The sequence below is a fragment of the Schistosoma mansoni genome, chromosome 3 (assembly GCF_000237925.1).
Source record: "Schistosoma mansoni strain Puerto Rico chromosome 3, complete genome".
Lineage (NCBI taxonomy): Eukaryota > Metazoa > Platyhelminthes > Trematoda > Strigeidida > Schistosomatidae > Schistosoma > Schistosoma mansoni.
This window is the reverse complement of record NC_031497.1, coordinates 21,675,771-21,747,859: the sequence shown is the minus strand read 5'-3', so window position 1 is coordinate 21,747,859 and position 72,089 is coordinate 21,675,771. Positions and strand designations below refer to the sequence as shown.

The following is a 72,089-nucleotide window of genomic DNA, read 5'->3' as shown; positions in this document are numbered from 1 at the left end:
TCAAGTACTTACATTTAGTCAATAAATAGTAAACAAATCATTCTTGTTTGTTTTTGTTTGACAATGTTTGTGACACAATGTCAGTCAAATAAAGTGATGATAACGTTAAAAATGCCTCGTACACACACACACATACAAAATTATTTCTGTTACATAGCTGGTATATTTGCTCAGCAGCCTTGATAAGGGTTGAATAAAAGAGGATTCATAAAATTTATCAGGTATGAAGAAGCTTTGAAGTAATGCTCCTATACTTGTGGAATCATATGTTATTTAAAAATTCCAAAACAAAGAACTGAGGATTTAATGAAAACAGCAAATTTCTGAGAGATCTACAATAATCCCATAAATGACCTCACTCCAGTTGCTAAAAATTGACAAACAAGGTAAGATGAGGATAGACTAGATAAAAAGCAAGATTTTCATAAGTAGAAATAGCTGTAACATTCTAAAAATAATTTAAAATATTCATGAATAATCATACATTGAAAATAGAATTGTATAGTCAATCTTTTAATTGCCTTGTTACCTCAAAGTTTTGTAGTGAACAAAACGCGAGTGGGGACAATTGAATGTATTTAAGCAAAAATTACAGACTATCTCACTAAATTCTGATAACCATACAATGAATAGTTAATTTGCAAATTAACAATCAATTGTTTCAATCTTCACTGTTCCTTCTGTAAATATCAGTTCATCTTCTCTAATTTCATTGTTCATGCATTTTCCCACCAACTGCGCTTCATTCCTGTTCGTTTCTTATCTATCTTTTGCCAAAATACATTCTATGTCTGACCATCGCCATATACTACTTATATGGATATATGTAGACCACACTACAGTCTAGTATTTGTAGGTTATAAATTGTGAAATTTAATTTGATTACCTCCTCATCATCTTTAAATTTTATAAATACCTTCCTGTTCACATGTGTGGCTGGTCATTTCATGTTATGTTATCTACTTCTATCTGAACATGCCTAACGAGTAAATATGTTATTTCTAATCACACCAAGTACTTTGTACTTATTCTCACATGAATAACTATTAATAATTATTTGCATTCTTTTAATAGTACTAACCCTATTTTATTGATGTTAATTCGAATAAGCACTGGACGGCCGTTTCGTCCTATTGTGGGACTCCTCAGCAGTGCACATCCACGATCCCACCTCGCGAGATTCGAACCCAGGGCCTATAAGTGCTTCCAGGTTTTTTATGGTGGTCTAGCTTCAATTGGTTCATGATCTCAACTATTAAAATTACTATAATATCCACAAAACCCCTTCTGATTTTAATTCATATTTTTTTGTATATCTGTATTTGCACGTATGCATGATTTAATCCTCATTTACTGTATTGAATGTAAATCTAAGTTAAACTGAGTCAAACGATATTGTATTGAGCCAATTTTCATGCCACACACATTGTTACTTCAACAATTTTCTGCATTGATACAAACCCATGAACCATGTCTATCCTAATACACTCAAATTTTGGCTTATAATATTAGATTGTACACGTGGTCATACATGATTCATAGAATGTACATACTGATTTCCTAATCGCTGTTCAACTTGGAAACCTCTGAAAAGGTATCGCATAACAAATGAATCCTGATTATTTTTTTATTTTTATTTTTGGATTAAACGAAGGTTCATTTACTATCAGAAAGGGAGTTTTGTGGAGATTAAGGTAATTTAATAGTTGAATTCATGAGTCGATTAAAGCTAGATCACTACTGAAAACCTGAAAGCACTGAACAGCCGTTCGCGTGTGAGACCGAAGGTCCTGGGTTCGGTTCTCACTAGCGAGTTTATTTACTGTTAAAGTCGTTCTAATAGAATTCTCTGTAATCACTCTAGTAATCAGATTTTCTATAAAAAAACGCATTGTACCTACTGTTGAAACATTCTTGAAACAAAACAATTATAATGTGTATTTTTATTCAATGCACATTCTTTCACCACTGAGAATGAATTAACCATGACCAGAAGACTGCGTGATTTCAATTTTTGCTAATCTCATGATTTACTTATAGTCAGTTCACCTTTTCACATAGGAACACCTAAACTACCACATGATAAATATGATACATGGAAAATTTTTTTATAAACTTTTTATGGTATTTCCTCTTTACAGAATAGACAGGTTATGGAGTTTTCTTCCTCTTGCCTTATGTCACTCTTATCCTATTTTGTTGTCGTTTATATGCGTGCGTTTACAAACAGGGACAAATATACAAAAGATTATGTAAACTTTATTGCATGTCTATTATCGTCATTATTTCTAAGGTGGGTTTCAATAAAACATTCAAACGGCTTTCAAAAAATTGTTATCTAATTAAAAATAATGAGAGTAAATTAAAGTTGACATCATAAAAGATTTAACAGGATCATTCTATTTGTAAATCACTTAATGGGATCTTAATTTGAAAGAAACTCAATTGAAGTGATGGATCATTTTGGTTTTCTAAGTTGACTTTCTTAAACGTGTAGTATTGTAGTGAGCGAGAACACAAATGGGGACAATTGAATGTATTCTAGCACACCATTACAGAATATCTCATTAAAATATGAGAACCATATAGTGAAAAGTTAATCTGCAAAATAACAATCAATTGTCTCAATTTGACTGTTTCTTCTGCAAATATCCGTCCATAGTCTTCGATTATAATTGTTCATGCATTTTCGTACCAATTGTGTGCCCTTCCCGTCCTCTCCTTATTGATCTCCTACTGAAATACATTGAATGCCCGACCATCACCATATACTACTTATGTGGATATCAGTAACCCACACCACAGTATATCAGTCATTTGCGGAATTTTATCAACTCCTTCAATCATTTTTGTCACTTTTTCAATCTTTATCTAGATAGATTGTTAATTTGATGGGATATGTTCATCACAAATCTGTTAAGATAACTGAAGTAGACGAGGAAGCAATCATATGGTGTTTTGTCTAAGCCTCCGATTACTCAGTGTTATATACTCTTGATCTACAAAGCGGTTGAACCTAAAACTTTGTGGTTTACTGGTAAATATACATCTAGACAAGTGAGTCGAAATCTAGACGTTGAAGCTCCTAAATTCAATTGATTTGCGATCTAAATATGATACTCACTTAGTATTATTGGTGACAAAGAGAAAAACCATATCGAGGTCAGTCATTCGTACATGTGCATGAAAGAATTGTGCTTTAATCCAACTGAATGCCATAAAATCTATTTTTAAAGCCAAATTAATTGAAATCGATACTGTAAGTTGGTTAGTTTGTCATTTACAATGAACTTGATCATTTTTATTTAACCTTTATTACCACAGCCATTAGTTCAAAATCAATATATTCATAAATGCATCCGGCCACTTACAAGTGGTCTAGTTTATCAGAATATACTTGGAAGAAAATTCTGAAGCATAGTATACACACATATACACATTTTTTTAATTTAACAGATGACATAGTCATTTTAATTTATGTTTTTGCTAGAAATAAACTTCATAACGTGAAATATACATAAAATCAACATTTTATCTTTAATCAAACCAAGTTTGAAAATAAGCATGGATGGATAGTGCTTAGCGGTGGAACTAAGGAAATGCGTTTCGTCCACTACCCATATTTTTTTATATTGCTTGTGAATTAAGGGCTATATCGATGTATTACGCACAGTATTCACATATGCCAATAAGAGACTGATTAATTGCAGTCCGAAACATCAATGGGAAGATTCAAACAACAAACAATACTGAATGAATTTAGGCTTCACTCCATTGCACAAGCAAGTGGCTATCACGACTCAGTAGTTGAGTGGATAACGCGATGGCGTTTGAAGCGAGTGGTAGTGGGTTCGAGTCTCACAGTGAACATCAACTCACAGATGCAGTTACATCCAGCTGAGTTATCCCAAATAGGACGAAACGCCAGTCAAACTGGATTCCACTGCTAGTCACTATCCATCTCTGCTTATAATGCTTGTGAATTAAAGGCAATATCGAGGAAATACGCACAGTATGCACATATGCCAATTAGAGACTGATCAATTGCAGTCTTAAACATCAATGGGAAGTTTCAAACAAACAATACTAAGTGAATTTAAGTTTGAAAATGCCTTTTTTGTTTTTTTAGAGAGAGAGATAAACATTTCAATTATAATATTTAATCATAATTGAAATAACAGTGAAAAACAATTTGTTTACGTCCCATAGATACTTATCAGCTGTATTAATATTTTATTGTTATTAACAAAATAGTAACTACGACATATATCTATATACAATTTCTTTATTTGAATTGAAATAATTCAATTCCTAAATATTTTTTTCAAAAAAAGAGAAAAAAATGGTATCAGCTGTACAGATGTCATTTAGTTTGTCAATATTTATTAAGATATTTTTATCAGAAGGGTTTTTGTGGAGATTTCAGTACTTTTTATAGTTGAAAGAATGAGTCCATTGAAGCTAGACCACCAAAGAAAACCTGGAAGCACTGCTTGATGGCCATTTCGTCCTATTGTGGGACTTCTGATAATAATAATCATATGTTCACTAGTGACTGACTTCAAGAGTTTCTTCCTGGAGTTCTAGTGAGAAGCCGTGACCAGTGGAGTTCAACCACGTCTGTTGTGAGATATCAACTCACTGAAGACAATTGGCGAACGGTTACTCAACTTCGTGGATCAATTGAAGTTAGGCAATAACACCTTTGGATGTCGGTCAGCTCAGTGGTCTATCGGTTAAGTGCTGTGGCGCGAGACTGGTAGGTCCTGGGTTCGAATCTCGTGAGGTGGGATCGTGGATGCGCACGGTTGAGGAGTCCCACAATAGTTTCATCAATTCCTTAGTGAATATAATACTTTAGTAAAAAAGAAAAATAAGAACTGAAAGGGTTCCCAAATGTTTTTACAAACGTCTCTATAAGAGTAAATATATATATATATATATATATCCCCCCTTTAAATAAAATGTTATAATAGGACATAACATTTTTTTCATATTTTTCAACTTATTCCTTTAGATAAAACAAAGTTATTGATATCATAAATAATCTAAAAAATTTACGTAATAAACATGAAAATTTTTTTGTTATTAATTGTTTTTGTTTTTTAGAATTTGATTATCAGTATAATTAATGAATGTTTTCATGGGATAAAATTGAAGTAACCTGGAGTCGAAAAATCGATTATGTATATATATATATATATTTATTAAAAATAAATGTTCCGCGTTACTATTGTAGCAGCATATTTACAACTGAAGAACATCTGGAACTGAAATCAATGGTTAACAAACACTAAGATCAGATTTGTCAATACAAATGTCAAGACAGTTCTACTGTATGGGGCGGAAACTTGGAGAACTACCAAAGCCATCATCAAGAAGATACAGGTGTTTATTAATAGTTGTCTACGCAAAATACTTTGGATCCGTTGGTCAGACACTATCAGCAACGACCTACCGTAGGAGAGAACAAACCAGATTACATTCAGCGAAGGAAGAAATTAGGAAGAAGCGCTGGAAGTGGATAGGACATACATTGAGGAAATCACCCAACTGCGCCACAAGACAAGCCCTCACAAATAATCCAGAAGGTCAAAGGAAACGAGAAAGACCAGAGAACACATTACACATAGAGACAGACATGAGAAGAATGAACAAAAACTGGATAGAACTAGAAGGGAAGGCAGGGGACAGAGTGGGTTGGAGAATGCTGGTCGACGGCCTATGTTCGATTGGGAGTAAGTAAATAAGTAAGTAAGTAATTACTATTGTAGTAAACAAGAACATGAACGGGGAGAATCGAATGTATTTTGGCACAAAATTACAGACTATGTTACTAAAATCTGATAACCATATAGTAAATGGTCAATTTGCAAACTATCAATCAATTATATGTGAAAATTATATTTGAAATAATCTCAACAATTGAAATTTAAATAATAATTCCAACGTTTCGTCCAGCTAACTTGTCTGCACTTCTTCAGGATAATAATCAAAATCAAAAACATCAAAGAAATATATAGTGTTTTTTTCTTTAACAATCATATCAAAATCTATACTACTTTAAACCAATCATATTTGGATGATAAATTTAGTCAATAGGATAATATAAGTCAGTTAAATGAGAATCAAGTGAAAAGTTCACCATGTGAAATAAAAGAAGACTAGATGAATTGTGTGTGTATGTATGTGTAAGAATGGGTTATTAATGAATGATATTCGGTGTTAAGATGTTTTTATATGAAGTAAAAATAAAAGTGCAAATCGAAAGTGGAAAAATTGTTTCGGAATCATTGAATTGCAAGTAAAAATGAGGATCATCAAGTGAACACGTTGAATAAAGAAAGAAAGGGTTCAATTACTTGTTAATGAATATTTACCAAGTAGTTGCCAGCTGAATACCATCCTTTCTGTTTAGACTGTTCTTATTCTCCCATATATACATCGCTTCTATTATCAATCTTTCTTTAAAACCTATATGAAGTATTTTGGCCCCTTCAAAATTAATCCTGCGTCCTGCTTCTAACGCAAACAATTGTTTCAATGTTGACTGTTCCTTCCGCAGATATCAATCCATCGTCTCTGATTTCATTGTTCATGCATCTTTGTACCATTTGTATTCCATCCCCGTTCTTTCGTTATCGATCTTCTACTGAAATACATTCAATGCCCAAACATCGTTATATACTACTTATGTGGATGTAAGTAGCCAACACCACACTATGAACTAAATTTGAAGTATTTTCATTCTGTTGTGCTTAGGAATTCATCTTGTTGAGTGAATATTGCATATTAATTTAACGTTTTTCACCTCATGCTCGTGTCAGCTGTATGACTACTGAAAATTAAAATCCTATCAAACAACTATTACTCAATTCAGAGAGTACAGCCATAGTTAGTTAGCCAATAATAATGCTGTGAAAAGTCATTCTTTTAGTCATTAGAACCGATTATATAAACTTGGGAATAAGCACTATCCTCAACGTTTGAAGATCTCGCGTTCTACCCCATAGTTGAAAAGGACAAATTTCTAGTACTTCCTCATTTCCAATAGTCATCTAATTGACATCAGTTCAGGTTGTTTAACTACAGATTTAACAGTATTCACAAATACCCATTAATAACATGATATAAAATTAAGATAATATCTGATTATTCAAATGACATACAAGTTAGATTTATGTATCCAATATTTTATGACCTTCAGTGTATGGTAACAAATAACATCTTAATGTATGTATTAGCTTGGTTGAATAATGTGACAGATTACTTTTCGTTGTTCAGTGTAAAGTAGAAATAAAACTTCTTATTCTATTTCGAATCTTTTATTCTCTATAGAATTATAATAATCAAAGTTTCAAGGAATACAATGAATAATCTAAATAGTCATATGCTCATTTGGCTTGTTTGTTTGTTTGTTGTTTTGTTTTTTTTGTATTTTTATTCTCGGAAAAAAAATTTAAAAAAAAACACTTAGATAATCAGTAGTTATTCAGTTAACCACTGAAATGTTGTTTGTTTGTTTATTTTTTTTTAAAGTAAGCGCCTGAAAAATATCTTCCCTTTTTTTCAATGAAAACCTTAAAAAGTTCAGCTTTCGATTTGTTTTAATTGTTCATCTATTTTTTTGATTAAAAAATTTTTTTTTCTGTAAACGGATCAATGAAGTTTTTGTTAACTATTTTCGTGGATTGGTTGAAGTTAGACATAAACACCATCGGATACCGGCTCAGTGGTCTAGTGGTTAAGTGCTCCGCGCGAGACTGGTAAGTCCAGGGTTCGAATCTCCCGAGGCGAGGTCGTGGATGCACAATGTTGAGGAGTCTCACAATAGGACGTAACGGCCGTCAAGCAGTGCTTCCAGGTTTCCCCTGGTGGTCTAGCTTCAATTGACTCACGCTTTCAACTATTTTCAAATTATCACTGACGTTTATTTTCACCACTTACACTGAAGCTTTTTTTCTATTTTTTTGTCGTGTGTGTGTGTTACACGAGTTATAATAAAAATCTCAGGGGACTCATATTTATTAGAATTTTTTTTTGATTTTTCTCTCCTTGATTCTTATTCTTTCGATTTTAGTGTTCATTTCATTTACAAAAAAAAACTAGAAAATATGAATATTAGTTGTCTACTTAAAAGCTGTAATTGTTTTAAAGCAATTAGTCCTGAGTGGATAACGCGATGGCGTTTGAAGCGAAAGGTATTGGGTTCGAGTCCCAGGGTGAACATCAACTCTGAGATGCAGGTACATCCAGATGACGAGTCCCAAATACGACGAAATGAGCGTCAAACTGGATTCCACTGCTAGCCACTATCCATCTCTGCTTACCATGCTTGTGAATTAAGGCAATAGCGAGGCAATACGCACAGTATGCATATATGCCAATTAGAGACTGACCAGTTGTAGTCCTAACACATCAATGGGAAGATTCAAACAAACAATACTAAATGCATTAGTCCCTTTGATAAATTTTGATAGTGTAATAAGAAGACGAAAATTATCTTGATGGAGTTTTGTTCTCTGAGCTGGATGGCTTAGTCGTGGAGCTTTCATCCTCCTTTTTAACGACATCATCACCACCACAAACTATGTAATATATTAGCGCAATACATTTCGAACAATCTGATCACACATAATGTACTTGTTAAGAACATTTATATATAAAAATAAAAGGTCAACTAGCCTGAAAATGGGGGAGGGTTAGAGTAGACAAGAATAATAATAATAAAAATAATTTTATATATAAGAGTTCTTAACAAGTATATATATATGTAATTGTTTTATCTGACAAGTAATTCATGTCTTAAAATTTCTAATCTGAATGCTTACGTAACTTGTTTTTCGAATATGGTAAACATCAGTAAATTTGTGTAATACACACTGAATAGGAATTCTATGAATGAACGGATAGACTACATCCAATACTAGTTCCTATTTAGCCTGATAAATTAATTGCTAAACTAAAGAGTATCACATTTTAACAACTGACTAAGATATTCATTTTTTTATAGTGAACATATAGCTGATACTTTTATTCTTTCTAAGAAAATACAATATATGAATAAGCCAAAGATAAATGATTTAATAAGATCCATCCAATCAGTACTTTTGCATCGAAACGGGGAAGTAGAAGTTAAAAATGGTTTTATTAAGTAGTTAGATTAAGCATCAGAAAAGGATTTTCAAACTTAAATTCGATTATCACATCCTAGAAAATCAGTCTACATGAAAATAATCATGTGATGTAATGAATAGTTACGTATAATCACTATATATATAACCCAATTGTCGAAATTCTATTTAAAAACTGTAATAACTAACTTTGCCTAATAAGTCCTGTAGAATCCAAACTAAGGTTTGGCTGAAGAATAACTGTCTGGGTAAGGTGAGACGTGTGGACCCCATTTGAAAATAGAACAAGGTGATTGGGGTAACAACGGTTCTAAATTTTATCATAAATACAAATGTACAATTTTACCTAAACAAATATTACCACTCCGTTATTGAACCAATAATTGTTCCCACAATAATCGATCTAAATTACAGTAAATAAACAAACTGATATGTAGTATAAGAAAATTACCGAACGCACCAAAAAATAAGTGTTATTCGATCCTTTCTGGGATAGATCAAGCAAAAATCCGTTCAAAAGATAATAGTTTTGTTATATCGATTGCTTGAGTTCCCTCTTTAATATATGAACGTACAGATTTCCCCCAATCAGAGAGTAGCGAATTTATTGATCGCCCAATGATACACAAAATCGTATGAGCAGTTTTGAGTACTTATCAGTCCTGCTATCTGCCTAGCCCAGCCAGTTAAGTCCAGAACACCAATAACAGCCTCTGCAATATGAATCATTATTCTCAAATATACTGGGTTTATATACCAAACAAACTGACCACATCCTACCATAAAATAGAAAATAACATTTGTACAAGATTTGGCCAAATGTGGCTGTGAATAGGGGGAACAGTAATCAATAGACTGAGGATAACACAAGAATGGTAAATCGTATAGTAACAGTTCATAGGTCAAAATAAAGCATATGATAAGAGGAACACGAATACAAATAGTTTATTTACTTAACAATTATACAATAGGAAATATACATATCATATTGATCCGTAAATAGTTCTCAGAGTTACCATTCATAATTCTCCACGGGATATAACAAGTTTATTGCTTTATAACACAAAGTGTTTCCAATTCTGGGAAAGTGCTTCAATTCACAACCAAAATGCATGATCCCAGTCAACTCAAGCGACACAATGAAAGAGGGGACAATCAATATGGTTGCCTACTTACTTACGCCTGTTACCTCTCGCGGAGGAGCATAAGCCGCTCATCAACATTCCCCATCCAACCCTGTCCTGGGCAATCCTTTCCAGTTCTTTCCAGTTGTTATTCATCCTTTTCATATCTCCTTCTATTTCCAGGTGTAATGTGTTCTTTGGCCTTCCTCTTTTCTGCTTCCCTTCACCATTCCAAGTTAGGGATCGCCTTGTAATGCACATTGGTGATTTCCTCAATGTATGTCCGATCCACTTTCAACGTCTCTTCCTAATTTCCTCTTCAGCTCAAAGTTGGTTTGTCCTCTCCCGTAAAACGCTGTTGCTGATGGTATCCGGCCAATGGATGTTGAGTATTTTTCGTAGACAACTGTTTATAAATACTTGTACGTTTCTGATGATGGTCGTAGTAGTTCTCCGCGTTTCAGCTCCGTACAGTAGAACAGACTGTCTTGAAATTCGTATTGAAGATTCTCACTTTGCAATTAGTTGAGAGTTGTTTTGAGTTCCGTATGTTCTTCAAAATATGGATGCCGCCAAGTTTAAATATCAACTCAAAGAACATAGATACAGTTCAGGTAGAAACATAGAAACTCAGTGAAAGCGAAAACGCTAAACCTGTTATGAAACGAAACATTACAATCTCAAATGGCATCAAAAAGACTAACAATGATGTACAACTATAGGAACCAATGAGAAAAAGCTGCAATTGTATGAATGGAGGGGTTTCGACACACAAAACCTTCGAAATGGATCTTACAAGTACTAAAATTTTAGATCTTGTACCTACTTATTTAGGTTTATCGTACATTATTACAACCAGTATTAAAATGAACTAGATGATTCTAAGATAAACACCATTGATAATAATCTACCATCTAATTCAATAACTACACATATTCTATAAACAAAATAATTTTATGCACTTTACGTCATTAAAAGATTGGGAAAAATTTTTTTTCCTTTTATTTACAAATGATTAAATTACACCGAGATATTCCATTACATTTAAATGGTGAAAATATAAAAAATGGGAAAATAAATCATGACTAAGAAACATCGTACCCCTATTCACAAGGTATATTAAGTTTTCTTCACCCCTGTAAAACTAGTTTTTCTTTTTTGCCTTACGAATCGATAACAGTTAAATGAAATATTAGTAATCAGAAGGGGTTTTGTGGAGATTTTGGTATTTTCATAGTTGAAATCATGAGTCAATTGAAGCTAGACAACCATGGAAAACCTGGAAGCACTGGACAGTCATTTCGTCCTATTGTGGGGCTCCTCAGCAGTGCGCATCCACGATCCCGCCTCGCGAGATTCGAACCCAGGACATAATAGTTTCACGCGCGAGCGCTTAACCACTAGATCACTGAGCCGGCATCCAACGGTATATATATATATATGTGTGAACGTTTTGCCATATTTCTATAACTACATTTCCTGATAAACGCTCGTTTCACTTTCCTTCCAAATTCCATTGAATAAATATCGTATATTTCTTTACGACATTTGTTAGAGTCCTTTTTTCATTAATTTACAATGTAATTATTTGAAGCATGTGTTATTTAATCAAACAACATCTTCAACGTTAATTAATTAACTTACAAATCCACTGAGAATAATCACTTCTTTTTACCTAAGACTAATTATTAAACAGGATTTAATATTGTCTAGAATGATAATGAAATCTTTAGAATTATATCATTAAACTAAGTGAAATACTACCATAACATTAATCTGAATAGCAAAATGAATAAACATTCTTTTTATATATACAGGGATAGTTCTACTGTGTGGGGCGGAAACGTGGAGAACTACCAAAGCCATCATCAAGAAGATACAGGTGTTTATTAACAGTTGTCTACGCATGGTACTTCGGATCCATTGGCCAGATATTATTAACAACATTCTACTGTTGGAGAGAACAAACCAGATTCCACCCAGTCGAGGAAAAAATCAGGAAGAAGCTTTGGAAGTGGATAGGACACACATTGAGGAAATCACCTTACTGCGTCACAAGACAAGCCCTCATATGGAATCCTGAAGGCCGAAGGAGAAAAAGAAGACCATAGAACACATTACGCCGAGAAATGGAGACAGACATCAGAAAAATGAACAAAAACTGGATAGAACTAGAAAGGAAGGTGGGGGACAGAGTGAGTTGGAGAATTCTGGTCGGCGGCCTAAGCTACATTGGGAGTAACAGGCGTAAGTAAGTAAGTAAGTACATAATACCAGAAAGTTTAATTTGTACCATTTCATCAAATGTCTAATTTTTTCCGTTATTAAATGTCTTACTATATAATCAATAAAGTGTCCTTAATGTTCTTAAAAATGAATACAATAAAATGCTTCATGAAAAATATATTCCAAATATAAACCAGCATTATAATCAGAGTAATGAATGATTTATAAGTGAACTTAATTTCTTATTAGAAAGACCTATTTCTATAAAGGTGAAATGAAGTCACATTTGAAATTCGTTGAAGTAAAGAACATGAAGTATTGGATTTCAATTTGGTAGTCTAAAAGTGAAATGGTAGCCTTGAATACTTACTTTTGGATAGTTCAATTTACGATAAAACATTTATTCAATATCCCTTAGTTAAGTAATGTCTGTCTTATAATATAATATGACTCTTTGTAGCATTTGTAATCGTTTTTGGGTACAGGTAGAGTGGTTGATCAGGCCGATCTCCACCACCTACATTACCGCTCACATTAGTACATGGAATGGTTGCCATGATTCAGGAGGCACGACGAGGACGTGTGAGTCTGATTTTGCCTACCGTTTTAAAATAATATAAATTTCATCAAATCAGTTAAATCATTTAAGGATGAAATATATTGCTACAATAGTAAATAAATCATCTACAAGTAAATGAAATAAAGGGAATTAACAGACAGGTTTCAATTTGCAGTCAAGTAAACATTTTTATAAAAAAATATATAATTACTTTGAATTTAAACTTCACCCCATCGTATAAGCAAGTGGCTATCAGGACTCAGTAGCTAAGTGAATAACGCGATGGCGTTTGGAGCGAAAGGTACTGAGTTCGAGTCTCAGAGTGAGCATCAACTCCGGGATGCAGGCACATCCAGCTGACGAGTCCCAAATAGGACGAAACGCGCGTCAAACTGGATTCCACTTCTAGCCACTATCCATATTTGCTTAAGACTCTGAAATAATGTCTACAGAACCAAAAGTTGATCATTTCCATTCATTACCAGTGAGATATCAACATTTTGTGACGTAACCTACCTTTTCTATAGATTCAATTCAGTATATGTTCAATCCATTAAATAATGGTAATTATTCGAATAAGATAAAAATAAAAGAGTTTACACGATTTGATGAAGCTATAGTATTTCATAACTTTTCATTCAGCGACATACAAGTTAATTTGTTGTTGTAGTTTCATTGTAGTATCATTGTTTGTGGAGATAATTCTAGAATATTTAAGATTATAATTAAATGAAGTAGAGAAATGATAAAATATTTCAACCACTTGTGTAAATTACTGACACTTTTTGAACACAGGTTAATTCTGAACCTTTTAATTGACATTCTTTTTGAGGATCTTAATGCAGTATAGTTAGATTATTTACTGAAAACCTCGAATCCATTCCTTACACTCCTTTAGATTTACACTAAGTGTTTTTTTGATAGAAAGTATTGTGCTATTGTTTAGGTCTACTTAAAAAAGCATGTACAATTATCGGCGTGGGTTTTGATGATTTCGTTTTTGATAATCAGGACTATATTTTGGTCAACCTTTGTTTGACATGTACATCATGTGTGGATTTGTTACGAGTTTTACATGATAAATGAAATTAGGCTAACACTGGAATCTAGAGCGCTCGCTTCGTCATGTTTTAAACTCATCACCTAGACAAAAATGATTATATCTAAGCAATCTGCAAAGGATGCCCATATTATGATTAAAACTCAATCAAGAGTATTGGAAACGATATAATGGAAACCTATACTAATTATGATTTAGGCATCATACCCGTAGCATAATTGAGTGGCTGTCTGGACTTAGTAGAGCTGTTGGATAATGCATTGAGAATTTGAAACGAACAGCACTATGTTTGAATCCTCATGTAAACATCAACATTGGGATGCAACTAAATCCAACTGATGAGTCTAAACTACGACAAAACTCCCGTTCTTTTACTCCATCCCTGAACAATTTATTATATAAAAATATACAACTATATTTGCTTACAATAGTTCTTACAATGAGTTAGTAAAAGCATGAATAACTAGGGATTATTGTGAAAGCATATAGAATGTTCAATATTTTTTTATTCTTTAACCCATCAACGTTACGATTTCCTTCTCATTTTTCACCTTTAAAATAAAAATATTTACTTTTGAAAACCAGAAAAGAATGAACAGCCGCTTTGTTTTAGTATGAAACTCCTCCAAAGTACTCATCCACAACCCTGCTACCAAGAATCATACCAAAAGTCTTAAAACTCTAACTGCATTTAATCTATTGGGCCATCATCTAACGGTCTTCATTCCTAACTTTAATCAGTTCGTGATATTGCATAATCACCTTTCACTGTCTTCAATGAGTGACTACGCTACATACGACACGGTTGAACTCCACCGATAACGGCTTATCACTAGAATTCCAGGAATTTCCATTGAATATTACCCACCAGTGAACACATGACAATTATCAGGATAGAGATAGTTAAATGTCATTCAGATTATTAACTAGTGAGCTTACTAACGATTGATTTCAAGAAGTAATTCCAGGAGTTTTAACGAGAATTTATGACCAGTATAGTTCAACTTATGCACATAAGCAAATGATGTAATTGTACTGGGTGAGCCTATCAAATACTCGGTCACATTCATAACTTTTCTGATTAATTTCTAATAAACATCCACTAACTAATGAATTGATACTACAATTCGATTAGATTTTTACTACGATCTCTAAATAAGTAATCTTTTAGCTTGCAAATAGATTTCAGTAATATCGTATATATATATATATATATATTTGTATAAAACCAATAGGTAATCTATTCAATGATCAGTCAACAATTTTCCAGACATTTCTACTATATCTTCCATTAGTTGTTTTTCGTAATATAGATTAACTTTTATTAATTAACTGATCATTACATAGATAACATAAAACGTGGATACTCATTCCTACAGAATAATAACAGATTCTACAGTGATCAGACTAAGTTAATATCAAATGAGACAATCATTTCATTGAATCGAAAAATTTGTTTGGTTAATAATTATACTATCATTAGGATATCTCACACTGTATTTCTAATGTGGAGAAGATTTGTAGCTCAGGTAGATGATTTTGATAGAGTTTTGTTCTCTGAACTGGATGGTTTGATCGTGGAGCTTACATCGTTCTCCTGAAGTCAACAAGACAAGCTGTGAGTCATATATGGAGAAATTCCAACGCTTCACATCTATCTAAAGTTTGTGCTGATGATGTCGTTCAAAAGGATGGTGAAAGCTCCACGACTAAACCATTCAGCTCAGAAAAAACAAACCTCCACTAGAAACGTTTCTAATGTATTTACACCAATTATAAATCATACAATTTTTACAAGCATGGTAAGCAAAGATGGATAGTAGCTAGTAGTGGAATCCAGGACGCGCGTTTCGTCAGGACTCAGTGGCCAAGTGGATAACGCGATGGCGTTTGAAGCGAAAGGTAATGGGTTCGAGTTCCAGGGTGAACATCAACTCTGAGATGCAGGTACATCCAGATGACGAGTCCCAAATAGGGCGAAGCGCGAGTCAAACTGGATTCCACTGCTAGCCACTATCCATCTTTGCTTATAATGCTTGTGAATTAAGGCTATATCGAGGCAATACGCACAGTATGCACATATGCCAATTAGAGACTGACCAGTTGCAGTCCTAACACATCAATGGGAAGATCCAAACAAACAATACTAAGTAAATTTCATTTTATTTAACTTGCTTTGAATACATATATTAGATTAACAATTTGAATATTTACGAAAATATGACCTATTAAATCTTAAATTCGTTTCCTGTTCTAGGTTATTAATAAACGTTTTCCACTGAAATGAAATAAATTACTGTTGCTTTGAATCTTATATAGAATAAGTTTTCCTGATTTCCTTAGTATATATAGTGAAATCATATTTCAAGGCTGATCATATGAATACAGCTTATCTATTATTGAGATAATAAAATCGGTCAAGGTTATGGTACATTCATCAAGTTTCAGACAGACAGTATATGATCAACAGATGTAATCTTTATTTTGAGCTTAACATCAATTTTTGATCACAAATCTCAGAGGTAACCGTTTATTCTCATTTTATTTATTGTAACCAGTGGGTTTCAACCAGGTCTGTTGGGAGATATCAATACACTGAAGACACTGGTGAATGGTTGCTCAATTTCGTGGATTGGTTGAATTTAGACATTAACACCGTCGGATGTCGGCTCAGTGGTCTAGTGGCTAAGCACTCGCGCGTGGGACTGATAGGTCCTGGGTTCGAATCTCGTGAGGCGGGATCGTGGTTGCGCACAGCTGAGAAGTCCCACAATGGGACGGAACGGCCGTCCAGTGTTTCCAGATTTTCCATTGTGCTCTAGCTTCAATTTACTCATGATTTCAACTATGAAATTGCTGTGGAGATTGTTGAGTTTCATTGGAATTATAAACCGAATAATGTTACTCTACTATTTAAAACCTGAAAGCATTGGACATCCGTTTTGTTCTAGTGTGGGACTCCTCGGCAGTGCTCATCCACGACCCCACACTTAGAAATAGGATCCAGATAATACGAACCCATGCGCAAACGCTTAGCCTATAGACCCTTAAGTCGGCATCAAACGGTATTAAAGTCTAACTTCAATCAATTCATGATATTGCAATTCCGTCTTTGATTGAATTGATATCAGTCAATGATGAATGTTAAGATCATTATGAATTATCTTGATACGAACTTCATAAACCATTTCATGTTTAATTAGAAATTTAAATGGAACAACAAGAATATCACGTAATTTGAATTTATATAACTTAGATATTTTTCAGCCATCAATAGTCTTTGTTCAAACTCTGGTAAATGGCATATGTACTATCTTTTGCAACCCTAAAGATTCAAACTCATATCATCGAGTGCTTCTTGGTGCTAGAGTACGTCATTGTGTTAGATTAATTAGGTTAGTAGTTATATTTCAAACTTTATGTGACACGTTCCATAACACTATATATATACATATATATATTCAGTATTAGTACGATTAGTATTAGTATCAGGATGATACTTCTATACTTTTATGAAGCCGACTTAATGGCGATGCTGCTATAATTATCAAAAATACTCAACTCAAATGTCATCACTTCCAGCCCAACTTATTTTCTATGAAAATATAATCGTTATCCAGTGTTAAGCATTACTAAAATGATAATACAAAAAGTAGATTATTCTCCAAACTTTTGCACTTCACGTTCTCTAAAACACTAATCTTGGTACCAATGGAAAATTAGTTAGTCTAAGAGAAGTTCAACTTTTTCTATTCTATCCTGTGAAGCATATTTCTTAATGCAAAAGTCAATGATTCTTCGAGGAAGATGAGCTTTATGTTCCAGTCAATAAATATTAGTAAGTATTATTTATTGTCAGTCCTCTTGTGGAAAACTTATTTCTTTTACAACATCATTGTAGATTTGTCATATTTTCTTGATGTAGGTTATAACGAACTGCTTCTTTCTATCAATTTAAATACAAATGTAGAAGCCTAAAATCTTTTTGTTTTACATCAGCTTCCTATAAATACATTTAGATAAAGTTCTATCAGGTTTCCGTGTTAACTCACTGTCAGGAAGTTAAATGTCTATCCCATTTTCTATCTATATAGTAAATTTTACTGCTGGATGACAATTGATGGATAGCATATTTCAACCAATTGTAAATATGCTTGAATCAACCGACAGTTTTATCTTCAATGTTTATTACGCTTATCGGAAAATGCTGAGATAGTCAGTTAACTTAAACTGGTGAACGAAGAATTTCGTGAATGATTAATTTTTAAAAAGTATCGGTCAAATAAAGAAAAAAACTAATTTGACTAGTGTTATTTCTCCAACTTGGATTCTTAGTCTGTCGCGTAATACTTGAGCTCTCGAACGCTAGAAACCTCTCAAGTCGCAAATCAGAAGACAGAAGACAAGTAGAAGGACTGTTATTCCAAACAGTATCAATTATGGTACAAACCTGTCAGGTATTTATAGTTTTTAGTAGAAACGAAATCATCATTATAGTTATCCAATCCGCACATAGGGAAATATCAGCATTGTCCAATAGGGAAGCTACACGTAGTGATTCTATAATATTCTTCCAAAAGCTGATTGGATGGAATATGTTCGGCTCCTTCTGGGCTTTTTAGAGCTTACTCAACTTCACCTGTGGACCGTCCTCACAACTAGTTCATACAAATAAACTCAAGCATGTTGAATAAAACCTGAATAGTTACATGAGTGCCGGAGTTTGACTTGATAGTTTCAAATAAATTGAACATTGGATAAAAAGTTAATGAAAAATATATTTTTGTGATATCTCAATGAGTAGAAAGTTGTATTTCTGACGTTTCGTAACCAAGGTTAGTCACTTGTTGAAAATTATTTATTTACTCTAAAGAAGTGACTAACACCAGGTCACGAAACGTCAGAAATATAATTCTCTATTGATTGGGATATAACAAAAATATATTTGTTACTAAATAATTACAAGTAGTCCTCCAGCTATCAACTGACTAAGCGACCATATCTAACGACTTAATAGATCTCCACATGATATCAATCAGTAAACTTTGATTTCCTCCTGTCAATTAGATGTAAGTTAAATGATCAAACTAATTTCTACCCTTAATACAAACTTTACTAACGAATTACTTTGTTTAGGCTAATTTATTCATCACCCAGCAAAGAAAATTTAATCTATCAACCAAGGCCATTTTAGATAGTCCAGTAAGGAATCAAGAACTTCCTTAACGTAATGGATAAAGCATTTCAACTTATTTTCTTTTTCAGATGTTGCTTAGTGGAAAACAAGACTTATCGACTGTTTTACCTTGATAAAAATAAATTAAAAATAAAGTATCCAAACTACAATTGACGAACTTCAGAACTGAATTATTTACACAAACTGGTTCTGATTTATGATCATTGTTATATTATAACCCTCAACTGTTAACACACAAATTAGCTGAAATTTCTATGAATACCGCGATTATTCACATTAATTTGAAAACTTAAATTAGAGCAACGTTATTTTCAAGGTTAAAAAATGATACATTATTCGGTGTCATCTCAAATGCTTAAAAACATATAATGATGATCCTACAGAAAATTAAATTTTACTATATAAGTTAGTAAAAATAAACATTAGTAAATGTCAAATATCTAGCTAGTTTTGTTGAACCTTTAGAGAGTTGTTTACCAACCTATAAAGAAAAGGTTAACCCATCATGTAACCAGAGACCAGAAGAAAAATATAGTAACTAATTATTTATTTATTTATATGAACACATAGATATTGGTACAACGAGGCACCAGATACATATGCGCCACACAAATCTCATTTGATTTGTATGAGGGCTGTAATACGGCCAAGGTGCCCAAACTGAAGCAGGTGGTCTCCTTAGGGGACCACACACCGAGCCTTTGACCTAAAAGTCTAATCCACAAGGCAGTGAAGCAACATCAAGAGATGCAGTCCCATGGTAGCCGGTGACCAATAGTTGGTTCATACGCCATTTGTTCCTTCAGGATGTTGGATCCCATGTGCACCATTGGTTTGGAATCAGGGTTTTCCGACTCCTCTAGGTGGACTTTCCGTGTCCACCAACCGCATGAAATAGCCGGACATTCACCTTTCGCCCTCTCAATTTCGTAAGCAACAGTAATGCCACGAGAAGGCAGTGAGTAAGACTTCCTTGACAGAGACTATATACACGTGGCCATGTGAGAGCATTTTGTAAAGGAGAGCGTACTCTCCCCACTCTCATCCGTACCAGGGCATTCGGGGTCATATATAGTAACTAATAGTACTGGTAAATTCTCTGAAAACAACCATTCTCACACAAGATTATCAGCAGAGGTTTAATTCATACTTCTGAATTAATTAAACAACTCCTCCTGATGATGTTCAGGACAACAATGGAAGCTTCACAATTAAACTATTCAGCCTGAGGAGGATAACACTTCTGAAAGCATCTACAACATCTATAAATCTTGATCATTTAGAAGAGTTATGTTTAAAAAAAAACAATACACACTTTTTACACAATCAACGTTACTTTAGTGATTAAGTTGTTTCTTTTTTCATACGACAAATGACGATAGATACGTTTACTTCTTCATAAATAAATTAACCATCTGTCATCCTCAACAACAAAAAAAACAAACAAAAATAATAATCACTAGACAAAAATAAAAATCTCTTCTCATTATCATTAACAAATTAAGTATGCAAATAGAAGAAACAACAAAAAATAAAAAAATAATTTTAACTGATTAACAGGCAGACATGTTCATTAATTAATTAAAAATATAAAAAAAAGAAGTTGCATTCCAAATATGAAACATGTAAACATGTTTCCCCTTCTTTTTTTATTTTTCTTTTTTTTCTTTGTTTCTACTATAACTGATCTGTTTCTACGGTTTTTTTTCATTACTTACCCTCTTTTCTTAGATATGAAATTTTTGATTCGATTATTAGTCAATGTTAAATCAATATTTTGCTGTAATATGATTCAATATATAGATTGTAATAATAAATTGATGAAAATGTGCCCTAATTCCCAAGTTCCAGAGTGAACATAAACTCTGAGATGCAGGTACATCCAACTAACGAGTCCCAATTAGGACGAAACGCGCGTCAAACTGGATTCCACTGCTAGCCACTTTCCATTTTTGCTTATAATATACTGGGACCTTCTGTATCAAGAGAGATTAGAAGTTGAATATACTTTTTCAATACTTTGCTATAGTGTGTCATACTCTTTAAAAGCGGAAAGTATTTATGAAAAAGTTGAAATTGATTAAAAGCCCTTTAATAATAATAATAATAATAATAGTGGTATCCTGAGGTTCAGACCACCATAACCATCATCAAACAATATACAAGTATTTATAAGGAACTTTCTACACAAGTTTCTTAACGCCCGTTGATCGGATACCATCAGCAACATCCTACTGTGGGAGAGAACTGATCAGCTTATAACTGAAGAGGAAATTAGGAAAAGACTCTGGTAATGGATAGGGGATATATTACTGAAATCAGACATGTTCATTAATTAATTCAAAATAAAAAAAGAATTCTAAATATCACATGTAAAAATGTTTCTTCTTTTTTTATTTTTTTGTTTCTTCGATAACTGATCTGTTTATTTCTACTACTTTTTTTCTTTTACTTACCCTCTTTTCTTGGATATAAAGTTCTTACTTCTATTATCAGTCAATGTTACATCAATATTTTACTGTAATATGATCCAATGTATAGACTGTAATAATTAATTGATGAAGATATGAAAATTGACTATCATTTCAAAACAAATATTTTTTTTTCAGTTTAAATTCATACTTTAATTTTAACAATACACTGGAACTCAGTATTGTTTATTTGAATCTTTCCATTGATGCTTAGGACTACAACTGGTCAGTCTCTTATTGGTATATATGCATACTGTGTGTATTGCCTCGATATAAGCCTTAACTCACAAGTTCTAGAGTGAACATTAACTCTGAGATGCAGGTACATCCAACTAACGAGTCCCAATTAGGACGAAACGCGCGTCAAACTGGATTCCACTGCTAGCCACTCTCCATTTTTCCATATAATATATTGGAACCTTCTGTATCAAGAAAGATTAGAAGTTGAACTTACTGTTTCAGTACTTTGCTGTAGTCTGCCATAGTCTTAAAAAAGCGGAAAGTATTTATGAAAACATTTAAGTCGATTTAAAGCTCTTTGATAATAATAATGATGGAATCCTGAAGTTTAGTCTAGAAATGTTTCTGACAATATTTATCACTTCAATAAACAAATTGTTTAAAATGTTACATACCTTGAAATTAATGATTATAAACTTTCTATATTATCTATATAAGAACTCTCGTCTAAATTAGAACGAATAGTTTCACAGTATTTGAGCACCGAGTTGATGTAAGACATTAAATAGGAATAATATATATTTGTAAAATCTCAGCGAATGAATTTGTAGTAAATCCAACGTTTCGCCTGGCAATCTGGTCCAAGCTATTTCAAGGAATTATAATCAAACATCAAAATTATCGAATATAAATAGGTACATGGTTCTCCGATTTCATTATACACTGATTAGGTCATCCAATCAACGTTAAAAATAAGTCTAAACTAGGTATGTTTAAGAGATATGTGATGTGAAATGATGAGTGTTCATTAAACATAATTGTATAGAAAAAACGTAAGAGGTGAGAGAAAATTACATTCACATTATATATTGTCTCTTATCAGTGAATTTATAAGGAAACATACAATTTGTAATATATGTGATATGAACCATATCTGTCACAGTATGTATAACATAAAGATAATTAAACAAAATAAAATAAAAATATAAAAGGTGTAATTTGAAGAGCGTAATTTTGACTGTATGTATGTGTCATTTTTAATGTTCCTGTGAATTCTTTAACAAATTCCGATAAGACAACTGATTAGAATCATTGAGTGTAATTGTAGTCATTTTAGATAATACGAATTAGATAAAAAAACATTAAGGAGTTCAGGTTGTTACTTATTAATGATTAGCTGCCATGGCACAGCTAATTGTATTCCATCCCTCCTATTAATATTGTTTGGATTAGCCCATATGTATAAGGCTTCAGCTGTTTGTCTCTCCTTGTAAGAATTAAAAGCTTTTTGAAGGATTCTTGTGCCATCGAAATCAATTGTATGACCTGATTCTATCGAATGTAATGCTATCGCTGATTTGTTCTATATTATCAATAAACAACTTTTCGAAATGACATTATCTTAGTGTTAAACACACATATATCTTATTTTTTTGTTTACAAACTCTTTAAATGTTAACGAGCCTAGTCTTATTGATGTATGTTTTAAAGTTATACTTTGATTTTTAGTGTTCACTATTTCTGAAAAGTAATCATTAGTAGTAGTAGTAGTAATAGTAGTAGTAGTAGTAGCAGTAGTAGTTGTTGTTGTTGTTGTAATAGTAGTAGTAGTAGTAGCAGTAGTAGTAGTAACAGTAGTAGTAGTAATAGTAATAGTAGTAGTAGTAGTAGTAGTAGTAGTAGTAGCAGTAGTAGTAGTAGGAGGAGGAGGAGGAGTAAGTCAAAAATAATTGTTTCACTTCCCTATGGTTTCATAAAAACTGATTACGATTCATTAGTTTCAAGCTACATTAATACTTTGTGTAAATGTACCTGCGTTAATGGTCTATACCATGTTGATTAACTTGATTTTAAACAGAGGATTTGTATTCTCATTCACATATTCATATAGTTAGTTCCTTTTCAAAGACAGAGTTCGAATTTAATTGTTCCCTTCAATATTATACGATTTCAACTTTATTCTGATTCTCATAAAATAATTTCATCAAACGAAAATATTATTTATTCAGCTATTAGATTATAAATATAAAATCTTAGGGAAAGATAATCTACATTGTAAGATGAAATTAACTAGAGAATTGTCTAAAAGAACGGAACACTCAAGAGTTGTTTAATTTTGTACTGGAAATCATGAGTCAGTTGAAGCTAGACCACCATGGAAAATCTGGATGCACTGTTTGACGGCCGTTTTGCCCTATTATGCGACTTCTCAGCAGTGCGCATCCACGATCCCGCCTCACGAGATTCGAACCCAGGACCTATCAGTCTTGCGCGCGAGCAGTTAACCGATAGACTACTGACCCGGAATCCGACGGTGTTAATTTCTAACTTCAACCAATCCACAAAATTATTTAATTATCAGTTGATAATCCTTCAATAGCAGCAATCCTACGTGTTAATAAACACAAATTTCTCCGATAGAAGGGTTATTGCAACTCCAAGTTGGATGAACCAGTGCTTTACATTTCCGACTTTAATGAATTTTCACAAACAGCGCAACTGTTACTTAATATCATTTGGTAAATGATTAAGGCACTCTTTACATGTAAATTTATGAGCAACACTTGTATACGTATATGTGCATACATACATATCGGTATTTTTGAATACAAAGAAACAGTTAAGATACAAGGAAAGTACACATAAGTTTTATCAAACTAATTGTCGGGTGATAGTAAAACGAATGTTAAAAATATGGAATTACATACTTACACCTGTTACCTTTGCTAAAGAAGTATAAGCCACACACCAGTATTCTTCATCCAACCCTATCATCGAAAATCCTTTCCAGTTGTTATTCATCCTTTTCATGTCTGCTTCCAGTTCCGGACGCAGTGTGTTCTTCGCCCCCCCCCTTTCCGCTTCCCTTCACGATTTCAGGTAACCGTCTCCCTAATGATGTAGTTTGGTGATTTCAGTAATGTATCTCTTATCCACTTCCAGAGTCTTTTCCTAATTTCCTCTTCAGTTGGAAGCTGGTTAGTTCTCTCCCACAGTAGGCTGTTAAGAATCTTGTGTAGGAAATTCCTTACAAATACTTGTACATTTGTTTGGTGATGGTTGTGGTAGTTATCGAAGTTTCAGCTCTTTACAGTAGAACTTTCTTGACATTCGTATAGAGGATTGTGACTTTGATATTGATTGACAGTTATTTCAAGTTCCATATTTTCTTCAATTGTAGAAATAGGAAGCCTAAATTTACAGAACTATAATAAAATACTTACAAACCAATAAATTATATTCTTCCACCGTCACCACGTAATCAATTCATTCAATATTGTATCAATTGGCTATAACTGATACAATAATCACTGAAGTATGATAAAAAGCCATTTAATATGAATATTTTGCTAGGAGCATGTATAAATAATGATAAATATTTTATCAGAGTCATAATTAATTGAAATCATTAAAAAATAACTTTTCAAAGTTACCTAAAACCAACTAATAAAGTCCCAGAGTGAACATCAACTCTGAAATACAAGTACATCCAGCTGACGAGTCCCAAATAGGACGAAATGCGCGTCTTGGATTCCACTGGTAGCCACTATCCATCTTTGCTTACAATGCTTGTGAATTAAGGCTATATCAATGCAATACGCACAATATGCATATATATAAATAAGAGACTGACCAGTTGTAGTCCTAACACATCAATGGGAAGATTCAGACAAACAATAATAAATGAAATAAAGTAGTTGATTTTAAGTCGATCACTTTGAATATATTGTGGTGTGTGCTACTGATGTCGAACGATATAAGTACCATGTATCATCAATCAAGAGTGAAATACCTGACGGAAGAAGGTTAAAAAGATCCAAGAGAAGAGGACGAGAACGGAGAATGATTGGTGTGAAAACGATGGAATAATGAAGTCTGAAACGATTGATTGACATTTTACAAATGTAGTATTTACTGTATGGATCTCAGATTTTACTAAGTGATTCTGTAATTTTGTATTCGAATACATTCGGTTACCTCTACTTGTGTTCTCGTTCACTACACTATAACCATTTACTTTTTCAACAGGATTTATATTATTCAAATGATAATCGATAGTAGTTTAATTGAAAAAAAGAAGAAAAAATAGAAATAAATTAATAATACAGTTACCATATTTAATTAATTTGTTGTTCTATTATAGTGCCGTGCTTCGTTAATCGTTCACCTTGATAACCGTTATAATTCCAATCTTAACGGTGCATAAAATCAGAAGGCAAATAGAAGCGACAACTACAGTTTATTGTCAAATAACTCAGGCCAGAAAGCTAACAGCGAATATCGGCGAGCAAGCAAGCGAGTGTGTAGCAAGCAATTACGTAGTCATTTTATAGTCAAATTTAATAAGGGCACAGCAAAACAAAACAAAAGCTGATATATGGGGAGGAGTATGAGTCATCGAATAATACTTAAACAATCAACATTTTGGCTAGAGTGTCATGTGCTCTTGTGGTCATGACAGTACAAAGAAATATGCAAATTGTTGTTATCCAAATGACGATATCTGTTAAGTAAGTTAATAAAAAGGTTTAACCAAAATTTACCATAATCGAAATTGATTGTAGGCTGGTTGCTATACTATTTTTCTTTTTTGTCTTACTAACCAGTATTCATAAAAACTTCACTAATAAAGTACCATTATTTATTATTTAATGGTGAATGGTAGCTCAACTCCATGGATTAGTTGAAGTTAGACATTAACACCGTTGGATGTCGGCTCAGTGGTCTAGTGGTTAAGCGCTCGCGCGTGAGACTGAGAGGTCCTGGGTTTGAATCTCGCGAGTCGGGATCGTGGATGCGCACTGCTGAGGAGTCCCACAATAGAACGAAACGTCCGTCAAGCAGTTATTCCAGGTTTTCCATGGTTGTCTAGCTTCAATTGATTCATGATTTCAACTATATAAAATTATTTACTATAGTTGATAATGAAATTCTGTTCTATCATTATAAAATTCATAATATTTTTGAATGAATAATATTTAACAGCAGAAAGAGGTTTTGTCGAGATTACAGTAATTTCAATAGTTGAGATCATGAATCAATTAAAGCTAGATCACCATGAAAAACCTGGAAGAACTTGACGGTCGTTTCATCCTATTGTGGAACTCCTCAACAGTGAATAATATTTACCTGATTTCAATATAAAACAAATAAAAATAAAACTAACAATAATTAATCATAATCTATTTTCCTAATATTAAATGATTAAAATTTAAACATTGTGAATAGGAACTAGAAAATTACAGAGTCATTCTGTTGTAGAAATCTTGATGATGCTATAAATTATTACTCATATACTATATATATAGGTCGTAATTCAAAGGCATAATGCCCATGTACTTCACTACTTTCAAAAACTTGTAAGTATAATGTACTATTACTCTGAAAGTTTTAACAATTATACGCATTTTTATCGCCTTTATAAAAAAAAAAACATTATAAAGAACAATTATACAATGACATTATATCTTAATGAAGAATCTTCGATCTAGGCACCCGGGCAGTATCATAAGCCCTCACACAATTAAATGAAATGACAATTTTTTTGTGTGGTGCATATATATCTGGTGCCCCCCTTGTACTAGTATCTACGTATTCAAATAAATAAATAATGATGAATTATGCCAAATATTTAAAAAAAATAACCAATAGTATAATCTATATTTAATTTATTAAACAAAAAGAGAACAAAAATGGTAATTAAAAAATAATATCATTAAATGGTGTATTAATATTGACAATTAAATGGTTACTTATACAATCATAATGATGATGATGATGGTGGTGGTAGAAAATCTCGGAAACAATTAAAAACACATAAATCATATTGTTAAATATTAAAATATAAAAAAAAAACAGGTAATAGTAGGGACAAAAAATTGATGGTGGAGAACAATTTGTACCTCAGGTGGGTGATTTTTGATAGAGTTTTATTCTCTGAGTTAGATGGTTTAGTCATGGAGCTTTCATTCTTTTCAAATATAACATGAAACCATAAATTGAAATTTTAGCATACTCACACTCTATTATCGATGATCAATGATTTCAAAGAATAAAAGATAATTACATCACAGGTAAGTAGAGAAAAAAAAGGATAACATTGAAACCTAATCTAAACGTGAGTTTTTTATTATGAATAAATAGATGAGAAAAGAAAAATATAACTTAATACTGACTATTCTTATAATCTATTTTAAATAATGTACAATGAGGTAATCACAGTTGTTATACTATGTACGATGATAAGATTTGATTTGATTTTATCCATTAAACGAAAAGAAGAAAAAAAATGAAACCTGTTTTATTCATTGAATCAATTCACCGTATTATGTATAGGCAGTATAGAGTTAATTGTTACGTAATACCTTCATAGTCAAATTTATGATGAGGAAAGAAAATTTGTGTAGTGAATAAAAAAATGAGGGGGATATATGTGCATTTATGTATCTATATCTGTTCATTGTCACCAGAAAAATAATAATAATAATAAGATTATCTAGAAACTATCATCTAATTATTGTTGTTCATTTTGTAAATGTTTATCATGAATTTCTTTCATACAATAAAAACTTAATTGTTTACTATATTCCAATGGATTAAATTTTCGTTGACATTGTTGATAGGGTTGATGATATTGATAATAATGACGATGATGTTGATGATGGTGTTGACGATGACGATGACGATAATGTTGATAATAATAAAGACTATGAGGTGAACAACGACCTCGACCTCGACGATGTGTAAAATCAATATATCCTAAAGGAAAGTTCATATATGAATAACAAGATAAATCAGATATATCATAATTATAATGATGATGATCATTATTGTTCATCGGATTATCGATTAGTCTATGATTACTATTATTATTATTAGGGAGTACCATATTACCATTATTGTTTGTATTCATATTCATACTATTACTATTATTATTATTATGATTACTATGATTACTCCTTCTCTTTTTATTACACTTATTACATAATAATTTTGTAATGAATTTATATAATGTTTGTCTAAATATTGGTAAAAATGCCCAATATAAAAAAAAATCAAATGTATGATTAAATGAATCAATTGAACTAAATAATTTTGATAATTGTATAATTTTATATGAATAAATTGGATATAATAATTCATAATTATTAAAATGTACTTTTTGTCTTAATATCATTATAACAACTAATGGTAATGATAAACAAGTAAACATAATACTTATAGCTAAATGTGTTATAACTTTACTTAATTCATTATATGATTGTTTATCATAATAACCATTTAATTTTGAATGTTTTATTGTTGTTTTTAATTTAAATGATATTAATATATTCATTATAAATATTAATATAGATGGTAATATAGTAACACCAATTATATATAAATAAAGAACATATTTAACACCCCCAGCAACTGGATTAATATATTGACAATTTGTTGTTTCTTTGGTATCATTTTTTAAATCAGCATAAATTAAATGAGGGATATTTAATAATAAACATATACAATATATTAAAAATATAAATAATTTAGCTATACGTAAATGTAATATTTGTTCAATTTGTTTAGTACAGTAAATGGAACATACACGATCTATACTAAATAACATTAGAATAAATGCAGCAATTAATGCGGATACATCAGATAAATAAGTTAATAATTTACATGTTAATGATGAATATGAATCAACTTGATACCATATTAAACAATTTGTTGCCCATTTTAAACCACGACCTAAAAAATCATCAATAAATGTATTTACTATTAATTGAATTAAATGTGCTATTGCCATCCATATTGCATATAAATTAAAACGACATGATTGTTGTTTTTCTAATAGATTAAATATAATAATAATAAATATATTTGCTGGTATACCAATTAATGATAATAATGGTGAGATATATGCACGAAAATTATATACCATAATTTCTTCATTAGTTAATGAATTTAAACAATTAGATAATTGATTAGTTATTGATTTCATTAGAATTAATTAAAAATAATAAAAAATTTAATGAATAATTAATGAATAATTAAATGATCAATAATATAATTGTATATTAACATTTTAAAATGAATATTAAGAAATTTTCTAGATTTTTATAGTAAATTTTATTTTCTTTTTTTTTGATTGGTTAGAAAAAAAAAATAATGAAAGAGATTAGAATTGTGATTGGTTAATTTTAATAATTCAAAGAAATATAATTAATATGAATGAAGAATATTCTTTTTAATCATTTCTCATTAAGTTCTATAATTATATATATATCCAAATTAATAATCTACAAAAGAAGATTGGCCAAGTTTAAGACAGAGTACATCATTTAACAAACTGTAATATGTGAATCGAGGAGTGTTGTTTGTCATATAAAATTAAATCGAATCGTTAATGTTGGAGCTGACTAATATGAAGTGCTAACTTGAATCAGTTTATAAGTGAAATCAAATCATAAGATAAATGGTCAGAATAAATATAAATTCACTTATTATTATTTGTTCGAATCTTCCCATTGATGTGTTAGGACTGCAACTGGTCAGTCTCTAATTGGCATATATGCATACTGTGCGTATTGCCTCGACATAGCCTTAATTCACAAGCATTGTAAGCAAAGATGGAAGATTCAAACAAACTATACTAAGTGAATTTAAACTTCAACTCATTGCACAAGCAGCTGGCTATCAGGACTCAGTAGCTCAGTGGATAACGCGATGGCGTTTGAAGCGAAAGATACTGGGTTCGTGTCCCAGAGTGATCATCAACTCTGAGATGCAGGTGCATCCAGCTGACGAGTCCCAAATAGGACGAAACACGCGTCAAACTGGATTCCACTGCTAGCCGCTATCCATCTTTGCTTAGAATAAATATAGTTGACATGGGATGAGAGAGAATAATGGGAATACAAATCAGAAATTACGTAATATCTAGAATAATATGAATTAGGTCAGATATAGTAGATAGGGATGGATGCTGAATAAATTTCTCTAAAAGGTTAGCAAGTGTGATAATAATAATGACTGGTAAGATGTGTAGATAAAATAAGCTTAGGATATAAAAAAGAACATTAATCAAATTAATGTCACCTCATTATAAAGTTGATTATTAACAAGTTGACCCTGAAGTTGTCCAGGGTAAAAGGAGCGGCTGGACATATTTCTTTTGGATGCAATGCTCTGACTTTTTGATCCAAATAGCAATTGACTCAGCCGTCTGTAAGATTCTCAGTCTGAAGGAATTAGGTAAACTGCTGTTAACACGATATATTATTGTGAAAGATTGGTCGATGTTGGCTCTATGTCCCGTCTAAACTAAATGGGCTAAAATAGAGCTGTTAACCATTTTGACTACACCTTTGCTTAACCACACTGGGAGGTGCTCACGAGCCCGAGTATACAAATTCCTAGAACATCTGCCTATATAACTTGCTCCACAGGAGCAGTTGAATTGATAGATATAGAAAGAAGTGGCTAGTCTAGGCAATTTATCTTTCAACATCGGCGTGATCATTGGACGTGTGGAAAATATTAGTTGTAGTTTACCTGCATTAAAAGTCCTTTGGATTGATCTTCGTAGCTTCAGTCTTAACATTTCATTTAATTTTATATTATAAACACTCCTTGATTCACATGTTACAGTTTTGTTAAATGATGTACTCTGCCTTAAACTTGGCCAATTTTTTATGGATTATTAATTTGGATGTGATAATTGTAGAACCTGATGAGAAATGATTGAAAAGAATATCCTTCGTTCATATAATTGTGTTTTACATATGATGGGAATTTTTTCAGCAAGAAATACAATTATTTGTATGTCTTATAAAGAAAATTTCTATTGTATATTATTGAAGATTATGGTTTTTTAATAAATGAAATAAAGAGATTAATTAGAACAATACATGTAAGCGAACAGTATTGTTTTCCAGTTAGGTCGTCATCAGGCTTTACTCTAATATACATGAATATTTATAAGAAAATGTTAGACCAATCAAGGCAAGCAAGGTACACCTTGCTGACGAGTGCCGAATAGCACGAAACCCGGGTCCAGGGTTTCCAGTTGACCACCTCCAACCACCATCTAATCTCAACATAGTGCACGCAGTGTCGAGCCACCTAGACTAGTGGCCACATTGCAACTTGATCGATAGCATTCGATCAGCACTAAGAAGGACTTGACACGCATGGCATTGATCACCACCCAGTGATCAATCAATTGTGAGTCAATAATCATAATGAAATAGAATACGTCACCCAGCATAATAGGTAAAAGTACAAGTTGATAGTGGGAAGATAGGTGTACTGATAGTAGTAAGAATATTAAAATTACGATAACAAAATAGACTTAGGGTAGTAATCAAAAAACATTAGAATCATTACGTAATAAGAAGTATGTAAATAATTAGATGGTGAAGAATACAAACGGAAAGAGGTAGAAAATTACAAACAAATGACAAAATTAAAAATAAAATAATAATAATAACAATAATAATAATGTCATTTGTTATGTCCGGCCATGGAAGGGATAGAAGGGTTACAAATTCCTTCTGTACACATAAATTGGGGTGAAATGCACGAATTCCTATGGCTTCTGCTATATGAAGGAGATGGGAGCGAACTCCGTTGGGAAATGATGGAGGTAAACGATAGATTACTTGAGATGATTTCAATTTATCTACATTATGACCACTATCAACTAGATGTGCCAAGATAGAACTGCGTATTATTTTTATCTGACCCTTCCTAAACCATGCTGGTAGATGTTCACTCACTCATTGGTTAAGTTGCCTAGTAGTACGCTCAATATAGCTATCTCCACAGGAGCAGCTGAACTTATAAATACACATAGGGGAGGCCAACTCAGGTAACTTTTCCTTCGTTTGAGTAGACATCGCTGGTCGACTAGAGAAAGTCAATGCAAGATTGGCTGCGTAGAATGTCCTACTAATTACTTTCGTAAATCTATATTTCAGAGTATCACTAACCACATCCCCGTTGAAATGTAGTTTCATGTATAAAGGTTTCTTTCGAACAGTTGAAATCTCAGACTTCTTTCATATATCACAGATGTACTTCTTAATGAACGCACTAGGGTAACCGATCTCTGTCAGTAAATTATTGATAAATTCCAGCTCCTGACTTAAAGTATCTACTGTACAGATCTTTTTCGCTCTACTAGTCAGGCATATTCATGTATATTAGAATAAAGCGTGATGACGATCTAATTGAAAACAATTGTTCGCTTACATATGTTGTTCTAATTTTCACAATGGGAATCTTTAATATTCTAAAAAGATTAATCTCTTAATTATGATTGTAACTTGAATAGTGATTATTGAGAAATAAAACTGAAGATATGTGATATCAAAAGAAGTTTTTATGTTTTTAAAATGAATCTCTTTAATGACGCTAGTTGAATTTGTTTAACATATTAAAAAAAACAATATAGTATGGTTATATGGATTGATGAAGAACTTTACTTTACATTAGAACCTAATGTCAATATTACAGTTTTACATCAAGCTACTGATTCATTACCTTTGGAAAGAATTACTGAAGGTTTTTCTCTATTTATGTGTTATTTGCTTGAAATTTAATCTGATACTGTCATTAAGTTGTAATTTGTTTGATTGAACGACTCAAATCACAATCAGAAGATTTTGATGTGGGTTTTTTCTTTGAGCTGGATGGTTTGGTCGTGGAGCTTTCATCGTCCTTCTGAACGGCATCATCAGCACAAACTTCCATTATCTCAAAATCAGATTTACTTTGAAGAGATCTACATTTATTTAACAGAGCATAAAAATAACTGCCATATTAATTAGACTAAGAAGTGTTTTATTCGTTTCTCAAATAGTGATGTTAACGTATAAAAATCTGCAAACAAATGTGATAATAAGCCACAGAATCTTTACAACATTAAAAGAAATAAATTATACGTGGAAATACGTTTCGAATTGCCCCAAACATGGTGAAGAGCTAAGGTAATGTAATTATAAACTAAATATGAGACTTCTCAGTGATAGCAAGTAATGGTTGATGGGATGAGAAAACAGATGGAAAAAAATCATGAGTAATAGTTTATTAAAGAAAATGAGCCTGATAAGACTGGATAGAATATACCCTTAGTAAATTCTCAAACCAAGCGACTGAAACTGTTAGAGGAGCCGTCAACTTTTGAAAAGGCTCCACAGGCGTCCAACTGTGCAGGGTGACTATATTTTGATAGGTGGATGGATGCAATTTGCTGAAAACCTTGAACATTAGTTTCCTGATGATGGGTATTCATCAAAAAGATGTATCAGCAACCCTCATTACTAATATATGATCGTTCAATGTAAGCTTGTACTCATTCCGTCACTCTCTTAGACTTATTTCAGATTTTTAATCCAGGACACACTGTAATGACACTGAATTAGATGCCATATTTATTTAGTGAAGAACGTCATCGTGAACGATAACAAAAGTAAACTGAAATGGTGGTGAATTTTATTTGAACGAAATATACACAACAAAAACCACACATTAAAATACCACATTAATAATAAAGGTCATTTCAGTCCAACATTTATTTTAAAAATTTTATCAACTTTGAATTGTGCATCATACTGTAGTGAACAAGAACACAAGTAGAGATAACCAAATGTATTCGAATACAAAATTACAGAATCACTTAGTAAAATCTGAGATCCATACAGTAAATAATTCATTTGCAAAATGTCAATTAATCGTCACGGACTTCATTATTCCTTCGTTTTGAAACCAATCATTCTCCATTCTCGTCTTCTTCTCTTGGATCTTCTTAACCTTCTGCCGTCAGGTATTTCACTCTTGATTAATGATACATGGTAATTATATCGTTCGACATCAGTAGCACACACCACAATGCTAGTAAATTTTTAATTTCGTTAATTACACTTTTCCGCAGTTGATACTACTAATTGGAATGAGAAAAAAAAAATGTTTTTACGACTAATTTATCACCGATTATCTTCAAAGTAGTATATTCAGTTGGCTATTGGCGGGGTGACCAAAACAAGCTTGATTTATCAGAAGGCGTTTTGTGGAGATTTCGGTACTTGTATAGTTGAAATCACGAGTCAATTGAAGCTAGACCACCATAAAAAACCTGTTGTGAGATATCAACTCACTGAAGACAATTGGTGAATGGTTGCTGAATTTTGTGGATTGGTTGACGTTAGACATTAACACCGTTGGATGACGGCCGGCTCAGTGGTCTATCGGTTGAGTGCCCGCGCGCGAGACTGATAGGTCCTGGGTTGGAATCTCGTGAGGCGGGATCGTGGATGCGCGCTGCTGAGGGGTCTCACAATAGGACGAAACGGCCGTCAAGCAGTGCTTTCAGGTTTTCCATGGTGGTCTAGCTTCAATTGACTCATGATTTCAACTATGCAAGTTCGATTTAATTGAAAGATTGTAATCAAGGTGTAGAATACAAAATCAAACAAAAAATGCTAACCGCTTGAAATTTATATGGGACAAAAGATTGACTAAATAGTAAACGGCAGATAAATAAAGTTGAATAAACGTTTTTATAAGTTTTATTAAAGTATCCCAAACAACGTCCAAATATACGTTAGCATATTGGTGTAGATTTTGCGATACTCGAATGATCTAAATTTAAATTAGTTAAAAAATTTCGTTACGTTGGTTAGATTAGATTTGGTGGCCAAAACTACCGAAGAAATAAGTGTTCTGGAACTATTATCAGGTTAGTAGTCAATATCATTGTACAATGATATAGCGATCCAAAAGTTCCCTTCATTGTCGTGGTGTGGTGAACGAAAAACGGGTGGGATGATCGAATGTACTTTAGCACATCATTACAAAATATCTCATTAAAATATGAGAACCATTCAGTGAACAGTTTATTTGCAAAATAACAATCATTTGTCTCAATTTGACTGTTTCGTCTACAAATATCCATCCATAGTTTCCGATTATACTTGTTCATGCATTTTCGTACCAATTGCGTACCTTTCCCGTCCTCCCCTTATCGATCTTCTACTGAAATACATTCAATGCCCGAGCATCACCATATACTACTTAATTGGATATCAGTAACCCACACCACAGTGGTACGAAATCTAACGTTAAACAGTATTATTATTGGATAATTTTCTAGCACTTAGTGTTAAGTTTAAGCTTATATACATACATAAATTTGGGTTGCTTCTTCAATCAAATGATTCTAAAATGTGTTGATAACTCCAAAAAAATCGGTTACAAGACTTTGAAAATATATATCTGCTGGAAATAATGCAAAATCATTTATTAGTACTGTACTTTCATCTATGTAGTATACACGACAGCTGCAGAACGTAGTCAAAGTAATTGATTCCTACACTTAACCGGACATTTAGAAGTTAAACTAGAATGAACCATAATTTGTAATCATATTTAATATTCTATAAAGGAAGGACATTCACCCGATAGTACAGTGTGAAGTTATGCGTGACAAACTTATTTTGTAAATAGTTTTTGATGTTATTTGTATTTATTCAGTCAATTTTTCACTGCACGCACATTTATCATTCAATGATTATACGTGTTGTTTAAGTCTATGATCTTGAACACGGACTTCCTTCCGTTTTTGAATCCCACATAGCACGACATTGTTAACTGCTCATGAATAAATACACTCTTATACACATGCCTCTCGTTCTATCATGCTTGTGGATATGATAACACAACTATTAATTAACTATCATCTATATTTATAGACTGTTGTAACATTCCCATTGTATTCTACGTTTGGTTAACTTACTGGAGCCATATCAACCTCATTGGGTTTATTAATTATCTAAAATTGTGGATTCTGGTACCAAACTTAACAGAACACACACTAGCCAGCTGATTTAAGCAACGTCCCTTAACTTATAAGTTGTTTATTATTACATTAACTTTTGGACGTAATAACTTTATTGCTATTCTTGGGATAATATACTTTATTGTCCACCACAACAGTAAACAGGAAAACAAACTGTCATTAGTTTTCCTTGGAGTCCAAAAGTCTATTAAACAGAACATACATTCATGTACAGAAAAGATAGTTTATGAAACCTGTTGTGACTTTAATAAAAGGCCGTCGCCAATGTGTTATGATTTTATGTCCGGCTGCTGGTGCTGTAATATTAACTGCAACTGTTCTAAAAAAAATCACCATTTTTTTACTGCTAATAATAATAATATTAACTCCCAAAAAAAATCACCGGTAATTATTACAGCTTATTGATTTCCAAAATCACGTCACCAATTGTTGTATTTTTTTGCCCAAATCCCCGACGCCAATTGTCGTGGTCTTATGTCCGGCTTTTTATCACGTGATTTATCCACCAATCGAAATACGACTTGTCTAATCTTAACACTGTGTCAAATCAATGACGTTCAACTGGTATTAGTAGTCTAGCGTCCTTATTGGTCCCTTGTCCCCCTAGCCCTTCCAATTGAGTCCAAAACACCAATTACAGCTTCTGTTACGCGAATCATTTATTTCAAGCATACTCGGTTTATATACCAGACAGACAGACCGCATCACACCATAAAACAGAAAATAATATTTGTACATTATCAAGCCAAATGTGGCTGTGAACGTGGGATAAAATAATCAATAAACTGAATATAATTTAGGGACAGTAATTCGTATAATAATAGTTCATAGGTCAAAATGAAGTTTATAATAAGATGAATATATGTAGATTAAATCTAATCACTGACTAGTTATGCAACAATATATATAGAGTAGTAGTCTATTCATAGATCCCGGAAGTTACCTGTACTTGTCTTTACTAGGATATGACACTGAAATGAAGGGAAACTCATCAGATTTAAGACATAAAACACCACTTAGTGCTTGTATATACCTACTTCTTTCCTATGGCACTCCATATCTGAGGGATATTTTTAGGAAACCAAAACCACTTGCCTATGTTAGTGGGAAATAAACCGGATTAAGGCATGTTATGTGCATGGTCGTTTCCTTAGGGGGCCACACCCGGAGCCTTTAACCTAGTCTGATCCACAAGGCAGTAGAGCATCGTGAGAGGCAGTCCCATGGTAGCCGATGACCAACGATTGATTCATACACCTAACTACTTTGTTCTCACTAACTTTAGTCTCAATACAAACACCGTGTTCTAAGCTTAACTCTACACTTCCCAATCTTTTAATGTAACTTTAGTGCATATTAAGGCAGTTTCTGAGGTTACTTATTGAATCTAGTGGTTTTACAGATACTTATTTACTTTGCCGAGAATAAAGGAAAATGCTCCTTATGATTTACAGTTCACGCTAACGCTTCCGATTCAACTAGTACAAGCCATCCATATTTCCGGAAAATTGTTAGATACATGGTTGATAGGTCCCAACGTACTTCCCGCAAGATGAATTTTACTTTGGATACTAGTTATTTGCGCTGCTGCATCTTATACCATTACATAAGTGATCATAGAACTTTCAATTACCTGAAATTAGAAAACTATATTTTATTCTGATACGGCTGCACCACCCAATATATCCATTACATTTACTAGCATCCGTACTCGACAAGATGTCCACTCTATAGTCCTGTGTAGCTTGAAAACGTAGTGTCACCTAAAAAATTGCAGTATGGTTCACTTTTGGAAAAAATTAGTACGCTTCAAGTACCAAAAAGAAAAAGATTCTTGTTGTAAGATTTTCTTACAGAAATCAAGAACGAATTAGTCCCCTTGATAAGGAATATATTTAGAGAGCAGCAACGAGAAATAATTGGTTAGCAAGGTCGAGAGAATACTCCAAGTTAACTAATTACTTTCTCAGATAAGCGATACACAGAATCCAATTGGTTCCTAACAGCTGCCGTATCGATTTTGGATGAAAATGATTATCTTAATTCTGAAAGTTTAAGCAATGCAAAGCACCCTAACCTCATTGGTTTGTAGTAAATAAACCAAATATTTTGGTCATCGCACTCGTTGAACGAACCTGCAGCGAGTACCAACTCCTACGATTCATGATGGACCATAGGAGTTATGTTGAAAATTGAATTCTGATGCCAAACATGGGACAAAATGCCTCCAATTTATCTCATGAAATAAAAATTCAGTTCCCTTATCCATAATGTGCATCCTGGCAACACTACAGTATATAACCAACTATCCCAGGTTTTCTTAAACTCATATTTCAAGCATCCAAAGTCTATTACATATTACTTCGGAATCTCAGAAGTGCGGAAGTACCGTCCGTTTCGTCAAGTCCTCAAGTAACAAAACAAGTCTCGGACAGAAGTGATATCCTGCAGGACGAAAACCAAATAAATAAATTCCACTGACATCCCAATAATGAGTTTGGGGGCGTGAAAAAGTACTTTTAGACATATAATGCACGTGGTGGATACTTGAAGAAAATCCAACCGTTTCAAATACACTAGGCATCAACTACTAGTAAATACTACAAAAACAGTACTTAACGCTATTCGAGGTGTGTAACTCTATATTTTCACAGTTGATAACTTAAGTTCTAATTTTACTATGTGACTGTAAAGTATACGACTGAATGTTGTTACTAGATAAACGGTTCATTAGAAAAGACAACTGAATAGAAGATATTGTATATTTTCTGAAAGGGGAGTTAGGTCAATTTCCACTCCTATTATCCGTGACACGTTCTTGATAAAACCGACTAACCTATAACGCGGTGACGTGAGAAATGACAAACGTACCACTCTCTGTACATAATCTGTTTGTGATTTGGCCTGTTGTGCGTCTGAATTACAAGACACATTGTTTTCCTTATAGGGAGGGCTGATGATTGTATGATCCATTACAACAACATGTGGCTTATCCCAAACTACAGTGAAAAAACTAATTAATCATATCTAGGAAGTCGACTGATAATGTACGTTTCCAGGTATTCGGCAAGTTTACGAGCATCCACGGGGACATCGTGGCCATAAAACTTCAGCTTTTCCTTTTGAATACGTTCGTTAACTCGAATACGCTCAATTATCTGAATAGCACAACATAAGTAATCCTAAAACATACCAACCTTTTCAATATTTAGTTCAGGACAGGCTGGTGGAGACCCTTCTTTGGTGCTCTTTAGATCTCTAAGGTAATCAGCGCGTAGAATAAGTATGTCACACTCGTCAGGCCTGCCGATACTTGAGGGCTTCTCTAAAAGTTCAATAACATCCATTACATCTTCATATTATCAAGCAACGTACGCAGAACGATCAGCTTTTTAGATGCATCTACACATAGAACATCTCCTCGTATTAGGGTGTCAGAACAATAAGCCGTTATACTTGATCCAGGTTCGGGAAGATTATCGACTGTCATCATGTTCACAAACCGCGCTGTTACCCTTCAAAACCCAATTTGGTCTGACTGGATTAACGAACTGTATTTCTTAAAATCTGCATTTGCGTTGTACGAGAACATTTCAGAAAATAAAAAATTACGGCTTTTTTATTGTCATTTCTGATTATCAAGTCAGTTATTAAAAGTGGAAGTGGAAATTGAGTAACACCTACAGTTATCACCCTCATTACCAACAGAGCTTTGTGAAGACAACTAGCATAGATGTCTGTTGGTTTGGAAAAGTATCCTATCTACGTCTTGTTGGGATGTCAAGATGTCACTGGGTCAAGTATTTCCTTTCAGACCTTAAAATCATCTGAGTACTGCAGAACACGCCAGTCTAAAGAACTAGGTAAATTGTTAATAGAAAGTAAGAAGATGAGTGGTTGAAAGATAGGGCTATTGTTGAACTCTCCATGTCATTAAGAACTAAACACATTAAGTAGACCGGATTCTCCGATCTTTCGGTTTACCTTGTAAGTAATATACAGGCCATTTTGTTTAATACTAGTTCATATAATTTACCACATAGGTTTGGAACTCCAAGTTTAACACTAGCGAATGTCTCGGAGACGTCTCAAAGACCTGCATGAACATGATGGTTGTTCTTCGGTGAGAGAGTCTAGCAACTCCGATCGGTTAACAGGCTGCTGCTACGTAGTTTTTTCAGTCGAGAAGATTTGTTGAATAAATGTTTTCCGAGAGCTTCTGTAAGGACTTTCCACGACTTTTGCAACTGAGGAGAACAAAAAAGCCAGACTGTAGCTAGGGGGTCCTAACTTGTCACTTTCATTTTTATCTGCAAGGAGGTGGTTTGGTCTTGAAGGTAAACGATTAGGGAGAGCAGCAAAACGAAATAATTGCTGATCTCCATATTCTCTTAGGACTTCAGTTTGAATTACATATAATTCTTCTGATTTATATGGGTTTTAGCTACTTGTTCATTTTGATTTTGAAGGGCTCAACCCCACAGTTCTTAGGTCACAGAGGTATAACGGACTGACAGTAATAGGATTAGAATCCAGCAGAGTGAAGAAAAATACTTCGAATATTGTATCTTTAAGCATAAAACAATTCAATTAATCAGGTTTTATCACGTTATGCAAAAGTACGCTATTCTGTATAGTGTACCAAGCTTCATTGGGTTTGTTATATTTAGAATTTAGATTCTTCCTATACCTAGTAAAAGTTGTAAGCCTTCTGTATATGCTCCGGAATAAGCTGTGTAATTATTAAGACGTGATTAGTGTGTTACAACAAAAAACGGGAAGACATGTTGAAATACCTAGATTGTAGGAACAGCCAGTCGTATAGGTTTGATGAAAAATAGAGAAGATCGATAAAAATCAACTGGTGAACACTTGATTGAATCTGCGTTGCTCGACCACGTACAAGTGATTGATCCATATACCTCCTTAGTCTTTATGCTAAATGTGCGACCACATCCACATAAACACAATCTCACTAGAGAACTGCATGGCATATTAATAGCCGTTATGAAGTAACTAGAATAAGGCGTCTGGAACAGACTACGAACATGATTGACGCACATGATCAGTAAACATTCTAACTATAGCTGAGGAATCCATATCATCAAAATAGTTATAGGTGGCACAAAATTCCTATGAAAACGAATACATAAAGCTACATGGGTCGCACCAAATCACACCACGCAGAACCAGATAGATCGTATTTGTATCAACAAAAAATTCAGAAGGACAACGGAAGATGGGAGAACCAGGAGAGGAGGTGACATAGATTCAGATCACCATCTGGTTGTGACCAAAATGAAACTGAAGCTGAAGAAACAATGGACAACTGGGGAAACCTTATTACAAAGGTTCACTACAGCCTTTTTTCGAGATACTAACAAACTCAATTAATTCAGATTAACTCTCAACAACAGGTTCTAAGCCTTACAAGATCCAACGAAAGAATAAGAAACTACTATGAAGGACAACTGGAAACGGATCAAAGAAGCATTAACTTCAACATTTCAGGTGGTTCTGGACCGCAAGAAGCATCATCATCTCTTTGGAAACCTTGGACAAGTTTGGAGAAGGGAAGCACAAGAAGACAGAAATTAACAACATTCGAACAAGAACAGAGTATTTCAAGGCACATACTGAATATGCAGAAGCAAACAAACAAGTGAGGAAGACTATTAAAGCCAACAAGCAGAAATACGTGGAAGAGCTAGCAACGACGGCGGAAAAAGCCGCAAGAGAAGGGGATATGAAACAACGACGAAGAAACTATCAGGAAAATATCGTAAACCAGAGAGACCGGACAAGAACAAAGAAGGCGAGACAATCACTGAAGTTCAAGAATAGAGGAACAGATGGGTAGAATACTTCGAGGAAGTATTGAACAGGCTAGCTCCACTGAATCCACCGGATATTGAGACAGCTCACACAAACCTTACTATAGATGTCACTCCACCAACGGTCGAAGAAATCAGGATGGCCGTCAGACAAATCAGGAGCTAGAAAGCACCAGGACCAGACAAGTTACTAGCTGAAGCATTGAAACCTCAAAGATGTTACACATTCTACTCAGGAAAATTTAGGAGGAAGGACAAGTGTCACTAACAAACTGGAAAGTATAATACCTCATCACGTTTCCAAAAATAGGAGATCTGAGAAATTATGAGAACTTCAGAGGAATCAGACTACTGTCGGTACCAGAAAAAGTTTTCAACAGAGTGTTGTTGAACCGGATGGAAGAGTCAGTAGACACTCGTCTTTGAGATCAACAGGCTGGATTCCGTAAGGATCGCTCGTACACAGGTATTTTGTCTTTCTGTTGGCAAGTGCGCAGGATAGATTTCAGGAGAACAGAGTTCTTTCTTCGTACATGGACTTTATGAGCACATGTTGTCTTCAGTTATCAGAATTATGCTTTTCTTACATGCTGGAAAACTTTGAAGGAATTTTTGAATTTATCTCTTTTCAAGAACTTTTAAGATAGGGTTATCTGCCGAGGAGTGTCGTCTAGCTTAATAAGTAACGAATAAGTAAGGAGAAAATTATGGGTCACGAAACGATTATGTTTACAAACTCAACTACTGATAAAAATAGATTGACAATTAAAAGGATCAACAACTTCATTGACTGTTTAACCTTAGAATGGCTTGATCAAATACAGTTATCTTTACGTTACCAACATTTACGTGACTTTTGGCTGCACCTTAACTGGACTGTGTATTTGTTGATGAATGCACTTAATGCTCTGTAATAACTATCAATGGCCTGATTTCAGTATCACGAACCTATTTTAATTCTTGTGATTGCAGCTTTCTTTCATCACTAAGTCATCAAATCGTATTACATTCCTCCACTTCTTTAGATGCCCACTTAGACTTGGTTATCATTAATGATTTGAGAATATATGTGACTCACACACTGTATTGTTAGTCTTCCAACTAAGATATATGGCAAGCTTGGAAAGAGTATGCTCTTAAATCAGATAAAGAAGGTAAGATATAGGAATTACGTAAAAGGAAGCACCCAAAATCTGGAAAAGATGTTACACACAACGTACTGGGATTTGTTTGCGGGTGAATCCTTAAAAGTCATCGTTGTTGTTGTCACTTGTTACTTTAAACTATGCTTTAGTAATTGATGTCCCATTAAAATCATTTCCAGAAGTTTTGGTTCACTTATAGTCTCACAGCCAAAAAGATTGAGCCAAGTAAAAAAGCGAACTTGCGGGATAAAGAAATCCACTGAATTTCGAGAGCTATTTGTCCTAATGAACCAAGAAATTAAGTATATGAATTCGGTGTTTACTCATAAACTCCACTCTTCAAAGATGTGGAAACTGTTCAAAAGCTTACAGGTCGGGGATGCTCTGATAACGATACTCATCCGAATGCCTGTAACTTAAAAAAGTCTTTTGATTGTTAGTCATCTGATGTCGTTCTTTCTACGTGCAAGAGTCCGAAGAGAAGTTGTGTCCTAATTCTCTTTGCGACCGATGACCGAAAATATCTTCGGCCACTCTACTCGTCCCAACGTTTAGAAACTACCAACATTCCGAACCTATTTATGGAGTGTGCCGACATTTTATGTCATCTATTCACCAGCACATTTAACTAAGCATTCTGAAATGGTTTTATGCCAAAGATGCTGAGAATATAAAGATAATTTTAGTATCGAAGAACGTATCTGGCAATAAGGATGCAAAATTTAGACCGATGACAATGTTATTGTCTTTACTCAAAAAGACGGAAAAACCACTGCTTTTCCTACTCCAGCACGCAATAAAAAGATCATATAGATCTTTACGAGTTTAGTTACAAATGAAAAAGAAGTATCTTAGATGCTGCTGTTGTTCGGCATCATAATATAGTGTTCAGCTTTGGAAAGGACGGAAAGCATGTTCGGCGCGTATTTTTGGAAGATTTATCCCAAGAACACCACGACTAAGCAAGTTTTCCGGTATCAACACTGATGGCTAGATAACCAGATGGCTGTGTTCTTACCTATTTGGAAGGGGAACATTAGTCTGTGCGTGAAGGAAGGTGGTCAACTTCCTTTCAAAGGCGCTAAGGTGTACCACATGGGGCCGTTCCTTCTTTCTTTTCTTTCGCATGATCTGTCATATACGGAAAGCACTCTTGTTAAGTATGTGGATGATCTCACTGTGTTGACAACAGTTTCTGTTCTTTCAATCCCCTTGAGATGAAATAGTTCTTGTCTCGCATTGAAAGACGGTCTGTTGTTAGTGATATCACACCTAATCCTTCAAAATGTCAAAACACCAGTTTCAGCCCGGAGTGTGAACAGCACTTTGACATGGTGTAGGAATGTCATTAGGTTCCGATTATTGAAGTTTATGTAATGAAATGATGTAAAGGTCATTTATTTTGGTGTTAGTTGTCTCTCTGGTCTTTCTTGCTCTTCTCATGTCTAATTGATATGAAACAAAGTTTTTTAACTTATTATATAAAGAGACTACATGCTTTTGCCACTACTTTCCATTCACCCTTGCGATTTTTAAGTCTTCGTATATTATCTGTTCGTCTTCAATGTTCCCCATCGATCTTTCCCGAGCTTTTGAGAAAAAGCTTTTTTTATGTCTCGGAAGGTGGTGACGACAGTTAACAGTGTTTTGGGTGGATCTTTTACGGTCATTATGAATATGGTTTTGGATAGACGTTTAAAATCTCACAAACTCCTGATGATTGTTTTCTTATCAGGTATTTACATACCACTTCATTCACATCTTTCTCCTTCTATGTTTTCATGGCAGAACAAGACGCTAGTGCACTGAAATCCAAGCATGCAGGCAAAGGTATAAAATCTCTACAACACCTTATTAAGCCAACATACTATGTGGCGAAAAAATTTAAGAGCTGCGCTTGCATTCTTAAATGTGTTTCTAAATAAAAGTTACGCATATCCTTGACGTATTAAGAAACATTTTACCTCATTCCAGGAAGTTTATCTTCTCAATTAGTATCTGTAGGCATCCATTTACCGATTTTTTTCTATTCCTGTTTTATGAAGGAAAATTACTCCAGTACGTCGTGCTAAGAAATTTATATTCAACAAAACACTTATTGAAACAATATTGAATGAAGCCAATAATAAAAATGGTCAATGTGAGTCTTCCAAGTTAGTGTATTATCAATTTCGAGGATGATTTGTCGTGATGGTTCAGTGCTGTTTCATTCCACACTCCAATACTGCACATATTTATTCGATATCTGCCCTCTTTATCGGTATGAACTTTCTGTTGCGTATTTTTACTGATTAACCAGTATACACTTCTTAATATAGTTTAAATAACACCTTGATAACTTTTTAAATAACACCGTTGATAAATCAACAGACCATCCACTTAAGAAAAAATCAAAAGTTCCCTGTTGACGAATTGGATTGCTGTAATACACGTCATAAATGTACTACCTAAAAAATTACTGAACTAGCAAACTTAAAACAATCTTATGTCACATGTTTGTTATATCAAATTGATCATGTCTGTAAACTGGCGTGAGTTCTGTATATATATTATTGGGATGGTATTCTGTCTGTAAAAGCATACTGAGGGCCATTGGTCAGGCCTGAAAATGTGGCATGTATCTGATTTGACATCTGTGGAGTATGGATTTTTGTACACTAACCTCTGCATTACTGAGTTGGCCAAAACGTCAAGACCACTCTAATTTGTAATAACTCCACCTTTACGTGTGTATTTTACTGTTAATATGGCTCGAAATCAGTGTAGTATCACGAACTCTAGGTATCTCAGTAGTTCTGTACCTTGTATTTTTTGGTGGCGCCCCATTTAGCTCAAGTCTATGAAACGCCGATGATTAAGAATGATTTTCATATAATAACGTAGGAAAGAGTACAAAATGGTTAGGAGTTGAGACTAATATAGTTGAATTAAATATAAGATGAGCAAAAAGTGATTGATAATACTTTCTCCAATAAACGCATTTGTCAGTTATAAAAGCACACAGTACGATCGTATTGTGAGGTAGACAAACTAGTCTCCCATCAAAAAAGTAGCAACAGTGAAATGAGTAACTAGATCAGATAGCCGGAATGACCTTTGGAGTAAATCCCCCAGTGAGATGAACGTATAATCTCAGTTTATTTAGCTTCTAACCAACATTAACTGTTTAATTAAAGGTATAGATTCAACCAATCAGTCAATAATCTCAAATAAAAGGTTGTTTTTGTTTCACCGTGTTACTAATGTGACAATATTCTATTCAAAGAGAAAAAGACGAAGGATTTCGGTCCACCCCAACAGTGAGAAGTTAATATATGAGAAAATAGTTATGCAAGACATGCAAGAGTTAACTGCTCCATGATCGGCAAAAATAGACGATCCAAGAAACAGGAATCGCGCTTCGTTCTCAGTAGGATAAAACAGGCAATAAATGTTCACTAGAACGACCGCAGAATAATATCCAAGTACAGCAACCTCTGAAAAGGTAAAGTGAAACGGTCACTAAAACTTTAGGGACCTCAAGGAGTTGGTCAGTTCCAAGATTTAGTGTGCCTCACGACTAATATGTAAACATTTTGAACCATCAGTTATATCTGACTTGTAGAGCTCATTCATAGTTTATATGGTGAGTTGAATGAGATTTCATAACCTGCAATCCCAGTTTCACCATATGGTTAAATGATGGATCATAGCTTTTTAGCTCACACCACCTGACATCGTTCAGCGACCCTCTACTCTGTCACACTCCAACCTGGTGACTAGGGTACTCTTTTCCCTTCATTTAATTTATATAACAGAGCAATCCTACGGGCTAAAGTTCATTTAGAAAGACAAGCTAAACGTATCGAAATCGAGATAAGGTGGAATCGAGCTCTCACAAAGTCTACACAATCTGTCCACTGACTGGAGTTAGCCATAGCTGAACCTAGTTAGTAGACGCAAAGCTGCAACAACAACCTGTCAAAGGAGTGTTTTGGTAGGGTTTTATGGCAAAATTTTTCATAAATTATCTACATGTAAAGTTTTATTTATTTCGTTTTTTATCAGTACTATGTGTCACTAAGTTGTCCTCTATTTGGCGTTTACAATAATACATCTCACCACCAAATTGAGCGGCTCGATCTCTCCAGAAACTCGTTTAATTACCATAACATCCTTCAGAATCCTTTCGAGTTTAATGTTAATGTCACCACTATTCATTCCTCATTGATTTTGATGCTAAAACCCATGTAACTAATAATCATTCTTTAAAAGCCAATGGAGAGGAAACATTAATCTTCAGAAGGAAGTCCTGCCACTCAAGTGTGAGTTTACATTAGGTCATTTACGCTGGGGTGCACTGTCAAGCTTATTTCAGTGACAAATTAGGCTTGCTATAAGTCCTGGTTTTTGTATGAAAAGAGCCATATTTGATAGGGATTGGTATTTGTAAGCAGGCTCGCTTAAGCATCAAGAACAATCGTTTATAAAAAATAACTATGTAACCGGTAATCTTCCTTACCACATTTACGCCACCTCATAGAAGAAATTTGTGTATTACACCTTACGCTAGCCCTCAAACTGCAAGAAGTAAACGGAAGAGCCTAAGCACCAGTATACAGTGGATGACTAGATTATTGGATTTCGTGTAAAGACAGGTGAGTAAAGGGGTAAAATATTTCTATGTAACTCCAGCAATTACTGAAACCGATAAAACAAACCTTACTCAACACAGGCTGAGTTGCGTAGAACATTCGTCACTAGTAGCCTGTAGACCTCTTCCAAAGGATCTTTACTTGAGTCACAAACAAAGCTTACTAGTATACACTGTTTCAACTAGTTCTGGAAATGAATAATATTCAGCAATAATAATTACCAAACCTTCTCACTTGATTTATCTAACTCAGTTTTAGTGATCCCACATGCACTAAAAGCATAAAAGACGCAGTCAGATTTGTGATAATAAAGGGGCTTCACGTGGCCAACTGATCCAAACTCCTGTGGATTCTGATGCTAGACGGAATACTTATATGATCGTTGCATGCACCGTTGAAAAATTACTAGTTACACTGTATATATTCCTGTAAAATTAGTCGTTGGATTTCAACCATCGTATATGTATGTAACTGCATGTAAAAATGTAGCTATTGCTTCCTGCTTTTCCTGTGACAATGCTTTACCGGTTACTTAGTTATCTTCACCATAGTATGTAATGTAGTCAGGATAAAAACTGCAGATTCGGAGTGATTTTACTGCCATACGACATTTAACGAAAATTTCTTCTGCATTTCTTTAAACTAGCTATGTAGTGTTGATATTGATTATTTAGGGAAACGGTGGACGATTTGATTGTGCTTTTATGGTGAGTTGGTTAAACTAAATTCCTGAATGTAACAGTCGACAGTTACAAAAAGACCATCTCAGCAGCCATCTGGAAAAAAGAAGGAGATCGCGAGTCGTGGTGTTAAACATGAACTTACAGAAGACCAAAAACAAGAAATCCGTGAAGCATTTGACCTTTTTGACACTGATAAATCAGGAACAATCGATATCAAAGAGTTAAAAGTTGCTATGCGGGCTCTTGGTTTCGAACCAAAAAAAGAAGAAGTGAGAAAACTTTTGACAGAGTTCGATTGCGACAACAAAGGTATGATAATTCACATAACCAAACATTTCATCCGTTAGATTCTATTGAGTTCTCGGACTTTCTGAGAATGATGTCTGTAAAAATGCAAGACAAAGATGCAAAAGAAGAGATGTTAAAAGCCTTTCGTCTTTTTGACGATGATGAAACTGGGAAAATATCTTTCAAAAACCTTAAGCGTGTGGCGAAAGAACTTGGTGAAAATCTTACTGACGAGGAGTTGCAAGTAAGTGGTCAAGAAAACTGTTGTATAACTCATAGGAAATGATTGATGAGGCTGATCGCGATGGTGATGGTGAAGTCAACGAACAAGAATTTCTTCGGATCATGAAAAAAACAAATCTTTATTAGACCTTATTGATGTATATATATTTCCTAAGAACTAACTGTAATTTAAACCGATTACATAAATTTCTACTCCGCAATAATGCTTAAAAATAAGAACTACCTGAAATATTTTGCATTTTTGCTAGAGATATCTGATACTACTTTAATCTATACATTCACCCATGAATTGAAGGTGGAATCTGTACGCGGTGGAATGGATCCATGTTTTAACAAAACTTAATAGAATCCTTTTAGCAATGTGTAGCCAGCTACCATAATCTTAAGTTTTTAATACGATCCAGGGAACAGCTCTGTTACAATTGATTGAGGTCGAAACACTTTCTGGTCGATAGAATTTATTACATGTGCCGTACGGGTTTGCACTCCGAGTCATCAACTCTTAGAACCTATTACTCAAAGAATTAGTGTCTGCACCTCCAACTGACTCATCCAAGAGTAGAATAGACTATCTCAGAAACTTACTAGAAAGGAATAACAGGCCGAAGACCTGTTTTTAATGCATAAATCTGATTCTCATATTTTGCTAATTGGGATAATGTAAAAACAGAACTACTTGTTATTATCAAAACGTTCCACTTAGTTTTATGGATACTAAATGGTAAGGCTTGTGTATATCAGATGTAAGTTAGTTTTTATTCTATTTCACAGAACCTTTCTTATATCTTTCAACATTGTGTATTCACATTTCCGTATTTTCTATCCTACTAACTCTGGAATGCTATTTAGGTCAGCTTATTCAAATCTCTTATTGCTCCATAAGTATTAAAAACTGTCATATTAAGTCGAAAGGAATTTTCCCTATACAAATAGCTTTTTTCGGCCACTGGTCTACCTTAAACGCAAGTGTAAACAAAGAATGGAACCTGAAGTAAAAGCTTTCCGGTTGTCACATACCATCAATTGTTTATACAGGAAAAAAACTAGTAAATGAGTTGTAACCACATATTAACTAATTCGTGCATGATTAACTGCCGTAACTTATAATCTTTCAACTGTGGAAAGCCGAGAATTCGGGAGTAGTATTACCAGTAGGTGACAAGAATATAGGATAAGACATGGTTATATAAGTATATGTGGTTAATGCATGCTTACTGATAAATAGTGGGCTATTTTCCTCCATTACTATTGATATTAAGTCATATTAGGTAGTTTCTTACCGTTAATATCTGTTGTCTTACCTTCGATGAAACGGTTCTCTCAGAAGCACTCAGTTTCACCCCATCACCGTAATGATTAGTGTAGGGGTTTTGAGTATGTAATATTGAACATAGTTCAAAGCAGTTTGCACGGATGGACCTCTTTTTTTCTTACACGTGGGACCTTAAAATGGTCGATACTTTGAAAACCCTAACAACAAAAATATTTGGTTCTCATTATTTTAAAAGAAATTGTCCCAATTTGCATAGCGAAGCGTATCGTAAGATTAAGTTACTTAATGAAATTGATACCGAAAACGAAATCACAATCTATTATTTGAACAGGATATTCTCTGGTGTACCGAACATAGAAGCTCTCTAAACTTAATCCTTGTGGGTTTGATAGTTAATTTAATATATGGGTCCCGACTTCGCGTCTCTACTTTTTTTATGATGAGTCTTTATCGTTTGAACAATGAGTTAAAATTGCGACTGAATAATATTTTGTCGTTCTTTAGCATACCTGACTGCTTCACGCAAGTGAGCTATGAGACGTGCTTAGATTTCCGTTACTTGACTTGATAATAGTTTATGGTACTCTTTGCCCCCAAATGCCCTGGTACGGCCGAGAGTGGGGAGAGTCTACTCTCCCTCTCGAAATGCTCGCACATGGCCAGCGAATATATAGCCTCTGCCAGGGAAGTCCTACTCACTGCCTTCTCGTGGCGGGGGTGTTGTTTACGAAAGTGAGAGGACGAAAAGCGAATGTCCGGCGCTTTAACCGGGTTGGTGGACACGGAGGGTCCACCTAGGGGAGTCGGAAAACCCTCATTCCAAACCAATGGTGCACATGGGCTCCAGTATCCTGATGGAACGAATGGCGGACGAACCTGTCATTGGTCAACGGCTACCATGGGACTGCATCTCCTCACGATGCTCCATTGCCTTGTGGATCAGACCTTTTGGTCAAAGGCTCGGGGTGTGGCCCCCTAAGAAAACCACCTGCTTCGGTTTGGGCACCCGGGCAGTATCACAGCCCACACACACAAATAGTGTGGCGCATATGTACCTGGTGCCCTTTTGTACCAATATATATGTGTTTAAATAAATAAATAAATAATATGGTACTCTTTACTGAACTGAATTCCCAAAGATATATGATATGAACTTCAAATCGACTACCCTAGCCTATGCTTTCTGATTCACATATGTTTAAAATATTTAATGGTGGTAACTTTCTGCAATTAACATGTAAATTTGTAATAACTAAAACATTAGCAATTATCTCACGGATTTTTGAAGACCCTCAGGTCTTTTGGCGAGCATGATATCAAATTTGAATCCAATTTTCCGAAGATTGACATTTTTGTGTGCACGACTTAAAAATACCTTCCACCACTAACAAACAATTTATAATAAATAGAAAAGACTCCATAGAAATGACATCAGACTATCATTTTATATTCTTGCCATTATTGAAATGAAACTTTAATCCGTATCGTACGTCAACGTGGACAGTCAGGCCTGGTATGCACTACTATTCAACGAAGAACATTTTCTGTAAAATTTTCTATAGAATGCTTGTTTTCACTCATCCAAAATAAAAAAGACTTTAGCTTGTTATGTAGAAAGTGTTCTTTTTGATTGTTTTATCTTTAAAAGCCGTACGTACAGTCGCATTTATGTGAAGTAATTAATGGAATAAACAAGTTTTGTTTGCTGATATGCATGTACGTAGCTAATTAGATACACGAAATTTCAGTTTATACGAATATATTAAATATAATTATGAGTCATCAGAATGATCCGAAAGTATTAGATATACAAAAAATTGAAGGTTGCAGATAGGTCTTCAAAATAAAATTATGGTGTGATATTGCCTGAGCAGATGAATGCAAGCTGGCTAACGGTTGTTATTTTCCCATAGATATCACGGGCTAACTGATGTTTGGTTAGTGAAAGTAAATGTGATTGATCTGCGACTGCGACCTGGCCGGGAAAGGTTACTAAATATTTAATTTGTAACTTCCTTTCTATTATTGCTTTCTACTCTCAACTGGCTGAGTGTTGACTGCTTGGAATTGTATCAAATAAAGATTTGTCTAGCCTATAATTTAATTCGGTATTCAGGTCCTGAATGGTGTATTTGGTGTAACGTGATCCATTCTGTGTATTGATCGAGTATCTCTTCTAGTAGTGGTACAAATCTCACTCCCGGCTGTATTGTGTCTTAAAAAACAGTAAATATTTCTATCTTGACGCTATATCACCAACATAATGTTTTAAAAAAGTAAAGCGAAAGTGTTAAGAAACCATTGATATTTAACAAACAATAGAGTCTTATCATGATATATTATTTTTTATGCAAATAAATCAATGTACTGTAATCCTATAAGGATGGATAACAATTACAGACATTGGATGTTCTTTCATTTGACTGGTTAGTGAATAGGACAATTTTTCTTTAGTTTATAGAAATTATACAAAGGTCTACTAACAGTACATTTTGCAGACATAACGGAAAGGAAACTGTCATATCCTCAGGTTTTTTGTCGATAGGTGAAGGAATTGGTTCCTCTTTTGCGATACCGTTACTAAATACCAACTATCTGCGCTATCGAGTTTTAATCGGATCAACAGCAGATCAATATTTCTTCCTTGGCATACCACATACAGCACTTTACAGAATGTCGCTCTTATATTTCATTAAGCCCAACAAGGACTTCAAATGCAGTGTCGAGATATTATCAATACCTATTCCACCCTGTAGCTAATACCATTTTGATCCGATTACTCAGTAAAATTATCAGTTGTAAGATCGCAGAAGTCAGTTATGATCAAGTAACCGATTAATGGTCTTGTTTAATTTCAGTTAAATCAACTTAATTCATGTCATTGGTGGTATTTAGGAATCAATAAACTCCATCTGATTACGAAATACCGCCTCCTGAGAATAATTCACAATTCTCAACAGCCCAGACACTGCTGATTCTCTATCTTCTAATGAAAAACCAAGAATCTTACGAAAAATAATGCGATAGTATATGTTCTATTGATAGTAAAATTGAAGAGGACTGCCAAACCAACTCAACAACATACAATTCAAACCAGGAAGGAACTAAATAGTAGTTCGATCAATAGGGAGATTGACGAACTATACGTTCTATAACAGTCAAGCTAAATATTTCAGAGTACATCAAATAAAGTTATTATAGTATTCAGAAACAAAACGCATGTATTCTCCCACTTTAAAAATAGTCACATCTTGTCGATCGATATAATATGGCAAAAATGTGACCTATTTCATAATAATATTCACTTGCTGTATTACGCCCATGTATTACGCAAAAAAAACGTTGGCCTAAATCAATTGTTCTGCGTTACTACAACACAGTAGGATCTCACTGTTATTAAAAATATAGGTGCACTGATAGGCCGGATAAAAAGATGATATTCCATAGGCATTCACACCACCTAATTAAAATGGTAGAAAGAAAAATCCAGCTAGAACCTACTGAAAGTCATGATCCTATAGCTATAGTAAGAAGTCAGAGTGAAAAGTATGTATCGCCCTGATATTTACAATGTTACTAGGATTTGGCATTATAACGACGAAGTTGTTGAGTTTGTTTAGAGTACTGCTATAGGATTCCAAGGTTTTGGTAAGTTATATAAGATCAGACGTAAAGAAACTTTAGGGTTTTCAGATATGTAACTGTTGATAGCCCTCCTATCTGGAAGACGGCGCTTCGGAGAGCAATTCTATTTATTGTTTCGAGAAAATAAGGCCAACAAAACGTTAAGATAAACGCATTAAAGTTGTATTTGGGCACCATTTGTGTTTGCATCAGAAGCGTAGAACGACTGATTCCCTTTTTACTCGTCCCATAGAGACTTTTAAACAAATAATGCTTCTGGCCATATATTATGCAACTACCAGTAATGGTACAATAGTATCCATGTTGTAGAATGGTTTGCTTTGAAATCTCGGTAAGAATAACACTATCTCTTGAAAGGAAATGTAGAATCGTAGAGATTGATGAAACATTAAAAGCAACGGCTTTTTGATCCCAGATTAAAGAAACTCTTAATTAATCTTGAGAACTTCATTAGCCATGTGAAAATATCATATGTATTTTAATTTCATTGTTCTCAATTATCCTATTAGGAATGGTCATTTTCATTGTCTACTCTCTGACTGGATAAATGGACGTAATTCTCCCAGGGTCGTTTTTAGAGTTACTAAAGTTTATCACTATCTTACTCAAGTTAAAAATTGTGAGCATCAGTTTCAATTCTTCCTCAATATAAATTGTGCAGATGCTTAGATAAATATGCAAATCAAGCGTTTTCTTCACTTTTACTGATAGTATCAACAAAGAAAGATTTTAGACAAATAGATCTTACTAGTTACTGAAAGCAGAACACTATTTATACTTAACATAGACTGTACAACTGTGCATAAGTTTTTAGCCAAACAATAGATTAGTTGAAATATTTTTGAATGCTGGAGTTAGTTTACTCCTGTTAAGCAGATTCTTGTTAAGAAACAAGTAGCACCAGAGATAAGTGTTCAGTAGTTTTGATTTATTCAACCTTATTAGTTTGTAGATGTCCAAAATTTGTTTATGATAAATGAGTAAAATCGATGATTACCTAATAATAATAACAATAATGATAGCGGTTACCTCCCAGTTAATAAATGAGTAATGAGAGATGGAAATAAATGTTACAAAGGAAGGCTTTACTGTTATTAATTATAACAACTAACCCCTAGTGGGCTCGGTAAAAGCGAATTCCAATTACTTTTTTAATGTGGTTGCACAAATTTATACATAACTTATTAAAACTCTACCAGTCGTCAAAAATGGATGAAACCAATCGAGTTACTTTTTAAGAGAAAGCTGATTAAAAAATTGATTTTTGGAAATTCACCAGTAATTACAACTAATTAATCAGAAAAGCAAACTACTGGATGTCAGCTCAGAGGTCTAAAGGTTAAGTGTTCTCTGTGATGCCCAAAGGTTCTGGTAGATCCCCAGTGGAGTCGTGTATTGTAACTGTTTAGGAGTTTCATAGTAAAAAGAAATAAATATTCAATGCTTCTTGGTTTCCAGTTGTTTGTTAAGGTTAATTTGGAGTGCAAACTATTAAAATTACGGATCTCCTCAAACCCTTTACACTAATAATTATTAAATTTTCTAGATGAATTCACTTTTGGGTGAAATGTAAGATTAATTCTTTCTTTAAATGTTTTCTTATTTTGAATGTAATAATGTCAACTGACCAATTTATGTTACTTCAAAAGTCAAGAAGCTCTTTTTTTCATATTCACTTGATATAAACTAATACTGCCTAAATATGTACACAAGATGTTATTTATCAAAGTGTTGTAAATATCATAAAATTTGAGATAATAAATTTAAGCCTATTCATGTGATGTTTATCGGTTAATCATCAAAGCTTAATGGAATCTGAAAGAGGCTAATTATATATACCTATATATATATATATATATATATATATATATATATATATATATATATATATATATATATATGGTGAGTTGCAGTGGAGACCAGTTCCGCTGTACATCAATTGTATTCAGTCACGTTTACGAATGTGACAATGAAGAAATGAATAAAAATGAAAAGAATCTGAGTAGAAGAATTGTAGATGGCGTCGAGTCTCGTTTAACTATGATCACCACTACAATAAAACTACGCGACCAAAAACGACTTGGTTCCCTCGATAACTCGCAAACCAGAAGACTGTAACTGGTCCAGATAGAGTATATTTATTGGCGATCTCGTGTTATCGGAAGAATACTGAGACGTGCCAACGAATACAGTCAATAGGAGCAGAGCGTAAGAAAGTTCGAATCAAACAAGGCGGTCGACCGAACGAAAAGTGACTTTGGTACAGTTAAACAACAAAGAGTACGATAAAACAATCACTGGTACAATTGGTTATAATAATGATTGTTTCCATTATTCCAATCGTGTTCTCTTTGAGAAATGCAGGTCACTACAGAATAAAAAGATTCAGTCATAACACTAATATACTTACGATTTACACCCTGTTAAGTCTCTAACTGCTGATCATATCTAACTAGTATATTGAACTATTCATGGAATCCATCTACTAAGTTCAATATATTTATACTGACTTTTATATGAATAAACTGTTTTTATTTTTATGATTAAAATTACCCTTGTTTTTATTGAAACGGAATCGAAAGATAGTTAAACTGTGATTACATTTATTACAACAGGCAGAATTGAACAATCAGTCGTTGTTTCCAGGTGGTTGAAGAATGTTGACAGGAAACTCTGAAAATATGTTACATACTAGTTAACACTTGTAAACTTATTTGCTGATTATCAGGAAACTAATATTCCTCGTAAAAATTGTATTCGTTGATTATTTATTTGTCAGATTGACAATTAGTTTATATTTCTACAACTTTGATTGATATTTTGTATCTAAACAGTGAGTTTGCTTTATCGTTGTTGATACGAAAAACTGAATTTCGATCAAATTCACTTAGTATCGTTTGTTTGAATCTTCCCATTGATGTTTAGGACTGCAACTGGTAGTTTTTAATTGGCATATGTGCATACTGTGCGTATTGCCTCGATATAGCCTTAGTTCACAAACATTGTAAGCAAAGATGAATAGTGGCTAGCAATGAAATTCAGAACGCGCGTTTCATCCTATTCGGGACTCGTCAGCTGGATGTACCTGCATCTCGGAGTTGATGTTCACTCTGGGACAGGTACATCCAGCGGACGAGTCCCGAATAGGACGAAACGCGCCTCCTGGATTCCATTGCTAGCCACTTTTGAATAATTCCGTACAACCAGTATTTATAGCTTTCCAGATTAAAACCATATCCAACCCATATACCTGTGGGAAAGGACGATCACTTAGTATTTCGCTTGAGGCCATACACAATACAAACACACAACTTTCGAGGCAACGTAGGGTATATACGGTCTGAAGGATCTGCCGGTCTCTGTTATTGTCACTATAAGGTTCATAGTAAGGTTTTCATTTCTGATCTAATCTGTTTGCAGAGTAGGGATCATCATTTGTATATCTTCGTGTAAATCTTTTAATCTCTGAGTCCGATGGATTTATGTGTATGGTAATGTTAGTGGGACATAGATTGGATGTTTCATGTATGCATGTATGCATGTCTCATGCATGATGGTGTTGCTGCGCGCTGATTGGCTAATTCTAAACCGATCAGCCCGGGCATATTATTGGAGAAAAATCTAGAAGCTTCTTATGTATATACTATAAATATATGAACGTTATTCAAACTAGTGATTGCTGTTCACATACCATTATTATTTTGAATACAATTTAATCCCTGTTCAACATGTTCTGATTTTGGGGTCTTGTCGAGTATCATTGTGTAAGAATACTAAGCAATAGGAATAGCTGGGTCGTTTATTAGCAAAATACAATTATAACAGGTAATGTTTACTTAACTGCAGTGGTGTGAAGGAAAGGTTTATTTTGTGTTGATTTTGCCTACTTTATTTAGTTCCCTGTTCGTATTTTCATCACATTTTCGCTTATCTGGATTTAACCAGCTCTAACAAGCCGTGTCTTTGAGAACGGAGTCACATTGTAAAACTCTGTGTCCTAATCTTTGTATATCTACTGGTGTCTTACCTGTGGTATTCATGTTTGAGAATATAAATTCACATTATTCAAGGGAGGTTTGTATAGAAACTTTGAGTGGACAAGCTTAGTCTCTATTTCGATTATGTTCTTTTCTGTGAAACCTATTAACCTATAGTTTTGGAAATCGTAAAATAGATATTCGCCTCAAAGTTTAGGCATCATTTGTAAGTATTTTATTGGTCGTACACTGATCTGATGGTCTCAACATTATTTTGAGGGAAATAGAAGTTCATGGGGGTACCTTCCAAAATGCAAGCATCCACACCTGTTGAGTTTCAGTGGTATCTCCCACGTTTAGTTCCCGATAGATAGGTTATCACAATCCCTCTGGATCTACAGTAAAATTTCGCTTCATGCTTCAGGCTTAAAGCTGTATACTGCTTCAGGGACATCAACATGTGGGTATGATCTCTCAAATTTTATGGTTCTACATCTATCTTTCATATATATTAGGGGATCCCAACACTTCCGTAGATAAATCCACTAGTTATTGGCCTTGGTGATGAGGGAAATTCGTCATGCTTGATCATTCGTTTACGTTCTGTTAGTAATGGGGCAATCCAGAAATATAGTGGATTTCTGGTTATGAAAGACTTCAATTTAACTTAAAACCTTTTTTACGGAATCTTACAAAAAGCATACTCTAAATCTGGGAAAAGAACTGATACAAAGAGCCGTTGACGTGTTTTATAGTTTTAGCCTTCAGGTAGTCTACCAGGCATGTATCGCATAAAATAGACCTCAGGAACCCGTGACGGAAGGTCGAGATGAGATTATTAGCAAACAGGTATTGAATTATTATTATTATTATTATTACTGCCCTCCAAACTACTTTCTCCGTCACTGGGGTCATGTTTATGGGCCGGTAATTTTCAACATTTGATGCTGGTCCCAAAATAATTCTGGGAGTGATAGTTGCAACTTTTTAGGCTAGAGGGCAACACTCTGTAGAGAGTGACAATGCAAATATTTTGTAACATAAAGATCATCACTTCCAATTTTTAGCATGCTAGCTTAAATACCATATGGTCCTTCAGTATAGGGGAAGAGAACATTATAATCAAGTTGTGGCTGACAAGATGATGCCGTACAAGTCTACATCTGCCTCACATGTAGTTGATATTCCTCTTGGAAAGGATTGAATAACAATGATATCTAGAGCTTTAGACCTACCAAGGAGAGAGATTATACGGTTTAATGGTAATTCCATGGACTATTGTAGTTTCATACGCAATTTCGAAGACTGTTTTGATGAAAGAGTTGGAATCAGGTCCAGGTTAAACTATTTGATTCAGTATTGTGATGGTGGAGCTGAGGCTACCATTTTTCATTGTGCAGTGGTCGAGCCAGAAGAAGGCTATCGCAAAGCTTTAGAGCTTCCGGAGGAAGCGCTCGGTCAGAAGCATGTCGTAGCCCAAGCACTTATTGGTAAGATGCCGAATATCCCTGATATTAAGGGGACTGATCCAGATAGTTTAAGAAGACTGTCACGTGAGATGCATGTTTGTGAGCTCACACTTACGCAGATGAACTATGTATCCCATCTTAATTCTACAAAGACCATCGAGTGTATGTTCTTAAAACTCCCACCGCACTTACAGAGAGAATAGTTAAAGTTGCATGTAGGATTCTTAAGACAGGTAGAGAGCTTTTATTAAAGAACCTTTGAGAATTTGTGAAGGAGCAATCAGACATTGCTAATACTAGATATGGATTACTCGTCAGCGGTGACCTTTCGAATCGCAACCAAAGGTAATCGGTTCACTTACAGAAAAAACCCGTCGATTCACAGTACAAAGCGAGAGTGTCGTTTGCTAACACGAGTGGGTCTGATGTCTCTCCACACGTAAGACCAAGAACTCTTGGGTTGTCATGTTTATTATGTACTGGAAACCACCCATTGGACCAACGTGAAAGGTTTAGAGATAAGGATGTTAGTGAAAGCATAGAATATGTATTAAGAAGGAAGTCATGTAATGTCTGTCCGAAGGCGAACCACATAGCAAAAAACTGTCGAGCGCCAAGGTCATGTACCGTCAAAGGATATGGTTGGAGACACCATACCTTGTTATACAGGAAGCAGGAAGAACATAGAAATAGCAATAGTGATGCTTACATTAATACTCAGTTCCGTACGGAGAAAAGTGTCAAGCGTATGCAGAGACCAGTAGCATTTGCAGTAGTGCTTGTATGGATAAGAAATGGTAAGAAGATTATTCAGACTAGTTCCTCTCTAGATAGCCGAACAGATACGTCCCTCATTGTTGATGATCTGGCTGATGAGTTAGGACTCGAGGGAGAACCGAAAATCCTGTTTTTAAAGACTCTTAGTAATGAATCGTCATTGATATCCAAATAGGTCGATTTGGAGTTGCACTCGATAGATTTTCGTCACCAGTCAAGGTGCAGAAAGTGTTGACTGTCAAAAAGCTACCAGCGTTTTACAGAACTGAACCAACGGCGCATCAAATGACATCCTGGTCCCATTTAAAAGACATAAGTTTTCCGAGAGTAGAAGACGAGAATATCAAACTGTTGATCGGGTGTAACGCACCGGGCGTACACGAGATGTAAGGAAAGAGAGTGGGAAAATCTAATGAACCATACGCTATGGAAACTCCTTTAGGGTGGACGTTGTTTGAACCTTACAGTGGGATCACAAGAAACATGAGTATCAATTGTCTAAAGACGAACCAGAAACCTATAGGATGAAAGTACATTCGTTTGGTGCGACCTCCTCACCAAGTTGCGCAACGTTTGCTCTACAAAGAACTATTCTAGATAATGAGGCTAGATTTCCCGAATGTATTATACAAACAGCAAAGAAACAGTTCTAAGTTGACGATTTATTAACTAGTGTTTATACGTTAGAAGAAGCCAAGTTAGTATATTCTCAGCTGAAGGAAATGTTACGTTTAGGGGGTTTTAATCTCACGAAGTGGGCCAGTAACAATATTGAATTATTGAAGTTTATTCCAGAAGAAGATCACATAGAAAGGAATGTAGACATTTGCTTATCTGGGGAAAGAAATGAGAGGATTCTAGGAAAAGAGTGGAATTTTCGGACGGATAAAATCTTCTCTAGGGTGTGGGAATGCGATGCGGCTCCTGCAAGGAGAACCATTTTGTCGTATGTAGCATCTATATTCGACCTAGTTGGGTTTATAGCTCCAGTTGTTTTACCAGCTAAACTAATTTTGCAAGATACTTGTCGGCAAAATCTGACATGGGACACAGAGCTTCCTACGGAGTGCCTTATGAGATTGGACTGTTAGCTCAGAGGTATGAAGCGCCTAAGTGAACTGTTACTTCACAGATGTATCGTACCAGAATTGTGCAAGCCACTGGCTACTCGGATTCATTACTTTGCCTATGTCTCAGAATTTGCATACAGTGTTGTGGCGTATACTCGTTTTAAAGATGTCTCCTGTCAAGTTCGTCGTTCCTTTCTATTAGCTAAGTCCAGTGTTGCTAAGCCGAAAATTAAAGCACAATCTGATAATAATCCCAAATCAACTCTAAGCCCAAGGAAAAGAAGGTCATCGGGCCGAAAGTCAAGACACCAAAAAAACCAAATGTCACTTTGGCAAAGAAGCCAGTAAATAAGGCCCTGAAGAAGCGGACAGCACATATTCGCCGTGGCAGCTTACATGGTGTTGAGAGAGACGCCTCTGTGCGAGTTGTGAATAAGAGTAAGGGTGGTTCTGATAGATTCAAAAGCGCCAATGCTAGTCTCAGACAGATTATGTGTAGTCTGAATCAGAATAAGATAGCGAATGCCCTTTTAGAAAGAGGTTATGAATGGCGTTTTGACCTTCCTAGAGCTAGTCATCGAGGCAGCGTGTGGGGACGCATTATAGAGTCAATAAGAAGGATTCTGTAATCACTACTATTCCAAAAGGCATTGACGGACGAGTCTTTGGAGATTTTTTAAGTAGAGGTTGAAGGGATATTGGACAATCAATCACTCGTAAAGCTAGTTAATGACTGTGATAATTTGGACATATTCTCATCAAATAAGTTATTGTTGGTTCATGGAGGTGTATCACTCGAAGAAGCGCAGATGAGTAAAACGTCCTTAAATAACAGGAGGAAGGAAACACAACAACTGACCAACCTACTATGGAACAGGTGGTTACTGAAGTACCTACCTACTCTTAAGGTGAGATCCGAGTGGCTAGCCACGAGAAGGAATCTACAACCGGGAGATTTGGTCTTAGTAAGCGATACTGGCTCACCGAGAAATCAGTGGTAGAAAGTTAAAGTTAGACAGGTCAATTGAGGTCCAGATGGACGAATGAGAACAGTTCGACTGAAGACAGAAACCAAAGAGATCAGCCGGGATGAACGGAACCTGTCTACTTGGAGAAGCCGATTATATAAACGCGACAGTAGTGAAGCCAGGATGTGGTATCCGCTTGAAAGTGAATGTTAGTCATGTCCATAACTAACCAATCAAATCGTTGCTGAAGCTCCCACTACGTCAATCTGGGCTGATGTGTCTGTAAACTTTCCCTGTTGCATGTGACCCACCAATTGAAAAACATTATTATCCTATTATAATAATGTGACTCATAAGTTTTATTCATTCCGATAAGACAGGCAATACTGGTCGGTATGTTTGTGCTTTTCACTTAATGACTGTAATTCTTTAAGTACTGTACTAATCTAACTGTTGTTATGTTTGGAAACAAATAAAGTTTAAAGCCAAGTTTTCCTTTTCCTGACTATAGTTTTCACATAGACTCTGGGATCGCTAGTATCTCGTTTACAGTTCTAGTAGTATACCTGTAGGGAAAATTAAAACCTACAACAAGCGCACTCACCTGTGCCAAAAAAATTAGCCTCTAACTAATTATTAATTGCATCAGTATTATTGGAGTACAATGGCCAAACTACTTTAACTGGACGCTACCAAAAATCTGGAATCATACCAAAATATCAAGAGTGAAGATGTTTTATTTGTTTGCACTAGATCATCACAAAGTTACTCGGCATCCTTCTCTATATGTTATTTAACGCCCCTTGTTGCCTGTGAAATGATTTTAGGATGGAAGTTCGATTATGAATATCGCAAGAAAACGTTTTGCAAATTACTGTTACATAGTATAGTTCGTCCAAAGTTTGAAAATAACAGTTGTCTGTTTGGTTGAAATGAACAGTTAATTTCAAACGTCTTCGGTCAGAGATAACGGATCAATTTTTTAAACTTCGCAAAACTAGCAAGCAGTGAAAAATATTTTGGAGAAGGAGTTGTTTGCAATTAGTTTATTTCTAGCACTTTAAATGTACACGTGGTAAAATATGAGTCAGTGAATGATTGTGCGCTTATTAATTATTATGTGAGATTTCATTAAATATGTCGTTAAAATAGACACGTCGCTGTCAAAGGAGAGATATTGACACTTGTAGGATACACCTAGGAATTCATTTCATTTAAGTAAGAGAGCTTCTTCTATAATAAATATATTTTTGTTATATCCCAATAAGTAGAAAATTGTATTTCTGACGTTTCGTGACTCTATGTAAGCTACTTCTCCAGAGTAAATAAACAGCCGAAATTAAATTAACACAAGTTTAAATAGTACAAAGGAATTGATGCAAAACCTTCTTAGTATAACCAAAATCATAATAGGTCTGAATATGTCAATGTCAAGTAATTTCTGGTCAGGGTGAATTTGTAACTTGTGTTACGCTCAAACCAACTTCTCATACTCGTTTTATCTTTACTATGCATATGCGACTCACACATATTGATTATCCTTTGCACTTAGTGTAGAATTTCATAGCATCACTCCAAACTATGACTGCATGAACACTTATTCTAAAGTCATATCTTGACGCAATAATAAGTCATTTACTTATTAATTTATTTTGCTTTATTTTATTTTTATTACTCATTTGGAGATATATACATAGTCTTTTATTCTTGTTCTGTGTTTATAAACACACTTATTAAACTATTTACGTATTTCGCGTCTCCTTTATTTCTATTTCCTTAGTTTCTTCCTTTCCTTTTTCAAGATCAGTTCAATATTCTTCTCAATAACACAGAAGCTTTAATACTAATACTATTCTTCTATCAATATTTTCTTTTTTCTTCTTTCTTTTCTCTTTTTTAAACATGGCAAATATAATACCAACATTATTGCAACTTGCATATTATTGTATCTTTGAAGAAACCCGAAATGGTTTTTTCACAACACTTATTTAACCAAAAGATTTTTGTGAATAATAATAGTGTGCCTACCTGATCTATAAGATCTTACGTGGAAGACACATCACTGTCTACACTGACTCGTTCCATAACAGTCATCACCAATATATGATGGAGAACACACAATATATTTAATATGAATAAAAGGTCTGTTACACAGAATGATCATGCCTGTAAGTTTGAGCCATACCATTCAATTAGTTGAGTTTCGTACGAACCTTCCGGCGTTCACCGTTATTAAACTCCTCTTGGTGCTAAATACTGAAAGTTCATTTTCCCAGTTATCTCATGTTCATCTTTGAGAATTGTGGTAAGGATCAGTACCACTGCAAACCACAGCTTCGTATTTTCTGCGTGAATAACAAAAACTTTTACCACCCAGGTTCCAATAATAACACGACGAAATCACACCCATCCGCTTTGTTGATGGTGTCTCTGGGTTTGTCTGTCATATCACTTATGAAATGAAATACCCCCATGAAAAACATAGCGGTTGGTATTTATCAATAACATGATAGAGGAGAAACAGCCTTCACAGACTATGTATTCTATTTATGAGAAACTATCATTGTTCGTCATTAGTCTAAAGGTGTTTTTAGTGGTACATCGAGAAGTCGTCTAGAGAGGCTAATTCAAAAGATAGTCAAGTAATAAGCCTTGATATTACTCATTATAGTCACTCTTCATATGTCTCCATGTGAAAGAAAAATTGTCACGTTTTAACGACTCAATATGTAGATTCTCATTCCTCATCGCCTGTGCAGCCAGTTACTTAGATCATTCGACCAAGCGTCTTATTCAATGCATCTGGGGTGATCTTTAAGTGTAGTTTAACAAGGAGGAATACGAGTCCGGGACGTCAATTACCCTTTAATATTAGGTAGATACCGAATATTCACGTTCATACTTTGACGTTTGAGTGACCTGCTGTCTGACTCCAATTTGAATGAGTATATGAATGCCATGAATATCAGCCTTACATTTTTAATTCCTTATATTGCACATGGGCTAACCTCGCTTGTGCAATGGCGGTAATGAAAAGCCAAATACGAGTAGAATTGAATGAAGTTGCTTCAAGCACTCGCTTATCCAGACAGGCAGTAAGAGTGGGGAGCGGAAAAGCAAAGCGTAGTGAAGCTTAGAAAGCAAGTATACCAACACAATTTGATAAAGCGTGACTCAATATCTATAACCTGATAAAAATAAGCTAAAGATACTTGATAAGCAGAGTGAGTGAAATGCACATATACTCTCACGTGAGAACAGTCAAAGTTGATAAGCGAATGACTGACAAATTGAGATTTGACTCAAAAAGTATGAATGAATTGGTCTGTCCGGAAGCTAGGATAATCCATGTGGTCTCAGCAGTAATAGAAACTACATCGTCTATCGAAACGGCTTACTGATGTCAAGATGTATGTTCGTAAAACTTTTGTATATTGCGGAAGTTTTGTTCATTCGTAATTTTTGGTTGCACAAAGTCTCTAGAATTTTTCCTTATCAACGGAGCAACGTCAAGATATGCAATCTCATGATAGACGGTCAGATACATACACCACTTATTCGATCAGGATCTTGGAGCCTATATTCACTAATAGTTTGCAAAAGGTTTTCAACCCCATATACACCAACCCAATTTAAGTACAGGATATTCGGTTTTCATCCTCCCACTTCCATAAACAACACTCTCTAGGAGAAGGTAGGACACTTCTCGTACCAGGACATTCTGGAAGTCCCCTATTTACCATGGCCTCGTTTGTAGCTTCATTCTTGTTCTTTTAAAATTTGACTTCCATGTTTACAATAATGGATCTATTTTAACATATTTTGTTATAGTAACAAAGATAGTTTCTTATCCAGTTTTTTGACCACTGTTGAAGCATCTTTATTTCAAATCGATGGTACTCATAATTGCTCTATTTACCCGACTGATTATATCTTTCTTATGTTTCATATATTCTCTCTAGTAGCTTTTTGTCTATTGAATAATAACAATATAGATTTCGTATAAATAAAGAAATCTTATCAAACATTATCCGTTGGACCATAATTTAATATGCACATGCGATTTTAGTGCTGAATATGAAGCTGTTGAAAATGACCTACTTTAATCTTACGATTGGCATTATAGATATTGTGACTTGTTAATATGCTTATCTTTCCGTTTAAAGAACCTGTAAGTAATGAAGGTTTGTCTATAGAGCTAAGCACAGGATGATGCAGCAAATGTCACAGTGTACTATTGAACAAAAACTTTCACTACAAAACACTTAAAGCTTGGCGTTACTGGGTATGGCCTTGAAGTTTTCAGATTGACTTTTGGCCAATGACAACGGTCAAAGTAAGGAATTTCGCTTTTAAAAAGTATACGAATCAAATGTTCATGTATAAAAGTATTCTAATAGGACGTAAATTCCTGGTTGATTTTTTCTCGAAGTCTGACCTCAAACGTTCCAAATAGTCGCTAGGATGATCAACTAAGACAATTGTCCCTGTAATAATGCTCTTGAAACAAAATAATAAATTATTAGTACTCTTCGTCAACTTGTAGGACGCGACCAAATTGCTTATTTTGAATATAGAAAACGTGCTGAAATTTTACAAGGTTATTTTTCATGTGAAATTTTGGTAGGACTAAACTATACTGCCGACCTTCGAACGAATCTTAAATGACCTTGATAAATATTAGACAATCAGAAGACAGTTAGTGTACAGTAAAAATTTATCATACAAAACCAAAGAATTAAAGTGGAAACACTTCTTTACATGAGTCAAAAACTTTTCAAGGTCAGACATAGGTTCAGAAGTCCTAAAATCATAGTGCATACGGTACAGGAACACATCCATATGGCTCCATATGGAGCCGTTACGACGTTACGACAAATTGTCTACAAATATCCCCCAAATATACGACGTAAGGGGGAAAAAGCGACTTTTCCCCTAAATAACCGACGTGCAGGCGAAAAAGCGACATTTCCCCTTTATTTACGCTTTCGTCCGCTTTATTTCCCCTTTCTTCGCCTTTATTTCCCCTTTATTGGTTGTTTGGGATAGTAGTCGACCTCTGAAACCATGATAAGGTCTCAAAAATTCTTTTAGCCTCGACCACATAGCTTCAATAATGTTAGTATATTGGTATGGTTTACGGTTTAGGGTTAGAGTTAAGGTTTAGGGTTATGGATGGGACTACAAGTTATGGACAACCTTTGAGCGACGCTAGAGTGACTCTGAGAGTGTCAACATAATAACTAAGACCAAATGAGGGTATAAACCTGTGTGAAGAATTCAAATTATGATTTAAAGTTCACGGTTAAGGCTAGGAATTATACTTAGGGTTTTCATCACTAACTGACATCAGCTATAATGCCAAAACTTCATTTATCCGAATGGATAATTGAATTTCGCGCCAAAATCTTATGATCAATTCTCTTGTAGACGCTGAATTATCACGTCTTCCCTAAAATCCTCTGCAAACCGATCGTACGTAAGCATCAGGTACCGAACTTAGCGCCGTGACCTTGGAAACCCGCGAAAGCTTCTGATTGGTACGGCAGTATAGTTTAGTCCTACCGAAATTTTCAATAAAAGAAATAAGCGTTGTTTGTTGTTTTTCTCTCACATAACTTCCTCATCGTACAATGTGACAAAAAGCTTTCTATTCGAAGTGACTTAATGTATAAATGAAGTAGTTCTCAGTGCTTAAATGACATTATCGTTTAAATTTTGTTTGTAAAGCGATAGTCATTATCTTGATTCTAATTGGCCCGGTAGTGTAGTAATTAGACGCACTTATCGGGCCTGTTACTGAAGGGTTAAATTGACTTTGATACTACTATTTAATCTAAATGCCTAACGATTAGTGTTAAGTACTATAGTTCATTTTCATAAACGTAGTTGGGTGAACGAAAAATGTGCACTGAGATCTTACAGAGTGTTATTAAGATAATATGCGTAATTTAATCCATTTAAAGCCTCTCCTGTAAGCCCAAACTCGCACTCTCTTATTCTTGGATCCACTCAGCGACTACATGCGGCTGGCCCGACCGTTGCTGCTACCTTGATGTGGCGGTCGGGCTTGCCTATCGTGATGAGCCAGTCGAGCTATACTGGCTGGAACAATCGTTCCTCAAGGTACTACTATGCCAGACAGGTCGGTTGAAAAGCGGTAAGACTAAACTCAGCAAACCCAAGGCCTTAAGTCGTTCTGCTGACTATACGGAGGTGTGACGGCAGTAAGGTATTTTCTTCAGACAACCAGCATAACAGCGATGCTGTGGTTAGAAAAGGCTGACCCTAAAAATGCATACCTCGCCTTATCCCACGTATATCTATTTCCGGCGGTAAGGTCTCCACAAGTACGGAGCTAACACAAACATTACTCTCTAGAAAGTCATTTGTTACTGACCTCAAGCAGTTGTCCCTTGGGCATTGCGTTCACGCTCCCAGGTCGTTAAGACCAGCATTAATCCAATTTCTTTTTCAAGTACCTCCAAAAGAACACTTCCATGGTGTGGGAAACCGGTACGTGGTAACCACGTTCATACCTCTAACAACACTCAAGATCACTGTATTCATAATCAATCTCCCTCTTCAATTCCTATTATTCTTCTTACATCAACTTTTAACACTAAACTTTCTCTTTCGGATTCCTCCTCAAGTGTCACCATGGTCAACGATTCTAGTGCGCAAAACGTCCTAGGTCTACTAGAACCTCTCCAAACTACACATTGGAGCCTTTAACGTACGCATCCTATGTCAAATTGGCCAGCAGATCTCCTTGGCAAAAAACCCTAGAATCTCGTACCATTAATGTATGCAGTGTCTCTGGAATACTCATGCAGAATCCTAGTGTTGTCATCCACCTGACCTCACTTCGCCAAAACGTGGAGCCGACAAGATACGCGCTCCATGTATCTGGCGACCCCATGAATAGTTCTCGTGGACTCGCAGGTGTAGGCATAGCACTTAGTACCAGAGCAGAACAAGCACTATTAGAATGGATCTCCGTTAACAGTCGCCTATGTGCTGTCCGGCTAAATGGCTCCGTAAGAACTCGGAAGGATAGGGGCACACGTCGTTGCCTTTTCGTCGTTTCTGTCTACGCTCCCATTAACTGCAGCACGGATGAAGTGAAAGATGACTTTTACAGAAAGCTCTCTGAACTTCAAAAAGCTAAGCTCTCAGACATAATACTCGTAACAGGTGACTTTAATACTCGAACCAAACAGAAAGATATTTAGGTGGGTATTTAATATTCCGGCTCAGCGGACAAATAATGGTGATCGTCTGTTGCAACTGTGCTCAGACAATCGTTTTTTTAGCAAACACTGATTTTAAGCATAAGGAGAGAAATCATCTAATATGACGACCACCTGCACCTAACCAACGATGGACCCAAATAGACCATATTGCCAGCAGTCATCGTTGAAGGGGCTTGACAAAAGATTGTCGCTCCTACTGAAATACATGTTTAGACTTTGATCATGCTTTAATACAAGCACGCATTTGTTTGCGCCTCACTGGACGCAGAAAAACTACAATAAGAAGACCCATTAGAATTAAACTGGGGGACAAGAAAGCAAAAAGTGAGTTCCAGGAACAACTGAGTTCACATCTAAGCAGTTCTGTAAACGAGGCTTGCCCAGATGTGGCTTGAAAAGATATACGAACGGCTGTGGTAACAGCAGTAACATCTATTAGTAATTTAAACCAAAGCGTTACAAAAACCAATGGATATCTTGTAAGTCTATTGCACTGATGGATTCTCGTAAACTCATCTCATCAGGCTTTAAACACGACGAAGAACGAAAGCAAATCAGATCTAGGTTAAACAAAAGTCTACGGAATGATCGTGAGCAGTGGTGGGCAGCAAAAGAAATGGAAAACGCAGTGGCTGTAGGCAACTTCAGACTAATAAAAAAAACCGGAATTAAGAAGTCAATTGTAAACGCGACAATCTCGGAAAAAGATGATACTCTCATCTGCTCTTAGCACATACATTTAGAAGGATTGGCGGAACACTTTAGAGAACAGTTTAGCTGGCCTTCAGCTACTCTACAGTTACCCACCATTTCCAAACAGTCTGAATGAAACATTGAAGTAGGTCCCCCAACTTTAGATGAAGTTCCAAAGGCTATAGCTAATCTGAAACGAGGAAGAGCAGCTAGTCCAGATGGATTGGCTCCAGGGGTCTTCAAATATGGTGGTCCAGTTTTAGCGATTAGGTTGACTAATATTTTAGCTAAAATCTGGGAGTTGGACGTAATTCCATCTGACTGGTCACAATCACTTATTGTCCCAATATATAGGAAGGGACCAAAATCATCCTGTGATAACCATAGAGGGATTAGTCTGACTAACATAGCATCTAAAATACTAGCCTCAATAATTATCGCACGCTTAACAAAGACTCGTGAACTGCAAACACGAGAGAATCAGGCTGGCTTCAGACCTGATCGTGGCTGCATCGACCACATATTCACTATTCGTCAGGTTTCAGAACACAGGCATGCTTATCGGCGTCAGACAATGATAGTTTTTCTTGACTTAAAAGCAGCATTTGACTCTGTAGACCGAGAGGTTCTGTGTCAGTGTCTGGCATTGAAAGGTGTACCTGAGAAGTACATAAACCTTGTGAAGGCTCTTTACTCGAACACTACCAGTCTAGTCAGAGCTTAGAGGCGAACTGTCATCTGATTTTACAACCTCAAGTGGTGTCCGACAAGGCTGAGGTTAGACACAGGGTATTAGGGAATGATGGTAAATCATTTGATGAGGCCATGAATCTTCATCAACTGAGATGGTTGGGCCACGTGTTACGTATGCGTGAACACCGACTACCATGACGCGCTATGCTGACTGGTATTGGCGATGGTTGGGAGTTAGGGGCAGCCAAACCAAAACATGACATCAGTGCTTGGAGTCACTAACTTTTAGTCTGAGCCGTGTTGGTAGATGCAAACTACTTTTTTGCGACCTGCATGACTATCGTAACCAATGGTTGGAGACTGGGTGACATGACTCAGAACCGATCACAATGGCATAGGTGTATACACTCTTTGTCTTCCCTTAAACCATGAGGTTAAAATTGCTTCATATCTGTCTTTCTTCCTGCACTATATCCTTACATACAATTTTTCTTTTACATATTACTACCATTAAATTAACTACTTTTATGAATTCGGTGTTCATCTTGTTGTGCTAATGAGGTATGCCAACTTGGACCGATGCATATATGTGCCTGGTCCTACGTTGTAGCTGACTGACTGACATACAGCTGCCGGCAGCCGTGT

General features: G+C 34.7%; 3 protein-coding genes across 4 annotated transcripts; 1 reads left to right on the top strand and 2 right to left on the bottom strand.

Moving 5' to 3' along the window:
* Positions 1-28,465: 28,465 nt before the first annotated feature.
* Smp_117340 (hypothetical protein) lies at positions 28,466-29,743 on the bottom strand (the record flags this gene model as incomplete). The annotated part of the gene is made up of 1 exon (XM_018799639.1): positions 28,466-29,743. The coding sequence occupies one exon, from the start codon at positions 29,741-29,743 to the stop codon at positions 28,466-28,468; it is 1,278 nt and encodes a 425-aa protein (XP_018651408.1).
* A 9,798-nt stretch (positions 29,744-39,541) lies between these two features.
* On the bottom strand, positions 39,542-40,295 carry Smp_023700.1 (hypothetical protein; the record flags this gene model as incomplete). Of its 2 annotated transcripts, XM_018799637.1 has the most annotated exons (5): positions 39,582-39,632; positions 39,668-39,809; positions 39,848-39,954; positions 39,994-40,121; positions 40,172-40,289. In XM_018799637.1, 5 exons carry the CDS (start codon positions 40,287-40,289, stop codon positions 39,582-39,584), a joined length of 546 nt encoding a protein of 181 aa, XP_018651407.1. The 2 variants fall into 2 exon arrangements, with proteins under 2 accessions (XP_018651406.1, XP_018651407.1); XM_018799638.1 differs by having other exon boundaries at positions 39,542-39,632; positions 39,668-39,954; positions 40,172-40,295.
* An 8,790-nt stretch (positions 40,296-49,085) lies between these two features.
* Smp_134950 (centrin-related) lies at positions 49,086-49,849 on the top strand. The gene is made up of 4 exons (XM_018799636.1): positions 49,086-49,116; positions 49,152-49,401; positions 49,440-49,624; positions 49,660-49,849. Exons 1-4 carry the CDS (start codon positions 49,114-49,116, stop codon positions 49,747-49,749), a joined length of 528 nt encoding a protein of 175 aa, XP_018651405.1. The 5' UTR covers positions 49,086-49,113; the 3' UTR covers positions 49,750-49,849.
* Positions 49,850-72,089: the final 22,240 nt, after the last annotated feature.

Bases quoted from the DNA above. Each gene is read 5' to 3' on its own strand.
- Smp_134950 (XM_018799636.1), top strand. The intron at 49,402-49,439 runs GTATGATAATTC...TTCATCCGTTAG, and splicing joins GTTCGATTGCGACAACAAAG to ATTCTATTGAGTTCTCGGAC. The intron at 49,625-49,659 runs GTAAGTGGTCAA...TATAACTCATAG, and splicing joins TTACTGACGAGGAGTTGCAA to GAAATGATTGATGAGGCTGA.